Genomic DNA, 72,089 nt, shown 5'->3' on the forward strand with positions numbered 1-72,089 from the left:
ATGGGACCAAACTGCTGACGTCATCGGTCCCTAGGCTTACACACTACTTAATGTAACTTACGCTAAGGACAACATGTACACCCATGCCCAAGGGAGGATTCAAACCTCCGATGGGGGGGAGCCGCGCGAACCATGGCAAGTCGCCTCAGGCTGCACGGCTACCCCGTGCAGCTTATGATTCATTCAGAAAACAACTTACAGAGTGTATTCAAAAACCAACAGGGTGCACATCAAAATCATATGAGTAATCGATAGATCAACGTGCGCTGGATGCTAGGCGCTTTGCGAAACAAGGTTTTTGGGCGCAGCAGTAAAATTTTTCCCGGTAGCATCTAGCTGCTTGCTGCAATTGTTTACACAGCTAACAGCCACATTTCTGTAGCCAGAAACGGGGGAAGGTACTACTCATATGCCACTCAACTGCGCATGCACATGAGCCCGCTCACTACTGCTTAACGAATCTAATGTAAACAGTTATGACATCACGCTCATAGGAGGCAATTTGTTGTTATGAAGCATTGCACAGTCTTCCTAAAGCCTTTGACACATTTTGCTGTTGGCAAACTCTTGTTTGAGCACTGTGTTTAGTTGATGTATATGGCACATTTCCTTTGCAATTTATGTTTTATTTTCCTTTTGTTTTCTCGTTCACATTTTATTGTTGCAGTTATTCTGCAGTAGCGTGATACAGTTATATCCTTTGTTAGAGTATCGATTCGTACCAGTCAAAATTACAAAAAATTGACTGAAAACTAAGACAACAAAAAATTACCAGAATTCTAAAAAATTCCCGGTTTTCTCCCAGATGAAAAAATTCCCGGGTTTTTCCCGGATCTCCCAGTTGTCCCAGATCGTATACACCTTGTTACACTAAGAATTTCAAAATTTACTCTGGAGACAACATTCACTGGGTTTATAGAAGTAAGTGTACAAAATTTCATAATTCTAACCTTCTTAAAGTCTAAGAAAAAGGTATATAAACTTTAAAAACATAATTTTCAGGAAGTGCTGAGTCACAGATAGGCACAACAAAAAGACTCTTACAATGCAAACTTTCGGTCTTTATTAACAATAGAACCACACACACACACACACACACACACACACACACACACACACACACGCGCGCGCGCGCAAACGCAACTCGCACACATTCTCAGCCAACTGAAAATATTGTTACATTTCATCCTGGATTTTCCATTGTTTAATTTTCAGGAAGTGCAATTTAAAAGTTCAGTTCATGTTTTTCTTATGTCACAACCCAATGTTTTTTCTTAAAGTCACCTCTTCAGAAAGCCTCAGTGTCATTTTTCCCTTCAAAGCTTCTCTTCTGATTTCCTGTTTACTGCCATCTTTCCTTTACCAGATCTTAAGCTGACTTTCCAGCTGCAGAGAGGTGCTGTAAATTATTTTTCTCAAGATGTCTTGAGTGAAATTTCCTATCTTGAAGCCCATTCTCTCTAATACCTTCATCCTTTGTACAACCTCTGCATGCATCATACGAGGGCAGTTCAATAAGTAATGCAACACATTTTTTTTCTCGGCCAATTTTGGTTGAAAAAAACGGAAATTTCTTGTGGAATATTTTCAAACATTCCCGCTTCGTCTCGTATAGTTTCATTGACTTCCGACAGGTGGCAGCGCTGTACGGAGCTGTTAAAATGGCGTCTGTAACGGATGTGCGTTGCAAACAACGGGCAGTGATCGAGTTTCTTTTGGCGGAAAACCAGGGCATTTCAGATATTCATAGGTGCTTGCAGAATGTCTACGGTGATCTGGCAGTGGACAAAAGCACGGTGAGTCATTGGGCAAAGCGTGCGTCATCATCGCCGCAAGGTCAAGCAAGACTGTCTGATCTCCCGCGTGCGGGCCGGCCGTGCACAGCTGTGACTCCTGCAATGGCGGAGCGTGCGAACACACTCGTTCGAGATGATCGACGGATCACCATCAAACAACTCAGTGCTCAACTTGACATCTCTGTTGGTAGTGCTGTCACAATTGTTCACCAGTTGGGATATTCAAAGGTTTGTTCCCGCTGGGTCCCTCGTTGTCTAACCGAACACCATAAAGAGCAAAGGAGAACCATCTGTGCGGAATTGCTTGCTCGTCATGTGGCTGAGGGTGACAATTTCTTGTCAAAGATTGTTACAGGTGATGAAACATGGGTTCATCACTTCGAACCTGAAACAAAACGGCAATCAATGGAGTGGCGCCACACCCACTCCCCTACCAAGAAAAAGTTTAAAGCCATACCCTCAGCCGGTAAAGTCATGGTTACAGTCTTCTGGGACGCTGAAGGGGTTATTCTGTTCGATGTCCTTCCCCATGGTCAAACGATCAACTCTGAAGTGTATTGTGCTACTCTTCAGAAATTGAAGAAACGACTTCAGCGTGTTCGTAGGCACAAAAATGTGAACGAATTTCTCCTTCTTCATGACAACACAAGACCTCACACAAGTCTTCGCACCCGAGAGGAGCTCACAAAACTTCAGTGGACTGTTCTTCCTCATGCACCCTACAGCCCCGATCTCGCACCGTCGGATTTCCATATGTTTGGCCCAATGAAGGACGCAATCCGTGGGAGGCACTACGCAGATGATGAAGAAGTTATTGATGCAGTACGACGCTGGCTCCGACATCGACCAGTGGAATGGTACCGTGCAGGCATACAGGCCCTCATTTCAAGGTGGCGTAAGGCCGTAGCATTGAATGGAGATTACGTTGAAAAATAGTGTTGTGTAGCTAAAAGATTGGGGAATAACCTGGTGTATTTCAATGCTGAATAAAACAACCCCTGTTTCAGAAAAAAAAAATGTGTTGCATTACTTATTGAACTGCCCTCGTAAGTTGCAATTATGACAACTGTAGCATATGAATATGTGGTTTTAGGGCATTGTTTCCACATGAGTGAATTTAGAGACTCATTTGGATTCAGGATTTTGCCACGTACACACTTTTTAGAAGTTCAAGATCAACCAGAAACGTGTAAGTGGGCTTAACAACATCCAGGATACAATTTAGAAGCCTCTCCTTGTGAATGTAGGTGTTGTTATCCTTCTGAGCCTGTATATGTAAGTGATGCTTCAAAAAGTGGGCAAGGCAAGGTCACATCATGCATTTAATTATTTTTCAGACACTTTGAATGTGATTTCATCACTGAAACTTTGGGAACTTACTGCTCACAATTTCTACTAATAAATAAAAAATAAATTGAAAATTGACATTTTCAGTCAACTTCATGAATGTCCCCTTTAAAAGTGTTAAATAATAGCCCATTAAAACAAATCATAATCAAATTAGACATTGCCTGTAATTGTGTCAGCACCAGGAGTGTGAATGCTGGTGGAAATGGATAATGATGGGAAGGTTAATCTTCTAGGTCTTTTCAAAGGAGCCATCAATGCACTCTCCCCAATGGCACTCTCTTCAAGCACAGAGTACTTAATTCTGGGTGGTTAGTAGGAGTTTGAACACTGCTTCTACCAAATGTGAGTACCCTAGCAATTGCGCTGTCTTATTTGGTATGAGCATGGAGAGCTGCATCAAACCAGTCTCAGGACTGAAGACCACAACAACAACAACATTTGGTATGAATGACTGGAGAAGAAAAGAATAAGAGAATAGTATACACATATAAAGCTCGGATGGAAAACTAAGCTGCTAAGTGAGATGAAGTCTGAGTTAGGGCAAGAAGACAACGAACAGATGAAACCAAAGACATAAGAAGAAGAAAAAAGTTGGTGCACTCAATCTTAATCTGCCTTAAAAAGGAATTAGATACAGAACGATGCCAATTTTTCACCAACTATCTTCCGAATAATAAGCTCTCTTTAAAAACAATAAGTTTGCATGCCACTGAAAGCATTGGTGTTCCAGAATGCTCTTCTCGTAAGTGTAATTTTGAACACATAACACTATTATACATACAATACACTTGAGTAAACAGCTGACATGTAGCTACACAAACAAGTGGACAATGTTACCTTAATGAAATGAACCATGAATTCACCTCAACAGATTAGTCTTACATTTAGTGAGAACACTGGGAAATCAAAGGAAATAACTCAAAATGAATTTAAACAACAAACAGTAGTACATACTGAAAAAACTGTGGGGACAGGACAATAAGCACTATGCAAGGAAACAGGCACACAAAATGTAACAGAAAAATCCAAAATTTACAAGACAGATACCTTGTAATGAGTTCAAACTTATTATTGACAAAGGACTGTCATTAAAAACCTCACAGTCAGCTGTTACTTGGTATACTGTGTGATGTGACATATCACTTTGGTAAAGGGATGTGTCACCAAGCATCTGCCTGACTGTGACAGTTGAGAGTATTTTTATTAAAGTAGTTTACAATCAAAGACTGCCTGGAAGCTTTGTTATTGTTTGTGCAGTAAACCGTTATGGTAGGATGTTGTGCATCTCCAAAAGGGTGAGTGCAGGGGGGGGGGGGGGGGGGGGCAACAATCAACAATAGTAGTTTACTACACACTGCGGTACCTGCCAGTTAGCAGTTATTCCGCACTTCAACATCCCAGCTCAGAGAAGGACACACTATCAAATAAAGAGCATCTCCAAAAGGGGGGAGTGCCGGGGGGGGGGGGGGGGCAACAATCAACAATAGTAGTTTACTACACACTGCGGTACCTGCCAGTTAGCAGTTATTCCACACTTCAACATCCCAGCTCAGAGAAGGACACACTATCAAAAAAAGAGCATGTCTTGACAGTGCTGCTGATTTCACCAAAAACAAGAGAAAAAGACTTAGCTGTTAAATAGGTGTTAGCATTCTGTTGTTATGTCTTGAGCTGTCAAGTGGATATTTAGATTGAAGTTGAGAGATTATTGCAGTGTTCCTTATAAATAGATATTAATCTGAAGAGTTATTGTATTTGAAACCTGCGCCTACTGCAGAATTTCCAAATGAAGTTTGAGCTTCTCCAGATCTTCTCCGGTCATGAAAAAATAAAATGCTGAGCCAACTAAAGTGAAGGTGATATCTCAGGAGCAAATTAGTTATCTGTAATTATGGGAAAATCTCAGCTGATTTCCTCCTTAATTAACTCTGATATTTTTACTTTATCTCACTCTTGTCATGTTACTAATTTTCGTTTCACTTTCCCATATGGTGCATTCGTAAACATATGCTCCTTGGTGACACATTTGCATAACACTTGTACGAAGTAATCTTTTCTTCACAGTTTTTGCCAGGACCTCAAACTTCAATAATCAGTAGGTATCTTAGATTTATGTAATATACATTTACAACACTTCACAAATCTTGCAGTTTTACATTTAAAGGGGAGAGGGCGGGGGAGAGGGGGAGGAGAGGGAGAGAGGGAGAGGTACATGAGGAAGGGGGGGGGGCCTTGAACACAAAAGGACTTCTTTTCTCTGATATGCAGTTAAATTATATAAAATATTTTCATCTGAGTATTGTCTTTTACATAACACAAAAACCTACAAGACACAGGATCATATTCAGGAGCTATCCAATGTCTGTCTTGACACTTAAACATTGTTGCACATCATATGACTTAATGCTGCTGTACTTTCACAGAAAAAGTTGCACACACTACAAAAAACATTGTTTTTCAAAATAAACTGAGTACTGCAAACAATGTTCTCTAGACTGACTGGCATTTCCAACAGTTACTGCAGGATTTATTTTTCAGTTCAACGTTTCGTAATATACCTTTCTGATCAAGATGACCTAGCCTACCTAGAAACGTGTGTCCTTTATGTTGGGTATTTAACTTATTACCAGTTCATTACAAAGGGAAGAGATTATTTATCCTAAATGAAACCTGAAAAATTTTTGTTAACATGAAATGATGCACGTACATACATTCATACATCAACTAACCTGATTGCACGTTTAACTGATATTGTTTGGTACCTGTACTCTACAACAGTCAGTAAATAAGCAGGAAATAGCAGGCCACACAGAAACAGATGCTGTACTTTCACAGCTGTTATTCCTAACTACAGATTCTGGCACAACTGTTCTTCTTGGCAGTATCTGTCTTTCTTTTTTATGCTTCTCTCCTTTCACATGACCTTGCACTGTGTGGTGCTATTTGTAACTTCAGACTTTTGGGCACAACTGTTCTTGGCAGTTATTCGTTTCTTTTTAGGCTTTATTTGCTTTGTATGGCCCTGCACTGCCTGGGAATTAACAAGTTCACCTCCACAGCTGTTATTTGGAACTTCAGACACTCTAGCATAACTGTTCTTTTTGGCAGTTTTTCGTTTAATTTTATCATTCTTTTCTTTTGGATGATCATTCATTGCTTGGTAATTAACAAGTTCATCTTCACAACAATTATTTGGAACTTCAGACACTCTGGCACAACTGTTGTTCTTGGCCGTTTTTTGTTTCATTTTATGCATCTTTCCTTTCGAATGACTATGCACTGCCTGGTAATTAACAAGTTCACCTTCACAGCTGTTATTTGGAACTTCCAACATTCTGGCACAACTGTTCTTCTTGGCAGCTTTTCGTTTCTTTTTATGCATCTTTCCTTTCGAAAGACTATGCACTGCCTGGTAATTAACAAGTTCATGTTCACAGCTGTTATTTGGAACATCAGACATTCTGGCACAACTGTTCTTCTTGGCCGTTTTTTGTTTCATTTTATGCATCTTTCCTTTCGAAAGACTATGCACTGCCTGGGAATTAACAAGTTCACCTCCACAGCTGTTATTTGGAACTTCAGACACTCTAGCATAACTGTTCTTTTTGGCAGTTTTTCGTTTAATTTTATCCTTCTTTTCTTTTGGATGATCATTCATTGCTTGGTAATTAACAAGTTCATCTTCACAACAATTATTTGGAACTTCAGACAGTCTGGCACAACTGTTCTTCTTGGCCGTTTTTTGTTTCATTTTATGCATCTTTCCTTTCGAATGACTATGCACTGCCTGGTAATTAACAAGTTCACCTTCACAGCTGTTATTTGGAACTTCCAACATTCTGGCACAACTGTTCTTCTTGGCAGCTTTTCGTTTCTTTTTATGCATCTTTCCTTTCGAAAGACTATGCACTGCCTGGTAATTAACAAGTTCATGTTCACAGCTGTTATTTGGAACATCAGACATTCTGGCACAACTGTTGTTCTTCGCAGTTTTTCGTTTCATTTTGTATGCCTTTCCTTTCAAATGACCATGCACTGCCTGGTAATTAACAAATTCACCTTCACAGCTAACATTTGGAACTTCAGAAACTGTGGCACAACTGCTGTTCTTGGAAATTTTTCGTTTCCTTTTATGCTGCTTTCTTTTCACACGAACAGGCACTGCCTGGTAATTAACAAGTCCATCATTGCGTGATGTACACTTAAATCTCCCATTCTGGTGCCTTACAATACCATACAGTTCATCACCTGCATCACACAATTCCTCTGAACTCTGACCATTTTCATATATGATAGGAAAATCGGGAGCTCTTTTCTTTTCTTTGTTACCAGTGTTTGATCTCCCTTGTAATGATCTATCAATCTCCGAATCACAAGCGGTGAAAGCAACAGGAGATTCTTCACCACTGGAAGATTGAATTGAGTGGTAAGAAAAGGAAGTGGTACAATCAACTTTTCCTCCTAGATATCTGCGAATGCTATGATCTTCATGAAGAACACTGCCAATGTCTTCGTACTTCTCTTGATTGCTAGTCTGACTTCCCAAACTTTCCAATGGGAAACACTCTTCAGTGTTTTCTCTCTGAGTAATCGTATCACCTGGTTCATCATAAGCATTGTCTCTCACAAGTCTACTTGCCACAGAAGCACTTTCCTCATCACCAGCAAAACAAACTGTCACTCTATTATTTCTAGTATCACATGATGTTTGATCTGCAGTAATATCATTATTACCAATGGGAAAAACAAATAAATTTTCAACTTCATTTGAATCTTGTATTTCTGTTTTTATGTTTTTTGGCCGGTGTATGTCTGACTTCGGCAACGGTGACTGTCTAGTTTCTTCAGTATCCTCTGATTCCAAATTCTTTGACTGCATATTGATTCCAGTCTCTGAAGTTAATGAAATGCAACACTTGGTGTTATCAGAATATGGCACTTCCATTTTTATACTTTTGGTCTCATGTCTGCCTAACTCAAGCACATCACACTTTCTTCTCTTTCTACCTCCTTCAAACAGAGCAATCTCCATTCTTTGTTCATACGATGACAGAGTTACATATTCAACTCTAAGTCCTACAAGTTCTTCACTTAACTTGTTCAACATTATATTAACATTTATTAATTTGTGATATATTTTAAAATTTGTTTCCTTTTTCCCAATGTATGGTAGCAAGGCATCATAGTTCCGCTTGCAGCATGTGAAAGTATCATCCATCAGGCTTGCTAATTCAGCAACTGATATTTTTAAATCTTCTATTGTTTTTATGTGACTCATTCTGTCGAATAACAGAAATGGCCCTGTGCAATGCAGAAACTGAATCCTGAAACAAGAAAAAGATTTTTTAGAGACAGAATTCACTGTGACACACTTCAATACTACTTCACTTGCAGAATTATGATGCGAACCTTAAGGATGAAAGTAGTTTTTGCATGATGTGTCACTGCCAAGTAACATAGCTTGACAAAACTTGGACCATATGCATAAAGAACTGTATAGTACAGAGGGTAATGAGACAAACAGAAATGAGTCTTTAATGACAATACTGATACTGAAGTCACCATTCGTAATGTTCCCCTGGAGATTACAAATGTTGCGACATTGGTCTTAATAGGGACTGCAATGTATGATCTGCAACTTGCTCCCATGCTGGCCTCAAGGTTGATAAGGAATTCTTGTGGTACGACGTTCAACTCCTCCACTAGTGTGGTTGACAGCTGCTAGATGCTCATTGGTATACATGGACATGCTGCAAAACTCTCACCAACGCATCCCACATATGTTTGATGGCAGTTAAGTCAGGGGAATGGGCAGGCCAGTCCAATCATTGAATATCCTTTTGTTCCACGAGTTCCTCCACTTACACTTTTCAATGTGGTTGTTCACCGTCATCCATAAAAATGAAGTCAGGATCAGATACACCCTTGAAAATATGCACATGGGGGAGGCGCACATTGTCACAGTAACGTTGACTAGTGAGTGTACTGAGTTCAAAGATTTCGAGATTAGTATGCCCATGCAACGTTATGCCTCCCCAAGCCATAACATAAAAGAATCATGTACAACAGTGTTGGATGTACACTAATATGGCGACACGTGGGAACATGTAATGCAGCCACGAACATTGTCAAACATGATCGCTTTGTTGGTCCAGGTATTATATTGTGGGTAGGCATAACATAGCATGGGCATATTGAGCTCCACATCTTTGAACATGGTTCACTCACTGGTCAGTGTTATTATGACACTGTACTACTCCTTCATGTGCATCTTTTCAGGGGTGCTTTTGCCCCAAATTCATTTTTATGGATGACAATGCGCAACTGCATCAAACAGCGCAGGTGGAGGAGCTCTTGGAATGAGAGGATATTTGGCAAATGGAATGGCCTGCCCATTCCCTCAACTTGAATCACATGGAGCACATGCAGGATGCATTGGGGAGAGGTATTGGAGCATCTTCATGGACAATAACAACCATCAAACAGTTGTCCACCATGCTGGTGGAGGAATGGAATGCCCTGCCACAAGAAATTATTATGAACCTGGTGGCCAGCACAGAAGCACGTTGCAGAGCGCACACTGCCATCCATGGGGATCACACACCCTATTAAGAACCATGTCCCATCATTTGTAATGTCCAGGGGACCAATGTGGATGGCGGTGACTTCAGGGATGAATAAGTACCTGTGACAACGAATTACCAGCTGCTGTCAGTTAGCATGTTGTTGTACATAGAGCAAAGTTCAGAATATGATCTTAAAAGGTGTCACCGTAGTGTAATTCTTTCGTAAAATACAGATGTTAGAAATGTACTTGACAATGACACTTAGTCAAAATTAGCTAATTGCACAATTAAATAAACATCCCATTATACATTTATTAAACTTCAGTGTAATTACTGTTTTTGAATAAAAGTCTCATTTCTGTTTGTCTCATCGCATATTTATTTCAGTTATCTTCTGTAGTACACTGTAACAGTTCCTTTAACATATGGTCCAAGTTTTATCGAACTCTGTTAACTCGCAGTGATATCATGCGAAAGTTACTTTTGTCCTTAACTTTTGTGTACTAGTGTATTTAACATTAACTATTGTACAGTGACATGAAATAAGAGAAATGTGTACACAAAAACTGATCAATATGAAATAGAGTACAGGAGGTGGTGATGAATTTCGGATGCTCAACACAGCATATTCATCATCACACTTACTGGGTATCACATACAAGCAAAATTGCTGCAATGATTCCTGAGGAACACTTAACAGATTTTTTTTCTGGAATGACTGCCTTTGTCGACACAGAACCGTATTTCATCACAGACAAAAATCATTTTCAAGTTATCTCATCATGTATTAAAGTCGAACAACCATTTGGAACAACTTCCTTACGAAACACTAAACTATGACACTGAAAATATTCTTCTAGCAATTTCCATAGGGTGAATTTAGCGTGTCCAAAAGGTACATTACAATGCTCAAACTGCATCAATGTTTTCTCCTATTTTAAAACATTTGTTACAATGTCACTACCTAATGTCAGATAGGATGGTGGACAGATCTCCTGACACACTGAGGGTTGCCCTTGTGCACCATATGAAATGCATGTAGTAAAAATATGTTGCATTAAAATGATATTTCATGAGCTTCAGATATTTCATGAGCTTCAGATATTGGTAGATTATCCTTCTGGAGGAGAAATTTTGTTTCTATGGACAGTGTCCAGTCCCTGATCTGGGAAGCATTATTTCCTTAGATCAATGTGATGCAAGGATAGCCACACATGGGTGGTCGATTTGATTGACTGCTGTTTTGTTTACCATCTATAATTACTAATCTTCTCAATGAAGTATGACCCTTCCATCAAACAATGAGCATGCTATTGAATAGTACATTAACTGCAAAGACAGAAAATGATAGATAAATACAAAAAGCAGTCCTGCCAAAGTCAAATCCGTCAAACAGAAATACAAAATGATACCAAAAATAAGTGTGTGCATAAGAACTCTACACTCTACAACATACCCAGTGCCTCCAATGACATCACAAAAAAACCCAACAAGCCTAAGCTCTGCACATAAATATAAAATATGGAAGTAGAAAATGCTATGAAAAGGACAGATTGTTACTCGCCATACAGTGGAGATGTTGAGTGACAGTCAGGCACACACAACTGCTAAACAAGTAAGCTTTCAGCCAAAATGCTGCTTCTTAGCAATCCCATCCTTCTTATAACATTGTCATTATTCCATCCTGGACTTTCCGCTGTTTAACTGGAAGTTGGTGGCATACAGTAAGAGGAAAGACAAGGTCACAGCTATGCAGGAAAACAAAAATGAGTTTTTAGTAAGTGATGACTTACTGTTGGAGGATATCACTCTTCCCAACTACAAAATTGACATGTGTCTTGAAATTAGAATGCAACAACTCAGCAAACATTTTAAAAATATTTTGTTGCCTTCAGTCCTGAGACTGGTTTGATGCAGCTCTCCATGCTACTCTATCCTGTGCAAGCTTCTCATCTCCCAGTACTTACTGCAACCTACATCCTTCTGAATCTGCTTAGTGTATTCATCTCTTGGTCTCCCTCTACGATTTTTACCCTCCACGCTGCCCTCTAATGCTAAATTTGTGATCCCTTGATGCCTCAGAACATGTCCTACCAACCGGTCCCTTTTTCTTGTCAAGTTGTGACACAAACTCCTCTTCTCCCTAATTCTATTCAATACCTCCTCATTAGTTATGTAATCTACCCATCTAATCTTCAGCATTCTTCTGTAGCACCACATTTCGAAATCTTCTATTCTCTTCTTGTCCAAACTATTTATCGTCCATGTTTCACTTCCACACACTCCATACAAATACTTTCAGAAACGACTTCCTGACACTTAAATCTATACTCGATGTTAACAAATTTCTCTTCTTCAGAAACGCTTTCCTTGCCATTGCCAGTCTACATTTTATATCCTCTCTACTTCAACCATCATCAGTTATTCTGCTCCCCAAATAGCTGCTTGCTCAATATACAGATTGAATAACATCGGGGACAGGCTACAACCCTGTCTCACTCTCTTCCCAACCACTGCTTCCCTTTCATGCCCCTCGACTCTTATAACTGCCATCTGGTTTCTGTACAAATTGTAAATAGCCTTTCGCTCCCTGTATTTTACCCCTGCCACCTTTAGAATTTGAAAGAGAGTATTCCAGTCAACATTGTCAAAAACTTTCTCCAAGTCTACAAATGCTAGAAATGTAGGTTTGCCTTTCCTTAATCAATTTTCTACGATAAGTCGTAGGGTCAGTATTGCCTCACGTGTTCCAACATTTCTGCGGAATCCAAACTGATATTCGCTGAGGTCGGTTTCTACCAGTTTTTCCATTCGCCTGTAAAGAACTCGCGTTAGTATTTTGCAGCTGTGACTTATTAAACTGATAATTTGGTAATTTTCACATCTGTCAACACCTGCTTTCTTTGGGATTGGAATTATTATATTCTTCTGGAAGTCTGAGGGTATTTTGCCTGTCTCATACATCTTGCTCACCAGATGGTAGAGTTTTGTCAGGACTGGCTCTCCCAAGGCCGTTAGTAGTTCTAACGGAATGTTGTCTACTCCCGGGGCCTTGTTTCGACTCAGGTCATTCAGTGCTCTGTGAAACTCTTCATGCAGTATCGTATCTCCCATTTCATCTTCATCTACATGCTCTTCCATTTCCATAATATTGTCCTCAAGCACATCGCCCTTGTATAGACCCTCTATATACTCCTTCCACCTTTCTGCTTTCCCTTCTTTGCTTAGAACTGGGTTTCCATCTGAGCTCTTGACATTCATGCAAGTGGCTCTCTTTTCTCCAAAGGTCTCTTTAATTTTCCTGTAGGCAGTATCTATCTTACCCCTAGTGAGATAAGCCTCTACATCCTTACTTTTGTCCTCTAGCCATCCCTGCTTAGCCATTTTGCACTTCCTGTCGATCTCATTTTTGAGACGTTTGTATTCCTTTTTGCCTGCTTCATTTACTGCATTTTTATATTTTCTCCTTTCATCAATTAAATTCAATATTTCTTCTGTTACCAAAGGATTTCTACCAGCCCTCGCCTTTTTACCTACTTGATCCTCTGCTGCCTTCACTACTTCATTCCTCAGAGCTACCCATTCTTCTTCTACTGTATTTCTTTTCCCCATTCCTGTCAATTGTTCCCTTATGCTCTCCCTGAAACTCTGTACAACCTCTGGTTTAGTCAGTTTATCCAGGTCCCATCTCCTTAAATTCCCACCTTTTTGCAGTTTTTTCAGTTTTAATCCAAAGTTCGTAACCAATAGATTGTGGTCAGAGTCCACGTCTGCCCCTGGAAATGTCTTACAATTTAAAACCTGGTTCCTAAATCTCTGTCTTAACATTATATAATCTATCTGATACCTTCTAGTATCTCCAGGATTCTTCCATGTATACAACCTTCTTTGATGATTCTTGAACCAAGTGTTAGCTATGATTAAGTTATGCTCTGTGCAAAATTCTACCAGGCGGCTTCCTCTTTCATTTCTCTCCCCCAATCTATATTCACCCCCTATGTTTCCTTCTCTCCCTTTTCCTACACTCGAATTCCAGTCACCCATGACTATTAAATTTTCGTCTCCCTTCACTACCTGAATAATTTCTTTTATCTCATCATACATTTCATCAATTTATTCATCATCTGCAGAGCTAGTTGGCATATAAACTTGTACTACTGTAGTAGGCGTGGGCTTCGTGTCTATCTTGGCCACAATAATGCGATCACTATTTTGTTTGTAGTAGCTTAACCGCATTCCTATTTTTTTTTTATTCATTATTAAACCTACTCCTGCATTACCCCTATTTGATTTTGTATTTATAACCCTGTATTCACCTGACCAGAAGTCTTGTTCCTCCTGCCACCGAACTTCACTAATTCCCACTATATCTAACTTCAACCTATCCATTTCCCTTTTTAAATTTTCTAGCCTACCTGCCCAATTAAGGGATCTGACATTCCACGCTCCAATCCAGAGAATGTCAGTTTTCTTTCTCCTGATAACGACGTCCTCTTGAGTAGTCCCCGCCCGGAGATCCGAATGGGGGACTATTTTACCTCCGGAATATTTTACCCAAGAGGACGCCATCATCATTTAACCATACAGTAAAGCTGCATGCCCTCAGGAAAAATTACGGCTGTCGTTTCTCCTTGCTTTCAGCCGTTCACAGTACCAGCACAGCAAGGCTGTTTTGGTTAGTGTTACAAGGCCAGATCAGTCAATCATCCAGACTGTTGCCCCTGCAACTACTGAAAAGGCTGCTGCCCCTCTTCAGGAACCACACGTTTGTCTGGCCTCTCAACAGATACCCCTCCATTGTGGTTGCACCTACGGTACGGCCATCTGTATCGCTGAGGCACGCAAGCCTCCCCACCAACGGCAAGGTCCATGGTGGTAGGTTTAAAAATATAGTACATGCAAAACAAGCAATGGCAGAACTGGATTTCAAACCTAAACATAATTACAGAGGTGTCTTTGTACATGCTGAAATGAATTTGGTGAGAAACAGTAACTGCGAAGAACAAACTACAAACTATACAAGAAACATGGTTCATGTGACAAGGAGTGACTACGTGGCATCCAAGCTCATACTTCATGTAATCACAAAAAGTAGGTCAGTGAATGACAAATATAATTCCAAGACAAACTGTTCTTCAGAACAATGTGACTGTTTTAGAGCTATATTCACTGACCAAAACAAATTTCCATGTGATATTGCCCAAGATCGGATGGGATACATTTAAACTGAAATTGCCCTAGGACATATAATGATACAGCCGTCCCCAAAATTCATACGAAATGTCTGATACCACATTTTTATATGCATCTGGATAATTATTGGACAATTTAGTGCTTCCTAGGGACTTGTATGTGTGTCTATATGTATATCATTCTGTCCAATCTGCTAATAATACTTGATATTAATTGTGAAAGCAAACAGAAGGTTGCGGAAAAATGTATATTGTCATAATTATCAAGAGATTGTTGTCATTAACAAAATTACATACAAATGCTGGATTGAATGTATAGTAAAGAAATTGAAGGCATAAATATTTGGCAGAAAATGTTAAAATACTGTGGAAGTGTTGGCATAGGTGGCCGGTGCCTACAATTACAATTGAGTAACGAGTTAACACAAAGAAGCTCATTATCTTGAAATTCAGTTTAAAAGTTATTACAAAGCGACGTATTTTCATTTGTTATTTATTTTTATGTCTTCCTGTGCAATTAGTATCCTTCGTAATTACATTTCTAATTAACTCTCCAATTGTTTACATCTCACAGTTTTCCAACTGCAGAAATTGAGGCCTTATTCGTACATAATTCTATGTATTTAATTGGATAAAGCATGAGCTCTGTACTATCATTACGTGTTAGGAAACAAATCCAAACTGTAATTAATTACGTAACTAAAATAATATGAGGGGCACTATTGTAATAAAAGTTCAGAATGATTTTCTTATGGAAAACTAAAGATATTACTAGAGATGATTGTAATTCAAATATTGTATTTTATACCTTATTCAGCTGAACATCAATTTCTTTATGTTTTGTAAATTTAATTGCAGCATTGAAATTATACAAAATTAATAATGGAATATTTTGTGAGCAATTGTTAAAATTCTATATAAAGGAAAGCAGCGAGGCTGTGTGGCAGTCAGTTAATTGTTGTTGAGTCTGCTAGAGAGTTTGATTGGAAGTCAAAGAGATCTGTGAAGTCAGTGTTTTGTTTACATGACGAGTGTGCAGTTTGGATGTCAATTAATGTCAGTAAATCTTGTTAAACATGAAAATTTCGCATTCATTCATCAATGGACCAGGCAGAAGAAACTTAAGTTAAGTAACATTCAACATGAATCATTACATTTGGTGGAGTTGAGCTGTGACTGATGTTTGAAATGTGGAAATATGTTTAACAAGTGACTGTTTCACGTGAACGTAAGACAAATGCCAAGCATAAATTGTCTTGAAAAACTTTGTTTTATGGCCACACAGAACGAATGGATGTTGCCCCATGGGAAGAGTTAGTGTGGATAAAAAGGACCAAATTCTCGAACAGAACTGTCACCCCATCAGATGAGTAACAGTTCATTTTCTTAAGGAGTGTTTTTGTGAAAGTGACAAACATTTGTGTGGGAAGTTTTATATTTTACCATGGCCGATAACGACAAGGTAAAAATAAGTGAGGAAAAACTTTTAGGTTGCAAGCCAGTGGAAAACACTTCAGACCTAGGAACAAGTATCAGTGAACTATCACCCAGTAGTATTCAAAGTGTAGATCAAAGCTTTAGTGAAGAGGGGTCCAGTGAAAATGTCAGCACAAGTACTCCAATTGCACAGGGAAGAGTAGGTGGAGATGATTTGTTAATGTTATTAATGCAGCATGTGAAAGAAGCGAAGGAACAGATGAGGCCAGAAGTGAAGGTACAGATGGGACAGATTAGACAAGAAGCGAAGGAACAGATGGGACAGATTAGGCAGGATACTAGTAAGATAAGGGAAATCCAGGATGGTTTGGCAGTACTAAAAATTACTGTTGAGACACAGCAGGGGGAACTCAGTACTTGTGTAGGAGCAGTAGAAGGAAGGTTAGAAATATTAGAAACTAATTTCAAACAAGAGTTGTCCAAAAACAAGGAGAGATTCAAAAAACTAGATGAGCGCGTAGAAATAGAAAATTATAAACTTAAAGTAGAGGTTGTTCAGACTAGGAAGAAAAAGTAGAAATTTACAAAAGGAACTGAGCTAAAACTTACAGACATTTCCAATCAAATAAGTAATGTAGATCTAAAGTGTGATGAAAAAATAGATTTGTGTAAAAAGAATGTTATAGATTTAAGTAAGAAAGTTGTAGAATTACAAGTGGGTGTAGCCCAAAGAAATTTTGCTAACAATTTTATTGTGTATGGGGTGGCATACCTTTAAAATGTTTTTCCAGGAGATGGGAAATTGCATCCTATTGATTTTTTTACACCATTGTCAGGATAATTTTAGTAATGACATGACAGACAATGTTAAAATTAAATTTGTTAAGCGGTTTTTGGATGGAGAAGCAATCTCATGGGCCAATCAGAATGTAAATTCTACCATGTCACATGATGAATTTGAGAGAAAGATCTTAAATAAGTTTTGGTCAGAATCTGAGCAAGCTAGGATTAAAAGTGAGCTTTTGAATGGTTGAATGCATAGGGAAGGTGACGGTAGTTTCAAGTGTTTTTGTGAAAACCAATTGAGAAAACTAGTACACTCAGACAAACCTTTTGACAAACTAATACAAATAGATGCCTTAAAAAGGAGGATTCTGTTACATATTTGTCATGGTGGATCTTTTTTCAAAAGTCATTTAACTATGTGCATTGAAGAAAGCAACAAGCAAGAGCATCATTTTGAAAATTAGAAGAGACTATTTCACATAGGTAGGCAAACCGAAGAGCATACTTTCTGACAATGGAGCACTATTTACTTCTAAGCTTTGGAAAACATTTTTTGAGGATGAGAACATAAACCAATTCTGATATCTGCTAATCACCTAACAAGCAATCCAGCTGAACGTTACATATGAGATATAGGGAGATTATTTAGAACTTATTGCAACAAACATCATGTAAGTTGGATAGAGTATGTAGACAGCTTTGAAAATATACTGAATAGCTTACAACATTCATCTACTGGGTTCTGTCCATGTGAAATAATGTATCACGGGAAACCACCAAATCTGATCAACGACTTAATTGAATTCCCAACATGTAAGGTTATGAGTCCACAGGAAAGAGAAGAAATAGTCAAGAAAGTAATGGAACAACAGGGGAAGAAACTGAGAAAAAACAAACATTATGAGAAGTTGAAACCTACATATTTTAAAATTGATGATCTAGATCTGGTGAAAACACATGAAAAATCCAAGGCTATAAATAATGAATTAATGAAATTTATATCTAAAAACACAGATGATGTGACTTATCGAACGAAAGTGCTGGCAGGTCGATATGAAATTCTTTGACATCTATATTGGTCCATTCAAAATTCAGTCCATGCCACACCCAAATGCATACAGGTTAGTGTATCCAAAGTCTGGAAGGTTATTTGGTCTACATAACATAACTGAACTGAACGCCTATAAGCAAGTGCCAAACACCAAGAAAAAATAAGATGATGTAAAAGCCCTCAGGAGGACACATCCTTGCATCAAGTGCGTGGCGAGCACTAGGTCTCCGAGCTATGAAGCATTCTATTTTCTTCTTTTCGTTTTCGGATGCTACATCTTTTACTCATCTATAAACCTGTAATGAAGTTCTCTCTTACTGACAATACTATCCATTCTCTGTAGTGTATGTTTTCTGTATGTAATATGACTATTGAGTGACGCTACTTGCAATAGTTTTTGATGGAACTGAACAAAGAGTATGGAGATATTACTGCAGTGTACATTGGTTTTGTCAAAGGACGTGCCTGGAACATACTCAGTTTAAGACCCACTATTGTTGAATTTTTGAAGGAAGAAGGAAAGCAAAAATGAAAATTAGAAGATCTGGAATGAATCATAGACCTTGGATTTTACATAGTGTTGACTGCAGACTGCCCTCAGTAAGACATTGCAAGGTGAGAAGCAACTTATTTCTGATTTCATGGCAAAAGTGGAAGCATTTAAAAAGTAAATGGAATTGTCGAAGGGACTACTTCTGATGAGGAACACTGTCAAATTTTGAACAATCCATTGTGGCATTGAAAGAATTACAGAAATAGCTCATTAAACATTTGAGAACACTGCCAGTCTTGCATTTGTTTTTTGTTTTTGAGTGTGTTTACTATTTCACTTTAAATCACTCCATCTGCAGATGTAACTGGTTGATCTGCAGTGTAATTCCTGTTTAAAAGGCAAATTCTTTTATGGTAAAACTGTCCAGGAGTTCTATGTTATTTTCCTCGGAAAGAGTTTCTACGTCTCCATAATGATGATGTAAACATGATATCAACGTTTCGATCAACATATGTGCATGAAAGGCTTTTTTTTTATTCCGAAAATAAATACTTGAAGATTACATGGCAACATGAGTGATGAAAATCTGTGAAACTCTGTGTATTTGTATGCATGCCAACAGATTGTGCCAGATATACATTTTATTATACATCTTCAACTCGCCAAAAATAAGCAAATGGTACTAAAATTTGTTTTGCTTGCGATCTTTGTTGTTATGAAATGTGGGATATAAAACAAGGCCACATGCTGTGCTTTCGCAGTCCCCTCCCCCTTTTCCTCTCAGACAACATGGTGTGATTAGAGGAGAAGTGTGCCCTCAGGCGAGAGAGATTTGCCGGTGTGCACAAGCATCACACATGAGCAGTCCTTCATTTACCCCACTCTGAAACAGTGTGGGTGGGCCATTAAGAGATCACCAATATCCACACAGCTAAGAGGGTTCACTGGAATAATTCCCTTGGAATTGCATCATGAAAATAAAACCTTAATGACTGTAAGAGGGAACAACAGTGTCAGAATGTCTTTACTGTTGCAAAGAGGAAAAAAGTTGTTCAAAAATGTATCTGTTGTGTTCATTAATTTTTTAAGAGGTTTCTTGAGTTCCAGCATACAATATTTAATTTCTCTAGATGATAATCTATTAGTTCTACAGGATTTTGTTGTAGGTCTTTTATTATCTGTATTGTTTCTTGTCACTTGAAACATGACGTCTGTGCCGGCTAATAAATGTTTGTCAAGTGTTATTGTGTTTAGTGTTTGTTTCTTCTCTTAGTTTTTGGCCTGCTGTGGCAAAATGGTGATTGAAGACTTATTCTGTTCTGTTATAGTCTTTTTGCTTGTCATAAGCTGTATGAGCATAGTGTAGAAAGTTCCCTGAATGGAAAGAAAGGGAACAATTTACCCCAGTGAAGCTGTTACAGCAATGAGAGTTGTGCTTGGGTGCACTTTGTCTTCAAGAAAAATGACTTTCTTCCTTGTCAGACCTGGTCTCTCTTTTTCTGTAGCTGGTTCTGGAGGTTAGCGTAGTATTTTTCTGCAGTTCTTTGACCATTGGGAAGGCAATTTATTGGAAGAATCCCTTTCACATCCCAGAAAGCTGATGCCATGGCCTTTCTGGCCAACCATATTGCCTTTGCTTTCTCTGGTGGTGGTGAATCAACATTGTTCTACTACTTTGATGGTTGTTTTGTCTCTGGGATTTCATGCGTGGTCCCAAAGCACTGCAAAAAAATCTTGTTCATTGCTCTGAAGACCAGTCAAATATTGTTCAGACATTTCAGTTCTGATGCATTTCTGATTCTTAATGAAGTGGTGTGGCATCCCTCTGATAGATAATTTTCTCATATCCAATTCCCTGTTAGTATTCTTCATTAAAGAGAAAATATTTGGAGGTCAGAAAGTGCCTGAAAAGGTCGATCGTCTTCTCATCAAATTTCTGTGCAATAAGCTCAACTGACTCTCGAAGAGGCACCCTGGTGAATAATGAAACAACGGCATAACTCACCAGGATACCCTAGTCTTTCAGCTTGAAGTTGTCCAGACATTTTATGAAATCCACAGACTTATGAACGTGATGGCCAGCAAATATGTAGGTGCCCTAATGTTGCTGACAGTTGACAGTTGGGCGTAATGGCACCCCTTCTTTGTAGACTTCAGGGAGTCCATAAAGTCTTGGCGATTCAGGTCCTTGAGATATAAATTTCTTGGCGACATCCTCTGGTAACTCCGCGTCCTTGAGAAGAGTCCTAGTCTTGTTCTCCAACTTTTTTGTGGGATCAGCATTGATCTTCCTGTAAGATTCATCATTTAGAAGGCTCTGCAACTTCTCAATGTAGTCCTTATGGGAAAGAACAACCGTAGCATTGCCTTTGTCAGCCGGTAAGACAACAATTTCAAGACTTTGTCTCAGGTCTCGAATGACTGCCCTCTCCCTGCTGGTAATATTCGACTTGATCGGTTTAGTTCTTGTCAGAGCACGGCAGGTTTCCCAGTGTGCTTCTGCGAGTAAATACAGAAAATTTACTATTCACACCACCAATTTCATCACATTTCCCAAGGCTGCATGTTCAACAAAAAGTGCTTCTTGGTGTACAGAACAATGAATCCCATACAGGCTGTCTATTTATCCTTATAAGTTCTAGCTCTTCCATTGTCAACTAAATCTTTAAATTCTTTCTGCATGGCATTGTGATGCCATCTCCAAGCAAAGTTGCAACACCTGTCAATTATGCAACTACATAATCGATACTGAGAGTTCTTATCTTCCTCCTCTGTAATTCCCATTCATTTGTAAGGGATCACAACAATAGATCACTACACTGCCCTCTTTTTGTACAAACAGCCATTGGACCTGTGAGCTTCCTTTATGCCATGAACTAGTAGCGAATGATACACAGCACTTTCACCATGATTCTACCAAAATAAAGACAGTTGTGCCCACCAAAATAAGCTGGACCAAATGCTGAAAGGAAATGTTCAACTGCAAAGCTAATAGAAATGGTATGCTATACCAAGAAAGACTTTGCAAAGCAGTGACAGGCCAAGTCTCTAAACACATGCACAGCAAGACTCTGTAGCCAGATCTGCACCTCATCACCTTGTGCCTACACAAGCCCCCCCCCCTTCCACTTCTAAAACAGCTAAATATTTGTGACAATGAAGAATATAAATGTCACTGCTGCTCGTTTCACTCACAGCAATTCAAGCTGTCCTCTTAGGTCTCTGCCTAACCACACCCTCAGAAATTGCAATATATTTGGAAATAAACAGCAACCATTTGTAACAAATGAGGATTTAGAGACAACATTGCTCCTCAATTTTATTTGCAGCAACTGAAGCTGTACTCTTAGGCTGTTTTCTAGCAACAGCCTCAGAAACTGTGACAAATTCACAAACAAAGGCCAAATATCTACAACAAGTAAAAACACAAGTGTCATTGCTGGTCCAAGAATCTGTTACAAACACAAACAAGGTAAAAAAAAAAAAATAAAGCTTAACATATAGTAGGGCACAAACCTACCTCCTCCTGTTCCGTAACTCGACATTTCTAGTCACAGGTCCACACTGAACGTGGGCAATCTCTAAGAATATTATCACTGATGTTAGGCTTTTACCGCCAATTCATCATTAACTGCCATTTAATTACAAGACACCCTACCAAGGGTGACATATTTGCGATAAACATTCAATGCATCAAAACAACGGTGAGGTGCACATGCTGGCTACAGAGCCTTGTGCACACAGGCAGAATATTGTACATGGGTGAAGTTTAGCATGCTTGTCCAACCCTGGTTTAGATATTTGTTTTCATGTTAAATTCCATGGTGTTACCATGAACAGCTAGGGATCTATAAAGTCCAGAGAGGGAGAGTCCAGCTTACCTGATTAAACATTACACAACTGAAGTGTGGCATGCTCCCCAGAGGTTGCACAATAATAACTGTCTAGCCCAACAGTCATCACGGTGGTTGCTGAAGGAAGACCAGAGCTTACTGTTAGAGAGGACTGACAGTATTTGCCAAATCTGAACTCCTCCAATAAAACAGTTCCCTGAGATGCTTGCCATTTGGCCTGACCTATCTGGCCTGTGGACTATCGAAAGACACATGTGCGATGAACTTAAGTTTCTGATAAAGTTTCTCAAAATTGTATGTAGTGTCTAGACTCCAGTGCAAATTTTTAGGCTGAAGACTTTAATGCACTGCAAAATGATTGGCTCATCCTCGTCAAATGATCAGCTAGCCACAGCTATCTGCTATATTATTTTAATATTCTTTCCACTATTCCCTCTTGGTCATAAATTTCGAAACTGACATATGTGATTTTTTTAATCTCTCTCTCCAACATCAGCACTGGCCATATTAGTGGTCAAACTACAGTTTAACTGCATTTGACCAATGTATTGCACTCTGCCATTCACTTCAGCTACAAATTAACCGAACAGATTATAGTCCACTTCATATCTTTTTTACTTTCACACATTTTTATGTCAAATGAGTCCATTTATAGTTCACTACCTGTGGGGTAAAGTGTACTACAATGTGACAGCAGTACGCTACACAGTGATAGCATCCTCCCTCTTCCTGAGATCTAGGTTGTGGTGACAGACTGATCTGAAGTGTTTGTATGGTCTAGATTAAGCAGAAAGATGATAATCTCGTTGTGAATTCGCAAAGCCAACAAATGAGACTGCAAAGTAAAGACTGTGGTAATAGATTCACCTGTGACACTGACTGATGTCTACAATTGTGCAATATTCGATACACTTTAAAATGTTTTTGCCAATTTCAGTGCTTATGTGGCATTGAGCAAAATCCCTATTGTGACTGCATCACTCTTGGTGATGTGCAGCATTCCACATATTGCTCCACAGATTTAGTCAGAAACATTTGTTAGGTGAGCCAGATTAATTCTCTATCCTTTACAAATGTAAAATCAGTCTAAATAAGGGTAGCCAGTCTCTGACCTTTGAGATAGTCAAAAGTCAATAATTAAAACCCAATAAATATCTAAGCACTTTCAAAAAGATTCCCGGGTTCGACCACACAGTTTGACACAGCACTCCTGGTGCTTTCCAATGATGATCTCCACAACAAAACAGGAATACTGAGAGAAAAAGTTAACTGAGGAAAAGTCACAGAAAACAACTCACTGAAATGTGCATGGAAACAAATGAGTTCTATTAGAATCAAGTCCATCATTCTTATCGAACACCACCTCTAGCTACCTAAAGGCTCCACACTCTGGTGTGAGGCCATCTGTTACTGAACAGGCCTATTTGTTTGTTTTGTTTTGTTTTAGGGCGCAGGGCAAAAACAACTGGGAATATATATGCCCAAGTCAAAACTATAGAACACGAGGACAGAGAGGAGTTAAACAACAACTATTCGTCAATCCCAATTTACATAAGAGAAGACAGCTAGAAACAGGGATACAAGGATTAGTGAACACAGGGTTGCCGTAGCAAGACTGAATATTGTAACCCCCCCCCCAAACCCTCCAAAAATAAACAAAAATATATCTATTCAAAAAAGCAGATAAAATCTACTTGACGCCTTCCTGAGACACAATCTCCACTCCTTCCAAATTAACAATATGAGTGTAGACCAGATATGGCTTGAATTCAAAGAAAGTATCAGCAGCAATTGAGAGATTTATACCAAATAAATTAACAAACGACGGAGCTGATCCTCCTTGGTACACAAAACAGCTCAGAACACTGTTGCAGAAACAATGAAACAAACATGCCAAATTTAAACAGATGCAAAATGCCCAAGATTGGCAATCTTTTACAGAAGCTCGAAATTTAATGTGGACTTCAATGCGAGATGCTTATAACAGTTTCAACAATGAAACTTTGTCTCAAAACCTGGCAGAAAATCCAAAGAGATTATCGTCATCTGTGAAGTATGTTAGTGGCAAGAAACAATCAATGCCTTCTCTGAGTGACAGCAATGGAGATACTATTGAAGACAGTGCTGCCAAAGCAGAGTTACTAAACACAGCCTTCCGAAATGCCTTCACAAAAGAAGGCAAAGTAAATATTCCACAATTTGAATCAAGAACAGCTGCCAACATGAGTAACATAGAAGTAAATATCCTCTGAGTAGTGAAGCAACTTAAATCACATAATACAAGCAAGTCTTCTGGTCCAGACTGTATGCCAGTTAGGTTCCTTTCAGAGTATGCTGATGCATTAGCTCCATACTTAACAATCACATACAACCATTTGCTTGACGAAAGATCCGTGCCCAAAGACTGGAAAGTTGCACAGGACACACCAATATTCAAGCAATTACTTACAGATCCATATCATTAACATCGATATGCAGCAGGATTCTGGGACATATATTGTGCTCGAACATTATGAATTACCTTGAAGAAAACGGTCTATTGAAACACAGTAAACATGGGTTTAGAAAACATTGTTCTTGTAAAACACAACTAGCTCTTTATTCACATGAAGTGTTGAGTGCTATTGACAAGGGATTTCAAATCGATTCCATGTTTCTGGATTTCCAGAAGGCTTTTGACACTACCACAAAAGTGGCTTGTTGTGAAATTGTGTGCTTATGGAATATGTCTCAGCTATGTGACTGGATTTGTGATTTCCTATCAGACAGGTCACAGTTCATAGTAGCTGATCGAAAATCATTGAGTAAATCAGAAGTGATTTCTGGTGTTCCCCAAGGTAGTGTTACAGGCCCTTTGCTGTTCCTTATCTATAGAAACGATTTGGGAGACAATCTGAGCAATTGTCTTGGGTCATTTGCAGACGAGACTGTTGTTTATCGACTAATAAAGTCATCATAAGATCAAATCAAATTGCAAAGCGATTTAAAAAAGATATTTGGATGGTGCAAAAATTGGCAGTTGACCCTAAATAATGACAAGTGTAAGGTCATCCACATGAGTGCTAAAAGGAACTCGTTAAACTTCGGTTACGCGATAAATCAGTCTAATATAAAGGCCGTAAATTCAACTAAATACCTAGGAATTACTATTATGAACAATTTAAACTGGAAGGAACACACAGAAAATGTTGTGGGGAAGGCTAACCAAAGACTGCATTTTACTGGCAGGACACTTAGAAAATGTAACAGATCTACTAAGGAGACTGCCTACAATACGCTTGCCCGTCCTCTTTTGAATACTGCTGTGCGGTGTGGGATCCTTACCAGATAGGACTGATGGAGTACATCGAAAAAGCTCAGAGAAGGGCAGCACGTTGTTTATTATCGCATAATATGAGAGAGAGGGTCACTGAAATGATACAGGATTTGGGCTGGACATCGTTAAAAAATAGGCTTTTTCATTGCAACAGAATCTTCTCACGAAATTCCAGTCACCAACTTTCTCCTGTGAAGGCGTAAATATTTTCTTGACACCGACCTACATAGGGAGAAACGATCACCAAAATAAAATAAGGGAAATCAGAGCTCGTACAGAAAGATATAGGTGTTCTTTCTTTTTGCGCACTATACAAAATTGGAATAATAGAGAATTGTGAAGGTGGTTTGATGAATCCTCTGCCAGGCACTTAAATGTGATTTGCAGAGTATCGATGTAGATGTAGGGATGTGGAGAAACAGCTAGAAAGGACACCATACAACTACGGAGGTCTAAAAGTAAAAATTAAATGCCTTTCACCATACTGCTTTGACTGCTAAAAAGTAAAAGCAGTTGACAACACACCCTACATTTGCTAGAACAGCTGATAACTCAGACGGCAAACCCAAGCGGGAACATAAATGGTTAAAAATGGGCATTCCATCAGGAAGTGGCAGACAGTTAAAACTTGGGTGCAATGTGTACAAAGTGGTGGAGGAACATCACTTGTAAAATGACGATGGCTAAAGAGGCAGTGCCCAATACGCAACCAAGTTAATAATCCAGAGTTTATTCCCATGAAGGAAGGACCAATGGCGATGCCAAAGGGACACCATGTCTTGACAGACGGCAACACAGAGATCATTGGAGGAAATATAGGAACTGGTGTGCTGAGGTACAAGGACTGCAGGCTTGGCAGCAGCATCAGCAGCCTCATTTCCTGGCAGACTGACATGACCATAAACCCACATAAACATCACATTGGCTCCACTAAGAGTGAGCAAGTGACAGTTTTCCTGGACCTGTTGCACTAAGGGATGGGCAGTGTACAGCGCACATAGACTTTGAAGGGCGCTGAGCGAGTCTGAACAGAGAACACAATTGAAAAGTCTCTGTCACCGGATCTACTCCGTGGCCTGATACAGGGCGAAGAGCTCGGCTATAAATACTGAGTAGTGTACCAGAAGCCGATATTGAAAGGCACAGACGCCTATGACGAAGGCAAACCCGACACCATGGTCGGTCTGAGAGCCATCAGTGTACACAAAGGCACTATCGCAAAGTTCCAATGTGAAGGTTGTGAAACTGAAGGTGATAGAGTGAGGCTGGAGTAGTGTCCTTAGGAAGCGAAAGAAGGCCAAGGTTAACAAAGCACCCATAGCATAGTTTTGAATGGACAAGGGACCGGTACAAACGGAGGACGGTAATTCGATCTGCTCCCCAGGAAGTACCATTGAGGATACATACGACACTGAGGGACCACATACAGCGGGTTGCCAGGTAAGACACATGGGAGAACCAAGAGAGTATCCTATAAAGCATGAGCCCCAAGAATTTTGTAGTTTCAACTAATAGAAGAGCAACAGGCCCAAGATGTAAAGACAGTGGGAGAAACCTACTGCACCACCAGAAATTAATACAGACGGTTTTGTCAGTGGAAAAATGAAAGCCACTGTCGATGCTCCAGGAGTAAAGACGATCAAGACATTGCTGAAGATGCCGCACAGTGAGACAGGTCTATGGAGAACTGCAATAAACGGCAAATCATCAACAAAAAGGGAGCCAGAGATGCCTGACAGCAGATAGGCAATTCTGTAGGGTTAATGGTGTCAGCAAGAGGACGACACTCAGGATGGAACCCTGAGGCACCCGGGTTTCCTGGATAAAGTGTCTGACAAGGAAGAACCCAGATGCACCTTGAAAACTCTACCTTTTTAAAAATTCCTGAACGAAACAGGGCAGCCGGCCACAGGAGCCGCGTGTGTAAAGACTACGGAGGATATCAGTTCTCCAACAGGTGTTACAGGCCATCTCCAAATCAAAAAACACGGCCACAGTCTGAGATTTCCACAGAAAACCATTCATGACATGGGTGGACAAAGTAATGAGATGGTCAACTGCAGAACAGCGTGCTTGAAATCCACACTATGCAGTCATTAGTAAACTGCGAGACTTGAGCCACCATACCAGCCGGGCATCAATCATATGTTCCATCAACTCGCAAATGCAGCTGGTGAGAGAGATAAGGTGGTAGGCAGAAGGAAGATTTTTGTCCTTATTAGGCTTAGGTATGGGCATGACAGTGGCTTCATGCCAACATCCGGGAAATGTGCCTTCTGCCCTGATGCAGTTGTACGTATTAAGCAGAAATTGCTTGCCCGCATAAGAAAGGTGCAGCAACATCTGAGTGTGGACAGCACCTGGCCCAGGGGCGGAGGATGAAGATGAACTGAGAGCATGATCTAGCTCCCTCATAGTAAAGGCGACATTGTAGCACTCACGACTCTGAGAAGAGAAGGGTATCACCCGAGCTGCCTCTGTTTCCAATAGAGGAAGGCAGGGTCATAGTACGAAGAACTCGAAAAATCACAAAATGGCGGCCCAAGGGGTTGGAGATAGCAATAGGGTCCACGATGACATCGTCTGATACTGTCAGGTCGGAAACTGGCGAATGGATCTTGGTCCCAGAGAGCCGTCAGGGGTTGGCCCATACAACAGAGGAAGCGGTGGAACTGTTAAAAGAACTTGTGAATGAAATCCAGCTAGTTTTTTTTGCTACCCAGAAGAATGCAAGAAAACTTTGCATGCACCTGTTTATAATGAATGATGTTTGCCTTTGTAGGAAGATTGGTTTAAAGGCAGGAGAAGGGACCAAACTACGAGGTCATCGGTTGCTTGTTCCTTACAACACAATGCCACAAGTGTCAGAATAAAACGGACGAAACATATAACACAAAACGGAAAGAAAGGAAAAGCCACAAGAACGAAGGGAAGGCAACGAACACTAAAAGGAACAAAAGAGGACAAAAAAACAACAGAGAGATGCTAGAAACAGAAGAGAGTAAAACATGAAAGCAGATTACAGTGCCTGGCCAACCACGAGAGTAAAAAGGGAAAGCCAGCCACTCTGCAACACATTAAAAACTACACCCTAAAAGCACTAGGGTGGAGGACACAGAGGGACAAAGCACATGCGCTACAATCTACATAGAAGTATAAAACCCACTCTCACGGATAAAACGTAAAACTTGTGGAGGCATTTTTGCCCAACACCGAAGGCAGGAGGCTAGGAAAGTTAAAAGTCTGCCACACAGCGGCTAAAAGTGGGCAGTCCAACAAGATGTAGATGACTGTCATTTGGGAGCCACGGCGACACTGAGGTGGGTCCTCGCAATGGAGTAGGTAACCTTGCGTTAGCCACGTACAGCCAATGGCGGAGCTGGCAGAGGACAACTGATTCCCTGTGAAAGGCCTGCATGGAAGACTTCCACACATTCATAGTCTCCTGAATGACACGCAGTTTGTTGTGCGTGCTGTTACGCCATTCCATCTCCCAAAGCCGGGAAACCCTGCGGTATAAGACAGAACGCAGGTCAGCTTCGGAGATGCCTATCTCCAGAAGCGGTTTCCACGTTGCCTGTTTGGCTAGCCTGTCGGCAAGTTCGTTGCCGGGGATTCCAACGTGTCCTGGGGTCCACACAAACACCACAGAATGGCGGGACTGTTCCAGGACATAGATGGACTCCTGAATGGACGCTACCAGAGGGTGGCGTGGGTAGCACTGGTCAATAGCTTGTATGTTGCTCAATGAGTCAGTACACAGGAGACACGACTCACCAGGGCATGAGCGGATGTACTCAAGAGCATGAGATACGGCCGCCAGCTCTGTAGTGAAAACACTGTAGCCAACTGGCAAGGAATGCGGCTCAGTATGTCCTCCATGAACATATGCGAAGCTTATGTGACCATCAGCCATTGATGTAAACCCCTTCAGAGCCCCGGAACACGTCAAGAATCACGAGGAAGTGACAGCAGAGATGTTAACGGAGTCCTTAAGGCCATGCAAAAGGTCCAGACAAAGCTGTGGCCGAGATGGCGTATGTGAATGGACTGCAAGTAGAGGTGGTAAAGGAAAGGACTCCAGTTCAGAGAGAAAGGGACCGCATGCAAACCACAATTGTTAGCCCCGATCTGGGCCGCCAATGCAGGAGGTGGACTGCCGCGGGCAGGAAAAGGAGACAGTAATTCGGATGCTCAGGGGAACTATGAATGTGTGCTGCGTAACTGGCGAGCAGTTGCGCACGTCTGATCTGCAGTGGAGGGACACCAGCGTCCACCAGTACACTGGTCACCGGACTTGACTTAAAAGCTCTACATCTACATCTACATCTACATGACTACTCTGCAATTCACATTTAAGTGAACCACAATCATACTATCTCTCTACCATTCCACTCCCGAACAGTGCACGGGAAAAACGAACACCTAAACCTTTCTGTTCGAGCTCCGATTTCTCTTATTTTATTTTGATGATCATTCCTACCTATGTAGGTTGGGCTCAACAAAACATTTTCGCATTTGGAAGAGAAAGTTGGTGACTGAAATTTCGTAAATAGATGTCGCCGCGACGAAAAACGTCTTTGCTTTAATGCCTCCCATCCCAACTTGCGTATCATATCTGACACACTCTCTCCCCTATTACGTGATAATACAAAACGAGCTGCCCTTTTTTGCACCCTTTCGATGTCCTCCGTCAGTCCCAGCTGGTAAGGATCCCACACCGTGCAGCAATATTCTAACAGAGGACGAACGAGTGTAGTGTAAGCTGTCTCTTTAGTGGACTTGTTGCATCTTCTAAGTGTCCTGCCAATGAAATGCAACCTTTGGCTCGCCTTCCCCACAATATTATCTATGTGGTCTTTCCAACTGAAGTTGTTCGTAATTTTAACACCCAGGTACTTAGTTGAATTGACAGACTTGAGAATTGTACTATTTATCGAGTAATCGAATTCCAACGGATTTATTTTGGAACTCATGTGGATCACCTCACACTTTTCGTTATTTAACGTCAACTGCCACCTGCCACACCATACAGCAATCTTTTCTAAATCGCTTTGCAACTGATACTGGTCTTCGGATGACCTTACTAGATGGTAAATTACAGCACTGCGAACAACCTCAGAGAACTACTCAGATTGTCACCCAGGTCATTTATATAGATCAGGAACAGCAGAGGTCCCAGGATGCTTCCCTGGGGAACACCTGATATCACTTCAGTTTTACTCGATGATTTGCCGTCTATTACTACGAACTGCGACCTTCCTGACAGGAAATCACGAATCCAGTCGCACAACTGAGACGATACCCCATAGGCCCGCAGCTTGATTAGAAGTCGCTTGTGAGGAACGGTATCAAAAGCTTTCCGGAAATCTAGAAATACGGAATCAACTTGAGATCCCCTGTCAATAGTGGTCATTACTTCGTGCGAATAAAGAGCTAGCTGCGTTGCACAAAAACGATGTTTCCTGAAACCATGCTGATTACGTATCAACAGATCGTTCCCTTTGAGGTGATTCATAATGTTTGAATACAGTATATGCTCCAAAACCCTACTGCAAACCGACGTCAATGATATAGGTCTGTAGTTCGATGGATTACTCCTACTACCCTTCTTAAACACTGGTGCGACCTGCGCAATTTTCCAATCTGTAGGTACAGATCTATCGGTGAGCGAGCGGTTGTATATGATTGCTAAGTAGGGAGCTATTGTATCAGCGTAATCTGAAAGGAACCTAATCGGTATACAATCTGGACCTGAAGACTTGCCCGTATCAAGCGATTTGAGTTGTTTCACAACCCCTAAGGTATCTACTTCTAAGAAACTCATGCTAGCAGCTGTTCGTGTTTCAGATTCTGGAATATTCCATTTGTCTTCCCTGGTGAAGGAATTTCGGAAAACTGCGTTCAATAACTCCGCTTTAGTGGCACAGTCGTCGATAACAGTACCATCGGCACTGCGCAGCGAAGGTATTGACTGCGTCTTGCCGCTTGTGTACTTTACATACGACCAGAATTTCTTCGGATTTTCTACCAAATTTCGAGACAATGTTTCGTTATGGAACCTATTAAAGGCATCTCGCATTGAGATCCGTGCCAAATTTCACGCGTCTGTAAATTTTAGCCAATCTTCGGGATTTTGCATTCTTCTGAACTTCGCATGCTTTTTCCGTTGCCTCTGCAACAGCGTTTGGACCTGTTTTGTGTACCACGGGGGATCAGTTCCATCTCTTACCAATTTATGAGGTATGAATCTTTCAATTGCTGTTGCTACTATAGCTTTGAATTTGAGCCACATCTCGTCTACATTTGCATAGTCAGTTTGGAAGGAATGGAGATTGTCTCTTAGGAAGGCTTCTAGTGACACTTTATCCGCTTTTTTAAATAAAATTATTTTGCGTTTGTTTCTGGTGGATTTGGAAGAAACGGTATTGAGCATAGCTACAACGACCTTGTGATCACTAATCCCTGTATCAGTCATGATGCTCTCTATCAGCTCTGGATTGTTTGTGGCTAAGAGGTCAAGTTTTCTGTTCAGCAACTATATCATCGGAGTCTGGGGGTCGGTAGAAGGAGCCAATTATTAACTTAGTTCGACTGTTAAGTATAACCTCCACCCATACCAATTCGCAAGGAGTATCTACTTCGACTTCACTACAAAATAAACCACTACTGACAGACACAAACACTCCACCATCAATTCTGCCTAATCTATCTTTCCTGAACACAGTCTGAGACTTCGTAAAAATTTCTGCAGAACTTATTTCAGGCTTTAGCCAGCTTTCTGTACCTATAACGATTTCAGCTTCTGTGCTTTCTATTAGCGCTTGAAGCTCAGGGACTTTCCCAGCACAACTACAACAATTGACAACTACAATTTCGACTGTTCCTTGATCCAAGCATGTCCTGTATTTGCCATGCACCCTTTGAGATTGCAGCCCACCCCGTACTTTCCCGAGGCCTTCTAACCTAAAAATCCGCCCAGTCCACGCCACACAGCCTCCGCTACCCGTGTAGCCGCCAGCTGAGTGTGGTGAACTCCTGACCTATTCAGCGGAACCCGAAACCCCACCACCCTATGGCGCAAGTCAAGGAATCTGCAGACAACACGGTCGCAAAACCGTCTGAGCCTCTGATTCAGACCCTCCACCCAGCTCTGCACCAAAGGTCCGCAGTTGGTTCTGTCAACGATGCTGCAGATGGTGAGCTCTGCCTTCATCTCGTAAGCAAGACCGGCAGCCTTCACCAAATTAGATAGCCGCTGGAATCCAGAGAGAATTTCCTCAGATCCAAAGCGACACACTTCATTAGTGCCAACATGTGCCACCACCTGCAGCTGGCTGCACCCTGTGCTCTTCATGGCATCCGGAAGGACCCTTTCCACATCAGGAATGACTCCACCCGGAATGCACACTGGATTTCTTCCCCTCCTTAGCCGCCATATCCCTAAGGGGCCCCATTACGCACCTAACATTGGAGCTCCCAACTACCAATAAGCCCACCCTCTGTGATTGCCCGGACCTTGAAGGCTGAGAATCATCCTCGGAAACAGGGCAGGCAGCTGCATATGGCTCAGCCAGAGACAATGCCTGAAACCTGTTTGTCAGATGCACCGGGGAGGCTTTCTGATCAGCCTCCGGGGACGTATTTCGCTGCCTGCCACGCCTTGGAACGACCTCCCAATCAACCACAGGCAAGGGCTCAGCCCCACTGCAGGCAGCAACCGGGGCAACCACAGCGGCAGACCGATCTGGGGACAGACGGGACGAGGTTGACATCCCCGTGATACCCAAGTCCGGCTCCCCACAATGGTGCCCCTTGGCAACAGCCTCAAGCTGCGCGACCGAAGTCAGCACCGCTTGCAGCTGTGAGCGAAGGGATGCCAACTCAGCCCTCATCCGAACACAGCAATCACAGTCCCTGTCCATTTTAATCGATGTTGAACAACAGTTACTGAAACACGAGTCCATGCCTAGATAACGCAAGGGAAACACGCAAAGAATGTATTAACTAACCTGTACAAATGCCTAACGACTGCGCTACAATCTGCCTGAATTTACAATTACAGTAACTAAAACTCGAAATTACACCTCCTATACGAAACTCACACGCAATTTAAGTAAGAATCTACGAAGTAAACACTAAAGTGCGATGTTACAACTCTCAAATACTATAATACGCCAGAAATTTATGAATTAAACAATGCAAGTACCCAGAAACACGCAAAGAAATTAAGAATGAAACTATGTAACAAATAAGCAAGCCAGGGGTATACGACTTGCTGCTGCAGCTGCTTATCCAACAGCGGCAGGGAGCACACTCCTGTCACTAATCGAACAGTGGTGCACAGGGTCAAGTAAATGCAATGCTAAAGACACTGCCAAACCATAAACTACACTCCCATAGTCAATTCGGGATTGGACAAGGGCTCTGTAGATCTGCAGCAGCGTACAGCGATCTGCACCCCAATTGGTGTTGCTCAGGCAACGGAGGGAACTGAGATGCTGCCAGCACTTCTGTTTAAGCTGACGAAGATGAGGGAGCCGAGTCAATCGAGCGTCGAAAACCAGTTCTAGGAATTGATATGTCTCCACTACAGTGAGTGGATCATCATTAAGGTAAAGTGCAGGTTCCAGATTAATGGTACGACGCCGACAGAAGTGCATGACACGCGAATTTGCAGCTGAAAACTGGAAGCCATGGGCTAGAGCCCATGACTGCGCCTTGTGGATGGCTCCCTGGAGGTGCTGCTTAGCAACAACAGTACTGAAGCAGCAGTACGGAATGCAGAATCTGCATACAGAGTAGGTGAGACAAAGGGCCCAACAGCTGCTGCTGCTAGACTGTTAATGGCCACTAAAAAGAGAGAGAGAGACACTCAATACAGAGTCCTGCGAGACTCCCTTCTCCTGGATATGGATGGACTATCAGAGTCACCAACTTGCACATGGAAAGTACCGAGCCAACAGGAAGTTTTGGATAAAAATCGGGAGTGGTCCCCGGAGACCCCACTCATACAATTTGGTTGTGGATGCGATCAGGCCCAGCAGCTGTGTCGCGGCAATGTGCAAGGGCACTGAGGAGCTCCCACTCTGTAAATGGCGCATTATAGGATTCACTGCAGCGTGTAGTGAATGAGAGGACGTTCCCTTCCAGCCGCTGTTTGAGTGTATGAAAGGCTGGGGGGGAGAGGGGGGGGAGAGGCTCGAGCAAAGTACTTGGCAACTGTGTTTGCGTCAGTACATAACTCGGTATTTATGGTAACACCGGGGACAGATGTTGGGGCCTGGTACCCGAAAAGACATTTGATCTTTGCCCAGACTCGGGCAGGTGACGTGTGGCACCCAATGGTGGAGACGTATCTCTCCTAACACTCCTTCTTCCGTTGTTTGATAAGGTAGCGAACATGGGCACAGTGCCATTTAAAGGCTATAAGGTGCCACTGTAGAGCTCGCCGACACTCCTTACTTGCTTCAGCGACTTCCGGCGACCACCAAGGGACTGCCTTACGCCTCGGGCATCCTAAAGAACGAGGGATTGCATTTTTGGCCGCAGAAACAATTGTGCTAGTCACCTGCTCAACCATCACATCGATGTTACCGTGTGGGGGAGATTCAGTGGTGACAGCAGAGGTGAAAGTTCCCCAGTCTGCCTTGTTCAAAGCCCATCTGGGCAAGCGTCCATATGCCTCACACTGGGGCATTGACACGAAGATGGGGAAGTGGTCACTACCACACAGGTCGTCATGTGCTCTCCAGTGGATAGATGGGAGAAGTCCTGGGCTGCAAATTGATAAATCAATGGCAGAGTAACTACCATGAGCCACACTGAAATGTGTGGCGGTCCCAGTATTTAAGAGGCGGAGGTCAAATTGCAACAGTAAAGTTTCGACATCTCTGCCTCGGCCAGTAAGCATGGTACCACCCCACAAGGGGTTATGGACATTCAAATCACCCAGAAGTAGGAAAGGTGCAGGGAGTTGATCAATCGGTGCAGATAATACATTCAGAGGCACTGCACCATCTGGAGGAAGAGATACATTGCAGACAGTTACTTACTGCATCGTCCTTATTCTGACAGCCACAGCTTCAAGAGAGATTTGAAGAGGCACATGTACACTACAGATTGAGTTTAGGACATAAACGCAAACTCCACCTGACACTCAGTTATAGTCGCTACGGTTCCTCTAATATCCCTTATAGCCGCGGAGGGCAGGGGTCCGCATTGCTGGGAATCAGGTTTCATGAAGGGCAATGCAGATGGCAGGTGTAAAGCTTAGTTAAGTTGCTGTACCTCAGCCAGGCGGTGCAAAAATCTGCCACAATTCCACTGGAGGATGATATCGTGACACTGGGAAGGCATGGAACATTCAATGAGGCAGTTTCTGCCTCATACAGGTAGTCACATGATGCCACCAATTAATTGCCTGAGCAGTCTATATCCATTGTGAGTGAGGGTCTGGCGAGATCTAGGTCCTCAGCGGACACCAAAATCTCCACCCCATCCTCAGATGCAGAGCTTGTAGGTAGTGGTGGTGTGGGTGCCACCGCAATTTCCTTGGTCTTAGGGATTTTCTTTTTGGTTTTCTCTCGCTGCTCCTTGGGTTTCCCTGGCTGGGAGGACTTCACTGGCTCAGTCTCCGGGACTGAGGATGACCATTAAGCCCTACGACCAGCTGCTTTTGGGCTCTTCAGCCACTGGCGGTGTTGTCTTTTCCACTAGAAGAAACCTGGGAAGGAAGTGACCCAAGGACCCCATCCTAGCGAGAGAAGCCGAAGAAGACTTACGCTTCTCTGACTTAGAAGTGGGGATGGACATCCCTGACGGTTGGGACGGTGTTGCTCCCGAAGTAGGTGGTGCAGGAGCAACAGGGAGGGAAATGCCCCCACCATCAAGGGGCCAGGTGCAGTATTCCTGCTCTGAGAGGTGACCTGGATTGGCGGAGCTGATAGTGCCAGAACTGTTGTAGCGGCGGCGTAAGACGATGTCATACGCACAGGATGCAGGCGTTAAAATTTTCTCTTAGCCTCAGTGTAGGTCAGTCGGTCCAGTGTCTTGTACTCCATGATTTTCCTTTCTTTCTGGAGAATCCTGCAGTCAGACAAGCACGGCGAATGGTGCTCTCCACAGTTGACACAGATGGGAGGTGGGGCACATGGAGTATCGGAATGTGATGGGTGTCCGCAATCTCAGCATGTGACGCTGGAAGTACAGCGGGAAGACATATGGCCAAACTTCCAGCACTTAAAGCACAGCATCAGGGGAGGGATATAGGGCTTTACATCACACTGGTAGACCATTATCTTGACCTTCTTGCGCAACGTATCACCCTCAAAGGCCAAGATGAAGGCACCGGTGGCAACCTGATTATCCTGCGGACCCCAGTGGACACACCGGACGAAATGTACACTTCGGCGCTCTAAATTGACACGCAGCTCATCTCGGACTGCAAAAGAAGGTCTCTGTGAAATATGATACCCTGGACCATATTTAAGCTCTTATGGGGTGTGATGGTTACAGAAACATCCCCCAGCTTGTCACAAGCGAGTAACTCCCATGACTGGGCAGAGGATGCTGTTTTGATCAAGACTGACCCAGATCTCATTTTGGATAAACCCTCCACCTCTCTGAACTTCTCCTCTAAATGCTCAACAAAAAAATGAGGCTTCATGATCATGAAAGATTCCTCGTCAGCTCTCGAACATACAAGGTACTGGGGTGAATAAGATCTGCTGCCATCCTTAGCCTGACGTTCCTCCAATGGCGTGCCCAGGGAGGGGAACAATTTGGGGTCGTTCTTCTGTGTGTTGAATTGAGCTCGTGAATGCTTAGAGACTGCTGGTGTTTCACCACCAGCATGAGATGATGGACTATGCTTCATCACATGTCATCCGCCCTGATGCCATCCTCTCCGCCCAGGGGCCCTCCTCACGGGCGCCACCCAGTCGCAGCAAAGGCCACCTGGCAGGATGGCCATTGCCAGGAGACTCGATGCCCCAGGGGGATGGCATACGTGGGGAGTTAACGGCATAGGCACCAGCAGAGCGATCCCTGTGGGGTCGGGGGGCTACAGCCAACAGGGTACATGGCGGCCCCACTACAATGTACTGGCTACCGTGCTGGATATCAGGTGCAAAGAAGTCCATGGTCATCGTCGAGGCAGAAATCGACACTGCATAGTGCATGGTGGAAAACACACTCAGGAAGGTGTCCTCACCCAGAGATGGAGAATGGGCAGGATTGCAATGCAACGATGAGAAAGTGGGCTAAAGATCTCAATGCACGATGGACACAATGCACCTTGTAAGGCGCCCTCCCCCAATTGTCTTGCTCTTCATGAAAATTTTGAAGAATGGAGGTCAAACCCTACAGGGGACCATCACATAAAGGCCGAAATGTGTGAAACTCCTTTTAGTCACCTCGTACAACAGGCAGGGCTAAGGTATCACGTCGCAACACCGCCAAAGGGGATCTTTGAGTTGACAAAGGAGGATTTCGGTTAGCAGAGGAAGACTCAGGTGTTGCTTAGCTGGAAGAATGTAGGAAGCCTTCATGGGAGTACTCCTCCTGTCCTTTCCGGCCTACCACTTGCATAGCCAGTGGCTTTGCCCCTTGAAGCGAGAGTTTGATGGTTTGTTGCACAGCTGGACGGGGAGATGGCGATGCTGCCTCGACACTGGGCGATTTCACAATCTCAGAGATGAATTTGGGGTCACATGTCTGCATGGCCATGTCCTTCATGGAGTGAGAGGTAAAAAGAACAGAACTATAAGTGACAGACGGGAGATCGCAGGATTTGCGACAAGCCAATAACTTGGGAGCGACTGGGTAAGGCGCGTCTTCCTTTACCCATATCTCCTGGACAGCCCGCTCATCAAGAGGTGGCCGCCATTGCAGCTGATACAGCGGGGAGGAGGAGGCAGACAATCGCCCTAATGCACATCCCTGCCATAGGTTACACATTTGGCTGGGTGTCGACGACGTTCTAGTGTGGTTGAAATGATGACACTGGTAGCAGCGCATTGGGTTTGGAATGTACAGTCGGACTGTGATAATTTCATAGCCTGCTTTACGATGGACGGAAGCACCACTCTATCAAAGGTGAGAAAAAGAGTGTGGTTGTTACTAAGGAGGAATCTACCTTTTTCATCACCCGATGGATGCCGATGACACCCTGATCAGAGAGATAAGACTGGATCTTGTTGAGCAGCCTAGTGTAAATAACACCGCGGGAAGAATCCAAAGTTCTATGGGCCTCGACACGAATGTGATAGCCTGGAGAAGCGAGGCGGCAAGCTGTTGTTGAACTTGAGAACCAGAAGCAGTCTCCAAAAGCAAAGTGCATTCCATAAATGAGAGCAGGACTTCACAGGACCGGCAATGGCATCAACACATTTCTGAATAATAAACGGATTTACCATTGCAAAGGACTGACCAACTTCAGTACATGAAACCACAAGGAACCATGGTGCAGATGGAAGGGTCTTTGAATCATTATCCTCATCCTATTTACGTTTTGTAGATGTTGATTGTGGAGATGATTGGCTCATTGTGAGAAAATCCCCCATCACTGCCAGCGTCTCCAATTGTGCACTTGCCTTAGGTGATTGTTTACACCTCCCGAACACCTGACAGAGGGATCAATCGGCAGTTTGGGAAGGTAGCAGCTGAGGCAGTCACCCCTTCCTGGGCCTGGCCTGTACCAGGGGGTACATGCAAACCCTACCTTCAACCCGGGGCTGGGAATTATGCATTACACAATCACCTGTTACTCGGCAGACACATGGGCTGGCCATCAGGAGCGCAAAGGGGGGAGAAAAAATAGAGTAGGAACGAGAGGAGAAGGGAAAAAAGAAAGGAAAAGGGAACAAAAGACAGTGGTGCGACTGTTCTTATGTCAGCTACAAACAATGCGGAACATTCCCAATAACACCCCAGACATGTTCCCCAAGGGAGGGTAAAAAGAATAGCAAGAGGATAGACATGCAGCACGGCCCCATGGTAGCCAAGCCCGAACCTGCAAAAGAGTGACGAGCTCCCTGGGGGGGAGCAGGTCTGTGGGCTCTAATACACAACACTCGCTAAGAAAAGCAGAAACGTGTCTGAGCAAAATACGATGACTGCAGATGAAACTGCACTTTCAAATGCTTTGCAGGATTTCTACACTGAGAAAGTAATCTTGTCGATCACAAAGGATCACAGGCTCATGATTTCCCAAAGAACCACTCCACAATGAACTCCACTCCAGCAGGACCCCAACTTGCCACCTCAACCCTGCAAGCGTTGCTGGCCATCTGCCTGATTTTTCAAGCTCCAAACCGTTCCATGAAACTAATTTAACATTTAACCATTCCAGCCAGACAGAATCAGGAGAAAACTGTAGGTATTTTCATTGGCCATTTTCTGCTCCTGCTTATAGGGCTTCTGTGAGGCACTACTTTCTACCAAGAATTTCCTAACTTTCTCTGCAGTTAGAAGCGGAAAAAAATGGCTATCATAGGGAAATTATTTGTCACTGAAATCAGCCAAGTTGGCTCCAACCAATATCCATTCAGGAGAATTATTTCACTTAGAAATTTTGCACGGAACATGAGATGGAAAAGTTCAAGTACCTTTGTCATTGATAAGCACAAAGACAAGAACTCCAAAGCCTCTCCAAGAGGAAAAAAAAGTAACGGCCAATATGCTATTTTCAATGCAAGCATAATACAATTAGTAAGAACCATTACACAGACAGTCTCTCAAGTAGTAAATAATTTCTTTAAAAATACATTGCTGAGTAAAATATCTTCCCCATGGCCTGTTCACATCACATGATTCAACATCTCACATTAGTCTGTACTGAGTCCCTGATACGCAGATCAGTAGCCACAGAAAAAAATTTCCACAGACCGAACTGAATATTCATGATTCCAAAACTAGATACTGATATAGTTTGCAACTTTTTGGTGAGAATTGCATTGCTTGAGCACCAACTTGTCAGAGAATTTTTGAATATTTTACACTATAGGTCAAAATGTGTGGTTAGTCTCATCAATATTACATGAAATTACCACTTCATTATGAAAGAGGAAATGGCTGTTCTGCATGTGTCTGTAACATGAGACCAAGTATATTTCTGAAATGCTAAGCTTGATGTTTTAAAAGTGTGTCATCCAGTACTCGCACTAACTTGTTCTGAACGCACATGCTGACTATGTTCTGTGAGATAGCTGGCAATGCAGCGAGTATAACATGTTTCTCTTGTATAGTGTTCATTAGCACATGTGAATAGCTATGAAAATTTCAATACTAGTATACCAATACTAACTCATTATAACCCCTAATTACAAATGCCAAACATGTTGATATCAGCCATCAATTTTGACCACTGATGTAATCAAAATAGCAGCAGACATAAACAATTTGTCAAAATCCAATATGCATACAATGTGTGCCATAACAAAACATTCAAAACATTTGTTGGCTTCTCAGACTCTCACCTCAGGTTACCTTCCATTCAGAAGGCTGTTGCACTCAGCGACTGTTATATTGACTTGTAAATAATATATTTAATCTATCAGTCATCCTTTTTTAAATTTTATTGGCAGATCTAAATTTCAAAATGGCTCTGAGCACTATGGGAGTTAACATCTGAGATCATTAGTCCCCTAGAACTTAGAACTGTTTAAACCTAACTAACCTAAGGACATCACACACATCCATGCCCGAGACAGGATTCGAACCTGCGACCGTAGTGGTCACACGGTTCCAGGCTGAAGCGCACTAGAACCGCTCGGCCACAACAGCCAACGATCTAGATTTCAGCTAGAAACTAGCCATTCTCAATGCACTATCATTTTTTTATCAATGCATGTAATGCCTGTCGGTCGGGAATCATCCATAGTTCATTGAATGAACTGTGGATGAAGCTTTTGGGATTTGTAAGTAAAACAGTATTTTCATAGAATGAAATTTTCACTCTGCAGTGGAGTGTGCACTGACATGAAACTTCCTAGCAGATTAAAATTGTGTGCTGGACTGAGACTTGCACTCGGGACCTTTGCCTTTCGCAGGGAAGTGCTCCGCCCATTGAGCTACCCAAATGCGACTCACGACCCGGCCTCACAGTAGCTCATCTCCTACTTTCTCATGTTTTAGTATTTTCATTTTTATCCACATCTATATACTGAAAATGGATGTGAGGGTGCTTCCTATCGTACTACACATTACATTTTCTTTCTGTTCTATTCGTGCATGGAGCACAGGAAGGCTGGTGGCTTAGACACCTCTGTGCACACTGAATTTAATCTAATCTTGTCCTCATGACAGTAGCAATATCTATGGAGTTTTACTACACTCTTACCTTATTTACTTAATACCGGTTTTGAAATTTATCGGTGTCTGTCTTCAAGCATGTCCCATTACATTTTTTTCTGTGTTTCTATAATGCTCTCCCATATACCAAACAAATCAGTGACCATCAGTGGTGCTTTTCTTTGAAAACTTTCAATACCCTCCATTAATTCTATTTCCTATGAGTCTCACACAGTTTCAGTACTCTATGAGGGTGGTTTGAAAAGTTCTCAGTACAGAATAGAAAAAAAGTACTTGTATCACTGAAACTTTTTTTATTTTTCAATGTAGTCTCCTTGTAGATTAATGCACTTGGTCCAACAATGTTCCAGTGCCTTGGTCTCATCTCAAAAATGAGTTTCCTCCAGGCCTGCAAAACAGTTGTCAACTCCGGCTATCAATTCTCCGTTTGAAGTGAATCTTTGTCCACGAAGAAAAATTTTCAGTTTTGGGAATAGATGGAAGTCTGACAGAGCCATATCAGGTGAATAAGGTGGGTGTCACAACAATTCATACATTAATTCGAGTAATTTTGCCATGGCAATGGCACGTGTGCAGGTGCGCATTGTCTTGATGGAAGATGACTTCCTTCCTTGCTAAACCTGGCCTTTTTTCGTGTATTTTTTGTTGCAATTTGTCCAGGAGGTTAGCATAGTATTCTCCAGTAATTGTTCGCCTAAAGGGGAGATAATCTACAAACAGAATTCCATTCGCATCCCAGAACACTGACGCCATGACCTTCCCTGCTGAAGAAATTGTCTTTGCTTTCTTTGGCGGTGGAGAATCAGCATGTTTCCACTGCTTTGACTGTTGTTTTGTCTCTCAGGTATAGTAGTGCACACACGTGTCCTAAAATGGGTCAAACATTGTACCGATATGTCCATTCTCATATGTTTTTGATCCAAACGAGTCACGGCACCCATCTTGCAGGTAATTCTTCCATTTCTAATCCTCCAGTTTTGTTCTCGCGACCAAATTTAAATTCATTTGTCCACTTGGCAACAGATGAATATGAAGGAGCAGAGTCCCCCAGTGTATTCTGGAAATCAGCATGAATGTCCTTTGCTTTCATACCTTTCTTTATGAAGTACTTAATCACTGCTTGAATCTCAATTTTTTCCATCTTCACAAATCACTATGCAGGAACAACAACAGAGCCATGTCAATGCCACAGCTCTCTTCCAAGAGCACTGATGTGGCATGCACAATAGTCCAATAAATATCATGTGAACAACTCATTGCGCTCATGCTGACCTCTCGTGGTGATTCAGAGAACTTTCAAACCACCCTCGTAAGGTGAGTTATACAAGTGCTTTGTAAGGAAACTCCTATGTATACTGATAGCATCTGCCTACTTCCTGCAAATGAACCAAAGTCTGCCACCTGCTTTACCTATCACTCAGCCTATGTAAACATTCAATTTCGTATCTGTACAACTTGTGATCCCCTTGTATTAGTATGAGCTGACTCATTCATACTGTAATCATAGGATACATCAATATATTTTTTTGTTATGTGAAATGTTAAGTTCTACATTTCTGAATACGAGGTGCGTTTTTTAAGTAAGTACCGTTTTGTCACACTGCTGCCGCAGCGCTGCAGTCGGCGTTCTGCGCATGCGCACTGTGTACCTACATCTGTTGTCTACGCACTGACGCCATTACAGTCTGATTCTTCCTTGTTTACATTGTGTACTGACTGAGTAAGATGCCTCCGATAACCGTGAGTCCCGCTGACTGTGGAGTACGGGCTGTTATAAGATTTCTTAGTGCTAAAGGCCTAAAAGTGATCGACATTCATCATGAGATCTGTGCAGTTTACGGAGAAAACATTATGAGTGATTGAATGGTAAGAAAGTGGATGAGAGCATTTAAAGATGGCCACACAAAAGTGCTTGATGAACAACGGAGTGGGCGTCCTTGGGTCGTTAATGAAAGTTTGGTGCAGGAAGGTGAGAGAAAACAGACACCTTACGATTTCCTCCTTGTGGGATGACTTTCCTAATGTTTCTCATAGTGTTTTGTATGGCACTGTGACCGAGCACTTGAATTACCGAAAATGTTGACGGATGTGCACAAAACCAAACGTTTAGACAGTGCATTGACTTTCCTTGAGCGGTACCACAACAACGGTGGTGATTTCTTAAGCCAAATTGTTTCAGGCGATGAAACATGGGTGGCCTACAACACACCAGAGTCAAAGCAACAGTCCATGGAATGGCGGCATTCAGATTCACCCAGAAAAGTGAAGTTTAAGCAAACAATTTCTGCCCGGAAAATCATGTGCACAGTTTTTTGGGACATAAAAGGAGTATTGCTTGTAGAATTTCTGCCTCATAATTAGACAATAAATGCAGCAGCTTACTGTAAGACATAGCACAAACTGCGCCATTCAATTCAGAACAAATGGATGTGACAAGTTGAGCAAGGGCATCGTTTTGCTGCAAGACAATGCCTATCCGCATGTGGCAAATCAGACCAAAGACCTCATCACATCTTTTCGATGGGAAACTCTAGATCATCCTCCGTACAGCCCCAATCTTGCCCCCAGTGACTACCATCTGTTCCTGCACTTGAAGAAACACCTGAGCAGTCAGCGTCTTCAAGACAATGACGAAGTCAAAACAGTGGTGATGCTGTAGTTAACAAGTCAGGTGGCAGACTTCTATGAGTGGGGTATTAAAAAACTGGTACAACGTTATGACAAGTGCCTCAGTATTGACGGAAATTATGTAGAAAAGTAGATTAAGGTACAGGCTTTCATGTGAAAATAAAATTATTGAGATATCTTAGCACATCATTTTTTAATTTCAAAATGAAAACACGCCTCGTATTTAGCACAATTCTGAAATCTTTGTAAGATCCTACTGAGTATGTGTGCAATTTTTTCAGACAGTACTTCATTTCATAGACTAATTGTACAAGTCTGCAGTCCTGGTGTATGGCTTTTGTTATAGCTCATCCTAAGATTCAACAAATTATTAATCTGAAGTACAGCTCGTCAGCAGAGAGAGCACTTTGCAGTAATTAGATATTGGATCTCAGGATGACCAGTAGGAAAGACTGGATGCAGTTATCCCAATAAGCACCCAAAGTGACCCAGACAGTATTTTTCTATTATACTTACAAGTGGTCAAAGTTCCCTCAGATATAACATTTTCTATTATGAAAGTTCTCGTACATACTAACATCCCCATGCCTCAGTGTCACGGCACACCACTAGAGGAGTTGAAACAAAATATTCACCACAGAAAAGTGGAGTGTTGTGCGGCAATTCATTTTCTTGCATCTCAAGGGGGAAAATGCTACACTAGCTCATGATGAATTAGTGGAAATGTAATGCTACAATGCATCATCATATGGCACATGGTTAGATGGTGCAGATGCTACTAAGTGTGGTCTGAATGATGAATGAAATTGCAGAAATTCTTTTTTGAAGCACCAAGAATTGAAAAAAATCTGGGTACCCTGGTGAGGCTGCCATGATGTGTTGCTAACAGATGATTTTTATAAGGGGCACTGTTATAGCAATATATTACTAAAATTTTCAGACAAGGTTACGGACATCAAGACAAAGTCCAGGAAAGTTTCCAAGATCTGTGTTTGTTCCATCACATCACTACAGCTGATTCTGTGCATGACAGTCATCCTTGTTACATTTTTGGGTGTCCAGCAAATTCTTTAATTGTGTTGGAAGAGGAAACCATTGTTAAGAGACATTTCCACAATGATGACACTGCGATTTTCAAGGTGGAAAACTTCCTGAACAGCCTAAATGCAGACTACCACAACAAAGACGACCAAGTCATGAATCGCCGAGAAAGAAGGCTATATAAAGGAAGACTAACACCATAGTCAAGTTTCATGGCCACACCAAGATTTTTTTCGAGTTGGTAACTAAAACCTTATGATTACACCTTGAAAGTGTTGGTGTGGTAATGAGTCGAATTTTTTCATATACATATTTGACTCGATCCACCTGAATGCCTTGAGATAAGTTTAAAATACGCAGTATTATCAGAATTTATGCTCGTTGGCATGGTCACCTCATTACCCTTGAGCTCAGAATATGTCCAACAACAGATATATGTCAATGCAACTGAATAGTTACTTTGTAGATCTCTACCAGTATGTTTCCTGCATACAGGTGTCACCTGTGTTTTTTTCCAAAGCTTGGGCACAGTTATGGGTGAAAGAGCTCCTAACCAGTCATTCTGTCTCCCTGTTATTTTGTAAGGGACAGAAGTTGACAATTTAATTTAAGTCAAAGGTCTTAAGTCCAGTGTGTTTTTTATTCATTTTAATTTTACACATGTTGCAAATGTGTTGGTAGATTTAAGTGTTGACCTGATTTGACAACCTGATGACGAGACTACTCTCACACTAAATGCATTGTTCAATTGTGTATAGGACATAAAATGGTCTAATGCTACCATTTATTACAGTTAAAACATAACCATATTTTATAAATATAGTAATGTTATGACCGCATTTCCAATTTTTTGTGTAATATACGTACTGTATATATAGTTTGTAGCACAATGTATCTTAATTTACTTTGCAATTTTAATTATATATATAAAAAAGTGGGAATGTTACTGAACTATCAGTTCAGTCACAGCTGCAGAATACTGACACAAATTTTTTACAGAAAAATGGAAAAACTGCCAAACCCAGGAAAAATCAATTTGGGTTCCTGAGAAATATAGGAACAAGTGTGGTAATACTGACTCTGTTTTTTACATCACAAGACACACAAAAAAAGCGAATCTACATTTCTAAAAATTTAAGATATAAAGTTTTTGACAATGTTGAGTTCAGTACACTCTGAACGTAGCAGCAATAAATTACATGGAGCAAAAGGTTCTTCACAATTTGTACAGAAACTAGTCTGTAATTGTAATGGTTGGTGGGTATGAAAGAAAGCAATATTTGAGAAGGGAGAGAGACAGGGTTGTAGCTTTTCTGACATGGGAGAGGGTTGTAGCGTTTCCAATGTTATTCAATCTGTACATTGCAGACGCTGAAGAAACCAAAAAGAAATGTTGAGAGGAAATTAAAGTTCACAGAGAAGAATGAAAAACCGGTCAAAGCAGAAATGATATACAATGCGGACTGGCAATAGCAAGAAAAGGGTTTCTGAAGTTGTGGAATTTGTTAACAGCCCGTTTTGAAGGTATTTACCTTTAATATCAGTTTGTATACAAGAGAAACATGGATTAAAACAATTTTTATCGTAAGAGAGGGGGGGGGGGGGCGGAGTCACAAGTGGGGTTTCAGGAAAAAGGCTCTTACAGGTACAAACCACAGTAATCCATCATTGACAATGTGAAGCTTGAAATTTGTCTTCTATGACATGATCAGTTCTATCTCAACAATATCAAAGATATTATGTTGATCACATTCTTTGCCCTTTCTTGTCGTAAATTCAGATTTTCACTGTCTGTTGAAAGTGAAAGATATCTGTATGTCATAGTAACGTAGATTACCGTAAATGTTCACCAGTGGTTAGTTCACTTTTAAAAATACCTGTGTATGTCAGTAAGGAAAATTTTATAATTAGGTACTGTAGCTATTAGTCACGATTTTATAGTAACTGGCAGGATTTCCATTTTAATGGTATTCACTACACAAACGTGACAATTCAGTTGACAGTTGGTGAAGGCAAGAATTTTGAATACCCAAATAAAGGAACTTTTGTAACAATCTGTAGTACTGTCGTGGGATAAATAGTATCATAACTTAAAATGATGGGAATTTTGGAAAATACATTATGTCCACTCTAACTGCGATTCATCGAAGTATACAGAAACAAAGTAAAAGATGGTACACAAATATTGCATTCCACCTACACAAGAGGATCATAAACGATGAAAATGGCTTGGTCGGAGGGAAAAATATACTATGCCCTCCTTTGGGAGTGATCGTAACACCTTGTATATGTGATTTAAGGCAATAATCCAAAGTAAATGTTAGCGACAAAATATTTTTCGATGGACAAAAGGGAGGATAGAAAACTTGGAAATAGGAAGTACTGTCGGGCGGTAAGCACCTGTCGGATGAAGCTAATACTTATGGATAGGCTAAAAAGTAGGTAAAACATTACACATACTGTATACAATATAAGGTTGTGCGTTGTCAAACAGGCAATGAAGCATATCGCCGCACATCTCCATTACATTTTCTTACGTTCGGAATATAAGGTCTCTTAGCCCAAAAACAACTGTTTTTCCGTATTTATTAATTTTAAAACAACCAGCAGTGTTCCTCTAATGTAGCTCCACAGTGTTGCAAGTCCTTTACTACCATCTGCCACCCACCAGTCTCTCAGACAGGGGTTACAGGTATAGAACTTACTTTCGTAAAGCACTTCAATGAGATATAGTATCTTGTAACTACCATAGAATTAAATTTTTGCTGTCACACGTGCGTCACACTAGCATGTCACTTATTTGTAATTTCAAATCCCACGCCTATACGATATATCGATAAGGTAGACAGTTCGATGAGTTTCGATTTAAACGATAGTGAACGAATGTCTGATAAAATTTCCACACCACAGACATGAAAACAGAAAATACATGAGCATGATTTATTAGAAGTGGCTGACGTTGCGTATGCGCGATAGAGGTTCGACCGTACGGTAGCTGAGTCCTGATGGAGGTATGGCAGACATTTTATGTCGCGTCAAAACATTCTGTATTGTGTTTCAAATGGAGACAATAGCACATACCATCAATGTCATGTTACGTCACGTAAAGTCACGTCACCGTTACGGTTCTCTAGAAGGGAGTTTTGACTCTGCCGGCATCTGCTAACATCCTTCATAAAAATATTCACGCGCCGTAACGCCAGTTGTAGTAGTTTATTTCGTGCTTCTATGTTATAGTAGCAAATTTTGTGCGTTTTTCTTTCTTGTTAATCATCACCTTTTTATTACTTTGCTTTTATTTCCGTGATTAATTGCAATAGTTATTCCACTGAGTATCATTCAATAAGCAAGGCCAGATACCTGAAGGTGAAAAATGTTTTAGTTTTCAATAACAGAACAGAGCTGAGGCCTACACTGTGTGTAAATAAGAACATAAATTGTACGAATCCATGGTTTCACACCAATATGAACCTACAAAATTCTCGAGTTTCCAGCAGTGTCAAGTAGGTTTAAAATCTTCGAGCTTTCGGGCAAGTACTCCTTGGGCATGATCAAGTAGTGACTGTCTTTTATTGTTGCTCCCATCCTTATATACATGCACTTATTTACACATACGTCACGAGAGGTACTGTGGGTGACACAGCAAGGCTTGGAACCCCTTAACTCACAGTGACTGAATCACTAGAAGCTCTATATTTGGAATCTGTTGGTTAAAACCACTCCGTCATTGTATCAGAATGTCACTGCCGCCACTACACCCTCCAGTAGTGTTCACAAAATCGATGTTGAGAAGTCAGCTTCTTCTGTCATGGACATATGCTGCCTCCCTCGCCAGACTGCTATACGATGATCGAGTCATCAAGAGGACATCACCCACAACTGCTGCCACAACAACTATGGACACAATTTATGGAACTCCACCCGCTACCTGGACAACAGTATGAACTACAACTACCAGCAAAATGTATGCAGATCCTTTTGACAACACTCAAGCCCCAACAATGACACTGCCAATGACCCAGGACACAGCACTATCACCATCAGCTCTCCCAGCACCACCTGCATAATTGCCGACAGTGCCACCACCACAGGATCGTCAGCAGTAGCCATACCATCAACAGGAGCAGCCCCAACACCGACAACCACAATACCATCTACGATGAATACGCCGAAACCAGTAGGTAAGCATTCCCTACCTCCAGTCATCCCACAAGAACCCTTACACACCCAACCAAAGAATGTCACTAAAACTAACGAAAGTATGAATACCAGTGATCGTCAGGGTGAAACTACTGATAGCATGAAGATCGAATCATCCCAGAACTGCAACACCAATTATATTCCTCTTCCTTTTTGCTGAGTACAACATACCAGCAATGCAAATTCAGAAATTCAGCAGCTTGTCAACAGGAGAGGCTCCATCGTCATTAAAACTAATGATCCTCATTCCCATTCATCGCTCCACCGAATTATCCCCTCTTTCAGAGGAAATATAAACTGTTATGACCCTTACAGCCCCTGTGTGCAAACAACACCAGCCTCCACACCGACACCCAACATTCACAGCAGAGATCAAAAAGGTTAACTTAGAGTCCACAGGCAAAGAAACTGTAAATGAACTCAACACACAACCAGGAATCGATGTGAGCAAGGCACTCTGCATTCAAAATTATAACGAGCCTCGCTACTTAATATGAGTATCCTCAGAATTACCCGACAACACTTACACACTTATCGCAGAAAAGGGCCTCGATTTACCACAGGAATCATCTTTTGGAGATATCTCGATCCACTACACAAGCTTATAGATGTCAGCGATTCCTCCAATACTATGGCCACACGACACGACATTGCAGGAATCCATCCACCTGCCCTCACTACAAGCAAAACCTAGCCCCCCCTCCCTCTTCCTGCAATACCAGTGGCCAACTTCACTCTTCCTACTCCCACAAATGCAAATCCAAACACTCTCTCCAAAATCCTGAACTCATCATTCCCATACTCAAAGTTGACAAACTGCTCCACATGAACAACTCCCTCTGTCTTCCATCCACAGCTGATGATATAATCAATTTGGTAACAATAATCCTGTAAGAGATACAGCCTCTTGAAAGACCCCACATCCTAAACAAATAACCCTCGCCACCATCACCATCTTTCATTTCAGTACACACTCCCAAACCCAAACCTATTTCATTTTTGATCGTCTCCAAACACTAATCTAATCTATCCTCAAACTCCTCCTTCTTTTAGTGAAAATGGCGAAGCAGACATACAACCTTCTATGCTAAAATATCCATTCCCTCTGCTCCAATAAACATCTTCTTATCCATGCCCTCCAACAACACAAAATTCATGCCCCCCACCTCAATGAAACCTTTCTCCAACCCCACCATTACATATGCGTATCTCCTTACATCCTACATGGCACTGTTTATCCCAATTCTATTGCTCATGGTGGAATAACAATCGTCCATCCCCAAACTGTCGCTTTTATTCCTCAGCTATTCCTAAATGATCCAACTGAGCAGCTCGCTGCCACCTTCTTTCTCCAAAAACTCACATTAACCCTCGCTACTATCTGCATCCACCCTAACGATCCTACCCCTGACGATTTCCTGACCCATGTAGACTTAACTTTTACCACATACGTAAGTTCATCTGACCTTAGCTTCACCCCAACACACCTGCTGGAAAACAGCGGTGGTGTCAATCTATCAACAGCCTCAATGACCACACTATCTCTATCCCTGTCCACACCCATCCTAACATAGATACCACCCCTAATTCCGTTATTGTCTCCACCAATCTCTTGGGGTGCACCGCAGTAGAAGTCCTAGATCCAACTGGGAGTGATCACCTACGTGTTCTCTCCAGATCTCATATCATGTACCAAATCAAATCTGCCCCTCTCGTAATCATCTGCCCTGACATATCCAGGATTATTACTATGCAGACGGGGATGCATCCAATGCCAAAATTCATACCAGAATCGAAAGCCATGATTCCAACCTTCAAAATCCTGATGACATCCAAAGTGAAACTGACTTCCTACAATACGCCATGTCAGATGCAATTTCCAACCTATCTTACTCTGTACTGTCTACTACAGCTGTCCTATTCTCCCATCATGTGCTCTTGCCCTACTCCAAGAATCACATCGTACATACAGAGAATTCCTTCATACTCACGTCTGGGACATGTTCACACAGCACTGACAGCTCCAGTGATATGTCGGCAGCTGCTTACAAGTAGAATTATGTCCGGACTGGCTCTTGATGCGCACTAAACTAAACGAAATTACTATAAACTCTATAAAGTATTTAAAACCATTCCATAGACTGTCTGGAAAATATCCCAATCCCACCTATCCAATTCTATAGAACAACAGACCACTTTAAGACTACCTCACCAAAGCCAAACACTACCTGGAAAACACATTCACCATCCCACATGCACGTGAACATACCAACACAACTATCCTACCTGTATGGACTGATGACGAAGTGTTGTCCCTTCCCCCCTCACCCCCCTTTTAAACCAACCTACCTATCCCATCTCTCACTCCAAACTTCCAGTACTTACACAGCACTCCACAAACAGGACTAAACACATCAATAACAGTTGGTGACATTACATAAACACTCACTAAAAAGCGAAACACTGCACCCAGACACAGTACATTTACCTACTGCCACCTCATGTAATATCCCAGAGCCTTTCATGTAACCCTTACCATCCATTATGCAGGTTATTATTCAGAGCAGTGGAAAACATCAAAAGACCTCTTCTTCCTGAAACCTGATTAACTACCCTCACAGACTTCATCACATTGGCCTATCAGCCTCAGGTCAGTTTTCATCAAAATCTTTGAAACCGTTGTTGTCCACGAATCCATCAGCACCTTGCAATCCACATACGCATTTCCAAAACCCGGTGTGGCTTTTGTCCTAACTATTTCATCAAAGACACACTTCTTTTTCTTACCCACCTTATCTCCTATCAACTGAATGACGGAAGTTTGCCAAATTTGTCTCCCTTGATATCCAAAAAGCTTTTGAATGGATGTAGCTGTCTGAACTGCTCCTCAAGCAACAAACCTATGAACTCACAGTTAACTATGTCCAGCTTATAGAATCCTTTCTTCACCACTGTCCTATGTAAGTAGCAATCAACCTCACCTTCTCTTGAATCTTTCACCTCACTACAGGCGAGCCTCAACACTCTGTCCTTTCATCCCTCCTTTACAACCTGTACTCTGTAGACATTCTCAAACTGCAGTCCCTCAAAATTACGTTTTTCAGTATACTGACGACACCATCTACCTACCCATTTACCATAACCATCAACTCTCCCACATGTCCTTCCAGTACCACCTGAATCTCCTGGTCGAGCGGTGCAGTACATGGAAACTTGAAGTAAGTCCACAGAAAAGCCAAGATAACATGTTTGGTCGCATTGCTTGGCTTTTCTGGCGTCCAGATTTCCACCTCTCCATCTACAACCAATTCATCCCTCTGACTAACACAGTAAAGTATTTAGAATCAATTCCTGACAGAAAATTAGCATGGAATTCACATTCCCTTCCATGCAACAAAAGCCTGAAACTGACTAAAACTACTGAAGCTACTAGCAGGTTGCACCTGAGGTCTACATCCCTCTACCATTATCCTCATCTATAAACCGCTCGTCCGCCCCATCCTAACCTACACCAGCATTGCTTGGATCTCTTCCTTATCTAAATTCTGGAAGTTCTTCGAAATTCCAGAAAGATATGAATACCACCTTGTCTTCTGCATCCTCCTACCTTCCCCAACTCACATCTTATACTACTCATCCACTTCCTACACCTTCTTCTCTTCCTAGAGCACCTTCAGAACCGATAAATTAATCGCAAAACCCAGTACCAACACAGAATTTTTCACCCATTAACAACCCTGCTACACCACTACATCCACAGTCCACTTTCCATGCAACTTCACGTCTTATCTATTTTCTCCCGCCAGAGTTTCAATCAACTCTAGCTCGTCAATAACGATATTTGTCCTGAGATATATCTCTCACTCCAACCGAAACCAGAGTACTGCACCTAGCACCATCCTTCCATTTTCTCCTTCCCCTTCATTCACCTTGCTGGCTCCTAGTCGCTACTTGCAGTTATACAGAGCCCTGTAGTCATACTCATCATTGCACCTTCATCATGATGATTTTCTCATGTATCATCTAGTATCACCATAACACCATGGCATCATGTACATTCATTAGTGATTATAAACTATCTATAGCATAAAATAGTCAAATAAGATTTAAAAACAATCAATACTTTCTATCTATGTGTATTTTACAAAAACCTCGTTTATCATCATCTGTTTTATGTAAAAATCGTAAATATCGTCCACCATTGAGTTTTCTTTACAAAATCATCTATTATTGTCGCCTTTTTATATGTTTTAATGGCCTTTCAAATCTAGTTTATGTAACCTTTGGCTGAAGATCGGATTTTATATGCTGGCAGCCGGCCCCTTTGTGGGGGACTGAAATAACAACAAAGAAAAAAAATACTGCAGCTCCATTCACTTCAAAGATATACTTTGGCTTGTTGACACAATCGGCAGATGTGTCTTTTGTCAAGGTATCATCATGAGTGCAGCAGCCATTCTAGTAGACAAATTAAAGCCAGCTATTTGTATGTTCAGCTAGTTCATTCATTGCAAATTTGCAAACTATTGCTGTTGTGGTGTGGCACTATGGTACCACTGGATGTACTCAGCTTCTCACATTAGGAATGGCTGGACCATGGAGGAGGAATTGAGCATTGTTCATTTAAAACATTTTTAAATTTATTGGGCCACAAAATTATTATTATTACAAATTCAAATTGAGCACCAGATAATTATTGTCAATTAACGTGATCATAACGAGGGAATCACAATTTCATTAGGAAGAACGTAAAATGGAACCATGAAAACTTACAAGATAGATAACAGAATTTTAGTGCTCTTTCAAGAATCATTTAAGTTTTGTCCAAATGCCCTAAGGAACAGGTTTGAAGTGCTTTATATAAGAAAAAACCACACACATGAACACACACACACGCACAAACACACACAGACACACACACATACACACACACACACACACACACACACACACACACACACACACACACACACACACACACACAAAACAGTAATCTTTACAAACGATAAAAGATAGAAATACCAACCACAACTAGCAGAATACAGACAATAGTGGTGATCACCAAAAGCATGTCCTAAGACCAGTCAAAACTCCCAGCTGATGTGTCAACCATAACAGGCATGCACAAGATCCACCCTGGCTGCACAGGCACACGCTAAGGGGGGACCACGTTACAGTTGATTTCTACCCTAAACCAAAACTCTTTAAAACAAGTTCAGAAATGCGTATTATAGCTGGCTTTTTTAAAATAATTTTAAAAAAAGGGTGCCAAGAGAGGTTGCAAATTTCAACAAATTCAGAAGTGAAATACCAAAAGGTGGCTGAAACAGCCACACATGCTTCAAAAACTTTACACCGGCTACACTAGCCTGAACATGATAACATACAAAGCTCACTAAACAGATGAACACAATAAAACAGAAACGCCTGGCAACAGAAGCCAATAGCGAAAACAAATTACATCCAAGAAGTAGATTGAACACATCATTCCTAGATCGACATGAACATTCCAAAGTCACACTTAATAAGCAATATAGGCATGTTTCGAAATAAAGATGAAATGATGCACCACAGCAGGGCAAACGGGCATGCTGCCAAATAATATTCCAAGAACTGTGCTAAACACTCCACTGCTGGATCCGAGGAAAACCATCAAGTCATGAGGATAATTACAGCGCTCACCCAGTCTAAATAACTTTAGGAGCAGCAGGGCTTTATTCTCCAGATAAACCAGCACTGTTATCGAGATCTAGAAAACAGAAGTCGCACAGGATGCAAGTCTTCTCATTGTGGCGCTTCTCCTGTGCGGGAACGTCCTCCTTGGCATGTTTACGCTGTATCTCCTTACTTTCCCAGTGAGCTCCAAACAGAGTCCTTCCATACCAAGCGCCTCATAGCTAAAACACACCTCCAGTGACCTCTTTCAACGACAACTACCAGAAATCTCTCCCGAGATGCGCCCCAGACTGCTCTGTCTATGCAAACCAAATAGAGCCTCATCTTGGAGCACCACAGACATACTAGTGAGTCGGGAACGAGGTATTGACCTTGCAGCATGGCTTAGCTGAAGAACCTGGCCACCGCATACTCGTTATTTACATAGCGCCACGTATTACAAAAAGTACTTAAGAAGTTCACCTAATACTAAGTAAATGTTGTGGTTGTGTAAAGTGTGTTCTAATTTATGTGAAGAATTACAACTATTGCCATAATTTGAGAACCTGACTACTAAATGCTCGTTATATATGGAGCGGGATGTCTTTCAAAAAGTACTTGATGAAAAGCTCTCCAACTGCTAGATAAATATGCTGGTTGTGTGAAATATGTTCTAATTTTTGCGACAAATTACAATGCAGAGCCAGAAAAGTAAACTTCTTCCCTTGAAAGTAGGTGATACAACAAAAAAGAGCACCAGCAGGAATATGCCTGTACCAGTACCAGAATACATTTGATTTGCATATGTGCTTTATTTGAAGATGTTCTTGTTTTGAAAAGAATTCTCCTAAAATGAGTAGCTTGTAAATTTTCCTTTATATATTACAGACAACTGATAGTGAGACTAAGTCACCTTTTAATTCTTTCTCATGTGTGTCAATCTTTGTTATATTTATTGTTCTGAGTGGTAGTTTCTTTTTATCAGATAATCAACGTGTTTTGAATATTTACACACATCTCTGAGTTTCATGCTTAATTGTAATGTATTGAAAATGGCAAGGTATATATATATATATATATGAAGGTACATTAACCCTATAAAGACATCACTCAGGTTGGAATGCCAGTTGCACATACAGCTCAGAGCATTTACGAGATACTGAGCAGAGTAAATGTTGTGATTTTATTGTTACAACGTACAATAGAGTGTCAGTGCGTGACAGGCAAGGGATAGTTCCAGATTAGCTGGAAATTAGGGATGTAGGTATATGGAAAATTCAGGTTCAGGGCCCCATACAGTGTGACCAGCCAATAGGCAGGCATGCAGTAACAACCTCCCAATACCACCACCGCCAATAGCAACAATGGAAAAAACCAGTCACAACATTACCCAGGCCAAAGACAACGGAGATCTACCTAAAGAAAGGAAAAAAATCAAGAAATGAAGCAGAAGACAACGAAGAAAAATGGCATTAAAAGAAATCAGAAGAAACTGACAAGACCTTTTACAGGAAGAAAATAGTTTAGAGGAATGCAGCGAAGGAGAATCTAGCAACGTTTCACACACAAAGGAAAAAAATGGAAGTACAAATAGACACCAACCAAGGCACCACAGAAGAAGACAATTATGAAGAACAATTCATCAAAGACGCGCTTCAGAGATCCGTATCTAGGAAGATTGCACAAAGGGCACATGAGCAAAAAAAGGAAGATGAACATCAAGACTACTAACAAATAAGACGCCTTGGCGACAACCTCAAATGAGCCACTTGCACAACAGGCCACAGAGCCACAAGACGATATTGAGAAGTACAATGTTTACCAACACTTGTATCCACTACGACGCAAATCATATAAAACTGACAAAGGCTGTCAAAAATATGGTACAAAGGAGACTCAGAGTGATGTTCAGAGGAGACAACATGTCATACCGTTTTGACAGCATGATAGAATATGCAAGAGGATTCTACTTTCGCCAAGTCAACAAAATACCATTCTACATCCATCAGAAACCAGAGAAAAGGGAATTAAATGTAGTCATTAAATACTTGTCACCAGATACAGGAGAAGAAGTCCTACAGTAAGTTCAAAACAAAAATTCCATGGTCTGACAATTACACTAGTATCACAAGAAATATCCTAAAACTGGACAAATGGTTCTACCTTCTCTATTTATAGCTATTCTGTCAAAAAAAACCACTAGATGCCATCTATGATGTCAAATACGTAAGCTGTGTAAAAGTGACGACAGAAAATTATATTCCACGACAGATCCACCTCAGTGTAAATACTGCCAAAGATGGACACACAAAAGAAACTACTGCTGGTTTCCTGCAAGGTGCATTTAGATGTGGAGGACCCCACAACAGTGAAACTTGTACTCACCCTAAGGACAAACCAGCCAAATGTGCAGACCACAAACAAGATGCTCATCCAGCAAATTGGAAAGGATGCAAGAAAGTCAAGGAAGCGATCCGAGCCCACAAGGCAATGTTAAACAAAAAAAACTCTGATTTTCCTGCAGAGAAAAGAGTGACACTAACAATGACGAAAGAACCAACTGGAACGACACAAGCCAGTACATCAATAAGCAATAAAACCAAACATCATGATGCATCAAGAAGAATGCTCCAGGAGGAAAATTGTATTCAACTGTACTGAACAAATGGGAAGATGAGATGGCAAAAAACTCAAACAACAACACAGAAAAACTGGAAGCTGGTGAAACGCTATCAGAGAGATTACCAAACTGTTAACAATTCTAAAAAATGGCTGCTTGTTCCAAAAATTGATCAACAGGGGAGGAAGCTGAGGGAAGGAACTGACACCATTACTAGGATGATGATCTTTGTCAAAGAAATAGTGAACATCATTGACCAAAAATATCACACACCATGGAATGAAAATGGACGAAGAATTTAAAAATCTGCACCTAGAATATAAATGGAGATCGAAATAAGAAAACAGAACTAGAGGACTTCATCTCCACTAATAATATTGCGGCTCTGTTATTAACAGAAACATATCTCTGCATGTCTGAAACTTTCTGACTAAGAAATATGACAAGTTATAGAACAAACAGACAAAATAGAAGAGGACAGTAGTATCATTCCACAACAACATCACTCATTTTGGAAAGAAAGTCTGCGACCATTGCAGCAACTTGAGGCAGCAGCGGTAACTACCTGGACAGCAAGAACACAAGTAACACTGGTAGCGACTCATTTAAGACCAAATGCCCAGCTAGTTCCTCACGACCTGCAGATGATATTTCACAGTTTCATTAAGTATTTCTTGGTGACGACCTCAATGCAAAGCACCCTCTATAGCATTCAACCAGAACCAATCCGAAGAGGGAACAGCTGTTGTACATAGATGAACACACAGGTGCCATCATACGTGGACGCCTTGAACTTACATGTATTATAATACAAACCAATCATAGCCCTGATTTATTGGAGATATCAATATTTAAGAACATAGCATTGAAGACAACTGATACTGATTGGAACAGATTCAGCAGATATATGAACAACAACGTCAGATAAACTATAAACGTCGCAACTAAAGAAGACACAGATATAGCTATTGACTATCTTCCCGAAAAGATACTAAGGGCGACCAATGAGGCCAGTACTACGAATATACGCAAGAGATAGCGACAACAGGCTTTACCTCCATTAATACAGGAACTCAAATACCAGAAAAAAGAACCAGGAGGAGGTGGCAACAATGTCGAGACACTGGCGAGAGACGAAATTTAAATAGATTGCAGCGTGGATTACGGAAGCGAATGTTGGAATGGGAAATTGAGAAATGGGAAGACAAGATGTCGAACTATTTGCTGCAAACCAGAGATGAGTGGCAACTGATTAGAAACTGAGGAGGAGAAAGAAACCGAAATACCCACCGGAAACCGGAAAGGACTTCCAAATGACATGTCCGAAAAAGCACAAGCCTTTGTTAAGATTTTTGTAACTCAAAATCGAATAATCCAGGAAGACCTGGACATCTGGGGAAGAGAGTACGAAATAACAACTAATCAATCAGCGCAACAAACAGTCGTACAAGAGACCAGGAATGCACCTTGTCTAACAACACAAGAGGTGAAAGAATCCTAAGAACAAGAAAGCACCTGGGCTGGATGCCATAACAAATGAACAGCACAAGAGACTACTGAGAAAACCACGCATCCTATTGACTAGAATTTACAACAGGTGCTTGCTCAAATGCTGTTTCCGGAAAAATAGCTGCTATGCACATCATTACTATTCCAAAACCAAGGAACCACTTAACTCAACCTCACAATCACAGACCAATCAGTTTATTGAGCACTGTTGGAAAATCTTTCGAAAGGTTCATTACGGACACACTTCAAGACATGTTCACTAAATTTGAGAAGATATGACCAGTGCAATATGAGTTCCAGCGGAAGATTTCGGCAGAGCTCCAAGTATTGAGACTTATGGAACATGTCATGAAGAATTTCAATACAACAACATTGGCTGCTGCTGTTTTTCTAGACGTGGAACAGGCCTGTGATAAGATTTGAGAACTTGTTACAGAAGATGAGAGATGAAACAACGATCCCAGACTACTATATTAAACTTATGGAAAGCCTTCTATGCAATAAAAAATGCTAGTACACCAGATCAGAGATCAAACTCATAGAGGGCGGAATTCTACAAGGCTCGGCCTTTTCGCCACTCCTGTTTAAAATCTGCGTCAATGATATGCCAACAACTGGAAACGTTCAGCTGGGGCAATTTGCTGATGACACATATACTTTACGACCAGCCGTCAACATAACGCCATTATCAGAAGACAACTGAACACCACAGAGCGGCATAAGTACCCAACCAAAACAAAAGCAATAAACTTTAGCAGAAAACTTCCACGACAAAACAGAAACCTTACTATCCAAGGGCAAGAGGTACCATGCAGCTCAACTGTCAAGCATGTGGGAGTCACACTGCATTGGCGCCTTTTTTTTTCATAGATACATGTGACACATAAAACTTAAAGCCTCCGGTGTGGTGAGGAAACTGATGCTAGTATTCCGCAGTTGCGAGCTCAACATCTGAATAAAAGTTAGATTCTGCAAGGCAACTGTACTATCAAAACTCCTTTATGGGAAGTACATGATAGGGCCTCACTAGCACACCCAAATACAGCCCATCCAGGTATTACAAAATAGAGTCCGTCAGTGGATATTTTGTGCTTAATGATACATGCTCACAGACACTGCATTAAGAGCACGTACTGAAGAAATTATCAAGCTCAACTCCACAAAAATTCATGAGAAACTAGACCAACTCTGATATCTCATATGTCATATCTGAGAAGTACATAACACCAGAGCAGAACCCTGGCATCGTTGCAGAGTCCCCAGGACATTAGCAGAATATCAAATACATTAGAAATGAGATACTAAAAGTAAAGAAACAGACCCCCAGAAGAGAGACTTATGGACCTGTGTGCCTTACAAGTCTTCCTAAAGTGCAATAAATAAAATGGTGAAAACTAAACCTTATTCAGTCATAAAGAAGCGGAGATCGCTGAAGAAGGGATGGGACATTCATTCATTTTATTTTAAAACACCTATCAAGAATTGCAAATGAAAATGTGCTCCAGAAAGTGACATCACAGAAGCGATTACTATTATGTTATTGGTCAAAACCGACAGTTGGTACGACAAATTTCTCTTGACTTACAAATATTTATTTATTTATTTACTTATTTTTTAAATAATTTTATTGACTTTTTGTAGCAATTAATATGGCTTATACATTGAACATGCAAAGAAACTGGTACACATGCGTAATATCTAGTAGGGGCCCTGTGAGCATGCAGAAGTGCCGCAACATGATGTGGCATGGACTCTACTGATGTCTGAAGTAGTGCTGGAGGGAACTGACACCATGAATCCTTCAGGGCTGTCCTTAAATCGGTAATAGTGCGAGGAGGTGGAGACTTCTTCTGAACAGCATATTGCAAGGCATTCCAGACATGCTCAGTACTGTTCATGTCTGGGGAGTTTGGTGGCCAGCGGAAGTGTTTCAACCCAGAAGAGTGTTCCTGGAGCCACTTTGTAGCAATTCTGGGAGTGAGGGCTATCGCATTATCCTGCTGGAATTCCCAAGTCCGTCGGAACGCACAATGGACATGAATGGATGCAGGTGATCAGACAGGATGCTTACATACGTGTCACCTATCAGAGTCGTATCTAGATGTATAAGGGGTCCCATATCACTCCAACTACACACCCCACACCATTACAGAGCCCCTACCAGCTTGAATAGGCCCCTGCTGATATACAGGGACCATGGCTTCATGAGGTTGTCTCCAGACCTGTACATGTTCATCCACTCAATACAATTTGAAACGAGACTCGTCCCACCAGGCAACATGTTTCCAGTAATCAACAGTCCAATGTCAGTGCTGACGGGCCCAGATGAGGCATGTAGCTTTGTGTCGTGCAGTCATCAAGGGTACACGATTCGGCCTTTGGCTGTGAAAGCTCATATCAATGACGTTTTGTTGAATGGTTCTCAAGCTGACACTTGTTGATGGCCCAGAATTGAAATTTACAGCAATTTGTGGAAAGGTTGCACTTCTGCCACTCTGAACTACTCTCTTCAGTTGTCGTTGGTCCCGTTCTTGCAGGATCTGTTTCCGGTGGCAGCGATGTCGATTTGATGTTTTACCTGAATTCTGATAGTCATGGTACACTCGTGAAATGGTCGTAAGGGAAAATTCCCACTTCATCGCTACCTCGGAGATGCTGTATACCATCGCTCGTGTGCCGACTATAACACCACGTTCAAACTTACTTAAATCTTGATAACCTGCCATTGTAGCAGCAGTAACTGATCTAACAACTGTGCCAGACACATGTTGTGTTACATGGGCATTGCCGACAGCAGCGCAGTATTCAGCCTGTTTACATATCTCAATATTTGAGTACACATGCCTACACAAGTTTCTTTGGCGCTTCAGTGTACTAATAACTTCAGTTAAATCTTAAGTACACATTTACAACACACATACATAAATTCACAAAATTAAAATTACAAATTCAGTATTTTTATGCCATAGCTGAATGGCCATTTCTTGTAGGTAACATATGGTCAACATCTCTGTTGTCTCATGGATGTTCAGTGCATGTAAGAGATTCTATCACTCCAATCGTGTAGAGGTGTGCAGGAAACATGCATGTCCCAACCTTATTGTAATAATTGATGTTATGTAAGTCCCTAGGAAATTTTTCTGACTGGATCACAGTTTTTTTGTATATTTCACTGGATTGAAGCGATGTTTGCCACTGCTGTTCCCACTGACCGTATGCCTCTTTTTTTAAAAACATGAACAGTATGTGAAAGCTACGGAAATATCTGGTCTCTTTCTTTGATGCTTCCTTTGTATGCCTCTTTTTTTTAAAACATTAACAGTATGTGAAAGCTATGGAAATATCTGGTCTCTTTCTTTGATGCTTCCCTTTCCAAGACCATCTACTACTTCATTAAGGTGAATACGTAGATGTCTCTTTGTGTGGGAATTTATTTTCATTGTTGGTTTTCTTATTATTTCCAGCACATTGTAGATACAAACTGCTATCAATTTTTCACTTTCAATGCTCAAATTTCTCCAAAGCACTTATAGGATCGGCAAGGAATATTGTTTTGTTATCCTTCTCATGTCCAAACTTGATTGCTTCTTTACTAGTGGTTACTTCAGCAGTATAAATACACTTAATGGTGGTAACAAAATTTTTTTAGCTAGCTGCAGCAGAGGTCAGTAATATACCTAGCCAACTCCCTCATAAGTTCTGAATCTGTCAGTCTATACATGTAAAAAATCGTGGCCATCCACTTTCCAGATAATTTATTACTTCCATATTAGCTTTAAGCTGTTACCTATTCTGTCTGGTGGATAAAAAACCTTAGGCTGGCAGACTGTTTTTTCTTATTCTTTACTGAACACTGGTAACATTCGCTCCTTCCATGTCAAAGGGAACGCAAATCTGAGACATTTGAAGCCTCTTACTAACAGTGGTGAGTCGTTTGTGTTCATCTGAGTATCTTCTTTCTGGCAACTGCTTAGGTTAAACTATGGTGACCTAATTAATTACTACAGCCCTTTCAACCAGAAACCTTTTAACAAGTAGTTCTCTATGAATTGAAAGAGGTATTTCTTTGGTTTCTATAAGAAGGGCATTAATTAGTAACGTCTTCATTGCTCCAAGGCACTGCCTTATGGCGTGGTATTGAAGTACATTTAGTTTTTCTGTTTCATTTTGTGGGGTATATCCAAATAGATGGCCTCTGTAATCCATTACAGAACATGTTAGTCTATGCCATAGAATAGGGAGTATGTCTGATGAGGCTCCCCATCACACATGGTTGGTTGGATGGTTTGCTGGTTGGTTGGTTTTTGGGAAGCAGACATCAAGGTCATTGGTCCCATCAGATTAGGAAAGGATGGGAAAGGCAGTCAGCTGTGACCTTTCAAAGGAACCATCCCAGTATTTGTTTGAAGCAGTTTAGGGAAATCATGGAAAACCTAAATCATGGTCAGACGTAGGTTAGAACTATTGTACTCCTGAATACGAGATCCCACACATGGCTTTCAGTGCATAACACATTCAGAGCCTTTTCTGTTTTAATAGCAGTGTGATTAATATGTTCTGCCGAGGTTAGTCAGCTACCCAAAAAAAGCTGCAGTAACTTTGCTGATGATCGTACATTAAATCTGAAAGTCACAGGCTTATCACATTCATTTGGTACATTTGGTGTTTTCGTGTAAAGAAAACTGCAGAAGGTTCTGATTGTAAGAAATTGAGAATATACCTGAGCAACCGTTCAGATAGTAGGTCAGCGACATTATTCATCCATGAGAAACACTGTTCCAGGCAGATGGATGCTGTATATGTGCAGATATCATATGCGTATTGTAGCACATGAATAGTGGGGCCCCATATGTTTTTCAAATATGCTACAAAGAGGGCATATGAGACGGGACTTAGAATAGGACGCTGCAGGAAGCTTTTATAAACTGCGAAGGTTCCATATATACTATTTTCTTGCATCCTAATATAAACAGTTCTACAGTGTAAACAACTTTTAAGAAAGCAAAGACATATATATGGGACACCTAAGTGGTCTAACATCTGCAAGAGTAAGAAGACGTTAAAGGAATCATATACTCATGATATATCTCAGAATAAAGCTGTAAGATAACCTTTCTCTTCAAATGCTTCTTCAATGTCCATCATGAGGATACTTAAGTCAATAATCCTCTCCTCTTTCCGAAAGCCGTACTGTGACACTGGTAAAAATTTTATTATATTCTAACCACTAGTCGAAATGTAAATTGAGAAGGCATTCAAAAGACTTTGCTAAACACAATGACAGTACAGATGGACGATATCTACATCTACTGCACATATACACAGATACTCCCCAAGCATGGTGGAAGGTATACTGTATAACTACCAGTCATTTCCTTTCTTGCTCCACTTGCATGTAGTAAAGAAAAAACGGTTATCTATGCCTCTGTGTGATCTGTAAATTATCGTATCTTAGCTATCTGGTCCATATGCACAATGCATGTTAGAAGCAATAAAATTGTTCAGCAGACAGCTTCAGACGCTGGTTCTCTGAATTTTCTCAATAGTGTTTCCCGAAAAGAACATAGCCTTCTGTCCAGGGATTCCCACTTGAGTTCATGAGGCATCTCCGTAACATTTACCTTTTGTTTGAATCTACTGGTAACAAATCAAGCAACCCACCTCTGAATTGCGACTTAGTATGAATCCCAAACACTCGAGCAGTACTCAACAATAGGTCGCACAAGCGTCCTATATGCGGTCTCCGTTACAGGCCATTAGTGGCTCTGAAATTATAGTCCAGATCCTAGTGAAGGAGATGGGAACAGAAACTGAGAATAGCAAAGCAAATGCTGAAATGCTTAACTCTGTTTTCAAATGTACTTTTACAAAGGAAAACCCAGGAGAATTAGCCCAATTTAATCCTCATACCACTGAAAAGATGAATGTAATAAGCATTAGTGTTAGGGGCATTGAGAAACAGCTGAAATTGTTGAAACTGAACCAGGCTCCGCAGCTTGACAGAATCATTGTCAGATTCACACTGAATTTGCGGTTCAGGTAGCCCCTTTTGTAACTATAATCTATCGTAGATCCCTTGAACAACAGAAAAAGGCACAGGTCACACCCCTTTACAATAATGTTAATAGAAGCGATCCACAAAACTACTGTCGAATATCTTTGACGTCTATTTGCTGTAGAATCTTAGAGCATATTCTGAGCTCAAACATAATGAGGTATATCAAATAAAGTGACCTCCTCAGTGCCAACCAGCATGGATTTCGAAAACACTGATCATGTAAAACCGAACTTGCACATTTTGGTTCAAATTGCTCTCAGCACTATGGGACTTAACATGTGAGGTCATCAGTCCCTTAGACTTTGGACTTCTTAAACCTAATGACATCACACACATCCATGCCCAAGGCGGGATTCGAACCTGCAACCGCTGCAGCAGCGCGGTTCTGGACTGAAGCGTCTAGAACCGTTCAGCCACAGTGGCCAGCAAACTTGCATATTTCTCACATTACATACTGGAAGCCTTGGATCAAGGCAACCAGGCAGATGCATTGTTTCTTGATTTCCAAAAATCATTTGAGTTGGTACCACACCTTAATTGGTGACTGGGTTGAGGACTTTTTGGTATGGCGAACACACCATGTTATCTTGGATGGAGAGTCATCATCAGATGTAGAAGTAACTTTGGGTGTGCCCCAGGGAAATGTATGGGACCCTTACCGTTAATGACATTGCATACAATATTAATACTAAAATCAGGCCTTTCGCAGATGATGCAGTTATCTATAATGAAGTACTATTTGAGAGAAGCTGTTAGATCTTGATAAGATTTTAACATGGTTCAGAAATTGGCAAAATTTTGCACTTCAAAAAATAAGGTAGTATCCTGCGATTGTAATATCAGTGAGTCACTGTTGGAATCAGCCAACTCAAACTAATACATGGGTATAACGCTTAAAGGGATATGAAATGGAATAATCACATAGGTTCAGTCATGGATTAAGTAGCTGCTAGACTTTGGTTTATTGGTAGAATACTGGGGAAGTGCAATCAGTCTACAAAGGAGATTGCTTACGAACCACTACAACCGGTTCTAGAATATTGCTGAAGTTCATGGGACCTTTACCAGATAGGACTAACATGGGATATTGAACATGGTGAGTGAATGGTCACATGTTTGTTTAATCTGTGTCACAGCGATATTGAAAGAACTACCTGGGAAACTCTTGAAGACAGGTGTAAACTATGCTGAGAAGGCCTAATAAGAAAGTTTCAAGATTTAAATTATTACTCTAAGGATATACTACAGCCCCTTAGATATCACTCACATAGGGACTGTGAGGATAACATTAGAATAATTACTGTATGTACAGAGCCATTCAATCAATCATTTGTCCCATGCTCCATATGTGATTGGAACAGAAAGAAATCCTGATAACTGGTACAGTTCCAAATTCTCCCAATAAATGAAAGTCTACCATACATCTTCCCTACCATAGTTCTCACATGCTCGCCCCATTTCATATTGCTTTGCAACATTATGCCCAGAGGTTCAAACCAGTAGACTCTGTCAATCAGGACACCAGTAATACTGCATCCGAACAGTACAAGTTTGTTCTTCCTACTGATCCACATTAACTTACATTTTTCGACATTAACAAGTAGCTGCCATTCGTGACACAACTAGAAATTTTGTCTAAATCGTCTTGAATCACAGTACAGGCACTCAACGTCGACACCTTACCATACACTAAAGCAATCAGCAAACAACCACAGACTGCTGCCCACTCTGCCCCCAAATTGTTGATATACATAGAGAATAATGGGGTCCCATCCCAGTTCCCTGAGGAACTCCTGACTATACCCTTCTCTCTGATGAAAATTCGCCATCGAGGACAACAAACTAGGTTCTATTACATAAGGAGTCTTTGGGCCACTTACATATCAGTAAATTTTTTCCATATGCTCGTACCATCGTTAACAGCCTGTAATGGGACTCTGTCAGTAGTTTATTTATGAGAATTCCTGCACAAAGAGCATGTTTTTAGAGAATTCTCACTTTAAAAAAAAATTTTAGTTTCGTTGTTTCCCCCATAAAAATGTATCTATATCCATGAACGAAACGTTCATTTAATTAAAAAATAAAAAACTAATACATTTTTCTTTATAAATAAGTTCTCTGACACTACATTTATCTATATCTGTGAACGAAATTTTCATTTATTTAAAGATCTAGTAAAATTTTGTCTCCATAAATAAGCTCTCCAAAATCTTGTTTATCCATAACCTCAAGCCAAATTTTCATTTATTAAAACAATAAGAATGGTACTCTTTATAAGCAAGCTCTGTCTAACCTTGTCAATATTTATATCAGTTAAAACTCTAACTAAAAAATCAAGGTACATTTCAATCATAAAAGTATTAATTTTTGGAAATCTAAACTCTTCATGATTCAGGTAGCTCAGATGGTAGGGCACTTGCCCATGAATGGCAAAGGTCCCGAGTTCGAGTCTTGGTCTGGCACAGTTTTAATCTGCCAGGAAGTTTTATATCGGTGTACACTTCGTGTGGAGTGAAAATCTCATTCTGAAAACAAAATGTACTCCAAAGCTTAGCTAATTCTAAACTTAGAAAATTATTTTAAATGGAAATTTGGATTACATTATGCTGATTTAGAAAATTATTGTAAGGCTATTCAAATGTAACTAGAAGAGGAAATTATAGATTATCTGAATATAAAAGAAATGAAGAAGAGAGAACTAAGATATAAAAATATAAAAGAACTTCAATCAATTTGCAACGTGAGAAATTTAAAAAATTATCTCAAGTTAATATGGAAAATTAATCGATCTTATTCTAAGTCCTGTAAGTCTGAATCAGAGGCTGAGATGGGTCTGCGACCGTGTGGGCTGCAGATTCCTCGACTTGCACCATAGGGTGGTGGGGTTTCGGGTTCCGCTGGATAGGTCAGGAGTCCACTAAAAGCAGCAAGCGGCTACACGGGTAGCAGGGGTTGTGTGGCGTGGACTGGGCAGTTTTTTAGGTTAGATGGCCTCTGGCAAGTACAGAAAGGGCAACAGCCTCAAAGGATGCAGGGCAAAATCAGGACATGAGGGAACCAAGCAGCAATCGGTATTGTAATTGTAAATTGTCGAAGCTGCATTTGTAAACTACCGGAACTTCAAGGGCTGATAGAAAGCACTAAAGCTGAAATCGTTATAGGTACAGAAAGCTGGCTGAAGCCAGAGATAAATTCTGCCGAAATTTTTACAAATGCACAGATGGTGTTTAGAAAGGATAGATTGCATTCAACCGGTGGAGGCGTGTTTGTCGCTGTTAGTAGTAGTTTAACCTGCAGTGAAGTAGAAGTGGATACTTCCTGTGAATTATTATGGGTGGAGGTTACAGTCAACAACCGAGCTAGGTTAATAATTGGCTCCTTTTACAGACCTCCCGACTCAGCAGCATTTGTGGCAGAACAACTGAGAGAAAATTTGGAATACATTTCACATAAATTTTCTCAGCATGTTATAGTCTTAGGTGGAGATTTCAATTTACCAGATATAGATTGGGACACTCAGATGTTTAGGACAGGTGGTAGGGACAGAGCATCAGGTGACATTATACTGAGTGCACTATCCGAAAATTACCTCGAGCAATTAAACAGAGAATCGACTCGTGAAGATAACATCTTGCACCTACTGATAACAAACACAGCTGAACTTTTTGACTCTGTAAGTGCAGAACAGGGAATCAGTGATCATAAGGCCGTTGTAGCATCCCTGAATATGGAAGTTAATAGGAATATAAAAAAGGGAGGAAGGTTTATCTGTTTAGCAAGAGTAATAGAAGGCAGATTTCAGACTACCTAATAGATCAAAACGAAAATTTCTGTTCCGACACTGACAATGTTGAGTGTTTATGGAAAAAGTTCAAGGCAATCGTAAAATGCGTTTTAGACAGGTACGTGCCGAGTCAAATTGTGAGGGACGGGAAAAACCCACCATGGTTCAAGAACAAAGTTAGGAAACTACTGCGAAAGCAAAGAGAGCTTCACTCCAAGTTTAAACGCAGCCAAAACCTCTCAGACAAACAGAAGCTAAACGATGTCAAAGTTAGCATAAGGAGGGCTATGCGTGAAGCGTTCAGTGAATTCGAAAGTAAAATTCTATGTACCGACTTGACAGAAAATCCTAGGAAGTTCTGGTCTTACGTTAAATCAGTAAGTGGCTCGAAACAGCAAGTCCAGACACTCCGGGATGATGATGGCACTGAAACGGAGGATGACATGCGTAAAGCTGAAATACTAAACACCTTTTTCCAAAGCTGTTTCACAGAGGAAGACCGCACTGCAGTTCCTTCTCTAAATCCTCGCACAAACGAAAAAATTGCTGACATCGAAATAAGTGTCCAACGAATAGAAAAGCAACTGGAATCACTCAATAGAGGAAAGTCCACTGCACCTGAGGGGATACCAATTCGATTCTACACAGAGTACGCGAAAGAACTTGCCCCCCTTTTAACAGCCGTGTACCGCATGTCTCTAGAGGAACGGAAGGTTCCAAATGATTGGAAAAGAGCACAGATAGTCCCAGTCTTCAAGAAGGGTCGTCGAGCAGATGCGTAAAACTATAGACCTATATCTCTGACGTCGATCTGTTGTAGAATTTTAGAACATGTTTTTTGCTCACGTGTCATGTCGTTTTTGGAAACCCAGAATCTACTCTGTAGGAATCAACTTGGATTTCGGAAACAGCGATCGTGTGAGACCCAACTTGCTTTATTTGTTCATGAGACCCAGAAAATATTAGATACAGGCTCCCATGTAGATGCTATTTTCCTTGACTTCCGGAAGGCGTTCGATACAGCTCCGCACTGTCCCCTGATAAACAAAGTAAGAGCCTAAGGAATATCAGACCAGCTGTGTGGCTGGATTGAAGAGTTTTTAGCAAACAGAACACAGCATGTTGTCATCAATGGAGAGACGTCTACAGACGTTAAGGTAACCTCTGGCATGCCACAGGGGAGTGTTATGGGACCATTGCTTTTCACAATATATATAAATGACCTAGTAGATAGTGTCGGAAGTTCCATGCGGCTTTTCGCGGATGACGCTGTAGTATACAGAGAAGTTGCAGCATTAGAAAATTGTAGCGAAATGCAGGAAGATCTGCAGCAGATAGGCACTTGGTGCAGGGAGTGGCAACTGACCCTTAACATAGATAAATGTAATGTATTGCGAATACATAGAAAGAAGGATCCCTTATTGTATGATTATATGATAACGGGACAAACACTGGTAGCAGTTACTTCAGTAAAATATCTGGGAGAATGCGTGCAGAACGATTTGCAGTGGAATAATCACATAAAATTAATTGTTGGTAAGGCGGGTACCAGGTTGAGATTCATTGGGAGAATCCTTAGAAAATGTAGTCCGTCAACAAAGGAGGTGGCTTACAAAACACTCGTTCAACCTATACTTGAGTATTGCTCATCAGTGTGGGATCCGTACCAGATTGGGTTGATAGAGGATATAGAGAAGATCCAAAGAAGAGCGGCGCGTTTCGTAACAGGGTTATTTGGTAACCGAGATAATTAGCAAACTCAAGTGGCAGACTCTGCAAGAGAGGCGCTCTGCATCGTGGTGTAGCTTGCTCGCCAGGTTTCGAGAGGGTGCGTTTCTGGATGAGGTATCGAATATATTGCTTCCCCCTACTTATACATCCCGAGGAGATCACAAATGTAAAATTAGAGAGATTCGAGCGCGCACGGAGGCTTTCAGACAGTCGTTCTTCCCGCGAACCATACGCGACTGGAACAGAAAAGGGAGGTAATGACAGTGGCATGTAAAGTGCCCTCCGCCACACACCGTTGGGTGGCTTGCGGAGTATAAATGTAGATGTAGATGTATTAATAATAGTCTGCCCCTGAGAGCTGAGTGGTCAGCGCAATGAAATGTGGTACCTAACGGACCGGGTTCGATGCAAGGCTTGGTTGGGGGTTTTCTCCGCTTAGGGACTGGATTTAATGTTGTGCTCATCATCCTCATTTCATCCCCAGTGACAGACAAGTCGTCGAAGTGGTGTCAACTAGAAATACTTGCACCAGGCGAACGGTCCACTTGACGGGAGGCCCCAGCCACATGGCATGAACATTTTTCCAATACTAATAATAACCATAACGAATTGAATAAACCTTTTTTAAAGGAACTTCATCAAAACTGTTAACCGAAATATTATATCGATAGTGAGAATTATTTTCAAAAGCTTCTAGTAGATAAATAT

General features: G+C 41.3%; 1 protein-coding gene across 2 annotated transcripts; it reads right to left on the reverse strand.

The window, feature by feature from the left end:
- Positions 1–5,419: 5,419 nt before the first annotated feature.
- LOC126462614 (uncharacterized) lies at positions 5,420–48,652 on the reverse strand. 2 transcript variants are annotated; one of them, XM_050096087.1, is made up of 2 exons: positions 48,530–48,652; positions 5,420–8,470 (listed from the first exon to the last, which is right to left on the reverse strand). In XM_050096087.1, exon 2 carries the CDS (start codon positions 8,422–8,424, stop codon positions 6,061–6,063), a length of 2,364 nt encoding a protein of 787 aa, XP_049952044.1. In that variant the 5' UTR covers positions 8,425–8,470; positions 48,530–48,652; the 3' UTR covers positions 5,420–6,060. The 2 variants fall into 2 exon arrangements, with proteins under 2 accessions (XP_049952044.1, XP_049952043.1); XM_050096086.1 differs by having other exon boundaries at positions 48,285–48,610.
- Between the last annotated feature and the right edge of the window lie 23,437 nt (positions 48,653–72,089).

Source organism: Schistocerca serialis, chromosome 1 (genome assembly GCF_023864345.2).
Source record: "Schistocerca serialis cubense isolate TAMUIC-IGC-003099 chromosome 1, iqSchSeri2.2, whole genome shotgun sequence".
NCBI lineage: Eukaryota > Metazoa > Arthropoda > Insecta > Orthoptera > Acrididae > Schistocerca > Schistocerca serialis.

Excerpts from the sequence above, each read along its gene's own strand:
- LOC126462614 (XM_050096087.1), bottom strand. The coding sequence starts at position 8,424 with ATGAGTCACATAAAAACAATAGAAGATTTAAAAATATCAGTTGCTGAA.